Source organism: Acomys minous (genome assembly GCF_964271855.1).
Source record: "Acomys minous genome assembly, chromosome: 9".
NCBI classification, from domain to species: domain Eukaryota; kingdom Metazoa; phylum Chordata; class Mammalia; order Rodentia; family Muridae; genus Acomys; species Acomys minous.
The window spans coordinates 110,398,628-110,470,716 of record NC_140490.1 but is presented as its reverse complement, the minus strand read 5'-3'; the positions used below and the strand labels follow the sequence as shown (position 1 = coordinate 110,470,716).

At 39.2% G+C, this 72,089-nt stretch overlaps 1 protein-coding gene and 1 long non-coding RNA gene across 9 annotated transcripts in view; both read left to right on the top strand.

Moving 5' to 3' along the window:
• NAV3 (neuron navigator 3) overlaps window positions 1–27,491 on the top strand; it is a 718,489-nt gene extending 690,998 nt beyond the window's left edge. For all 8 annotated transcript variants that reach the window (XM_084796372.1, XM_084796369.1, XM_084796370.1 and 5 more), the window contains 10 exons: window positions 1,482–1,579; window positions 3,792–3,887; window positions 4,702–4,870; window positions 6,123–6,358; window positions 12,944–13,098; window positions 15,140–15,211; window positions 15,964–16,160; window positions 17,057–17,175; window positions 20,701–20,904; window positions 24,797–27,491. In XM_084796372.1, the coding sequence (XP_084652498.1) occupies window positions 1,482–1,579; window positions 3,792–3,887; window positions 4,702–4,870; window positions 6,123–6,358; window positions 12,944–13,098; window positions 15,140–15,211; window positions 15,964–16,160; window positions 17,057–17,175; window positions 20,701–20,904; window positions 24,797–24,916 (1,466 nt within the window). In that variant the 3' untranslated portion in view covers window positions 24,917–27,491. The remainder of the gene's footprint in view (window positions 1–1,481; window positions 1,580–3,791; window positions 3,888–4,701; window positions 4,871–6,122; window positions 6,359–12,943; window positions 13,099–15,139; window positions 15,212–15,963; window positions 16,161–17,056; window positions 17,176–20,700; window positions 20,905–24,796) is intronic.
• Window positions 27,492–34,153: 6,662 nt separating this feature from the next.
• Window positions 34,154–56,320, top strand: LOC311605660. The gene is made up of 4 exons (XR_014782050.1): window positions 34,154–34,196; window positions 43,301–43,441; window positions 43,720–43,944; window positions 56,257–56,320. It is a non-coding gene; the product is annotated as an uncharacterized lncRNA (long non-coding RNA).
• Window positions 56,321–72,089: the final 15,769 nt, after the last annotated feature.

The following is a 72,089-nucleotide window of genomic DNA, read 5'->3' as shown; positions in this document are numbered from 1 at the left end:
GCATCTCAGTGTCCTGATGACTTTATTTTTATGCTTACTAAGTATTAACTGGATATTTATGGATATTTATGAGTGAGTGAGCAAGAGACTGAAGAGAAAGCTTGGTTATGAATTATAAGAAGTTGAAATATGGACAACCAATGGTGTGCTGCTCTAAACTTCCAAAATTTGGAACAAGAATTGAAATAATTTTTAAGAAATAATTTTCTTAAGCTAGTATTTGTATATCTCAATAGGATAAGTTTTATAATTCAATATATATATTCCTTAGGGTGGAAAGCATTTCTGTTTCTTCAAATGTCAATCACTTTTATCCTTTGAGAATTTCATCCTTATTGCAGCCATTTTAAAATACATCATAAAAAAATACATCATAGATTGTTTTGTTTTTGTTTTGCTAGAGAATGACTAGAAATAATTCTACAAAATTTTGTTTTTGAAGAGAATAGGCAAATAGGAAAAAGACTATGACAGTATCATCCAGGAAAATAGTTAAATTCTAGTAAAGATTGTTTTTAAAGGCTTAAAATTTTTCAGTAAAGGGGCGGGAGGGCCAGGATTGAGCTCCATGAGAGAGAATTGCTTAGAATGCATAAGTCCCTAAATTCAACCTATATTCAACAACAACAACAATGATAACAATAACAATAATTATTAATAATTATAAGTAATAATAAAACAACTTTGAATAAAAATTTTATGTACTATATCTCTAAAATTTGGTTTTAATTATATTATCTTAATAATAATAATATTATCTTTAATTATTTTTTTAAAGGTAATTTTTGTCCCTTCCTTTACTTCTATTGATATAATAGAAGCCATTCTGGGAAGGAATGGTAGCTCACACCTGTGTTCCCAGGACCCAGGAGTCAAGGATTGCTATGAGTTTCAGGCTAGACTGTGAGACAGCAAGACTCTGTCTCAAAGAAACAAAAATAGAAGCATCCTGTTTTTAGGAGTCATCTTAATACATTGTTTTGGTAATGATAATAGTCACAGTGTTTATCTGTATGAAATTAACATTGGGTCAGAAACGTGCATCCTTTAGCACACAACTAAATTATCTTTATCCACAGAATACTATCTTCATATTAGGCATGACTTAATAATCTCATCATTGCTGAAGGAAAAAATATATGTGGGATGTTTTCCATACCAATTCCCCAAATTGGACATTTATCTGCTATGACATATTTTGAAATTTAATATTTAATCTCATTTAAAAGTCTGTTTTTACAAATGCTACCAAGATTTAGCATACTTTAGTAACTATTAGAATATTTCTAATATTTTTATATTGAAATATTAATATTGAAATATTAGTCCTCTTGAGGGCTGAGGATTTTCTAACCAGTTAGGCTAGCATGGGAAATAGGTACCACTAGCAGCATTTACACTGAATGAGGGAGAAAAGATGGGCAGGTAGCAACTCAGCTTATGGTACTTCTTAGTGATTGTGTTTCCTTTTAATTTTGTAGATATTTTGCTAGATGACACTGGTGATGCGACTGGACATAAGGATGGCCGCAGTGTGAAAATTATAGTCTCCGTAAGCAAGGGCTATGGTCGAGCCAAGGTATTGCACTAATCTGATATTATCTATAAGCCACCAATGAGAATTCTTATGAATTTAAATGTGTTGTGAATCTGAGGGTTTCTTCTTGTAGATATCCTACTTTTCTTTTTTTTTTTTTTTTTTTTTGCAATGGTGCCAGCTGAGTGTGTTATATAAGATGAAAGGATAGAGACAGTAAAGAAAGGACATCTCTGTGCACAGGTCACCAAAGCTGCTGTGTGATCATTGTACAAACAGGAAGCTGTAAGATAATCACTAGTCTAGATGCCGTAGAGATGGTCTCCTGACATCAATATTGCAAAGCCCGATAAGGACACTTCTTCATGCCCTTTTTAAACATACTCCAACCTAATCAGGCAACAACTTAGCACCTGTATTCAAGTATTTTATTCAAATTGATGCTATTTGACTCTGTGTGCTAAAACACAATGGGATGTTTAATTGAATTGTTACTCAGTAGCCCAAAATACATACTTGTATTTTTAATCTGAAATAGTAAAATATTTCAAAGGTTAAAAATAATTAGAGTACTTGAGTTTTACAAATGAAGCACTGCTTATGACAATGTTGCAAGTAGTCGAGGATCTTAACCTGAGCTGCAGACTTGGGTCCACTTTTCCCAAGTGGGCATTTATGTCTAACGGTCTCAGTGAAACCTAAACTGCTTCTAATTGAAAAGCAGCTGGATCTAAAGCCGAGTTCAGCACCCGTATTCACGTATTCACTGCACTATAAACATACTAGACAGAAAGTTCTCCCACCTAGAATAACCCAAATAACAATGTGTTCCAACGTCTTTTCCCAGTGCAGCCCATGAGAGTTTCCTTGGCATGTGAGGACTGCCACCATAAAGGGACAGGGGGGTGGTGGGTTTAGAAGTCCTTTTCTACCAGTTCTAGAGGCAGACAATCCAAGATAGACAGTTTGGGTATCGGTGTGGGCACTGTGGGATGCGCATAGTCAACTTCGTCCTTGAGTCACATGGTGCCTTTCCTCAGCATCTCTGGAATGAATAGAGAGGCTATGTCAAAGACGCCAATCTTATCCTGATGTCCTCACTCTCGTGGTCTGCAGCAGCCCTAGATGTTGCTTAGTGTCGCTATCCTGGAGATAAGGAATTCAGGAGATTAATTTGGGGAACATAAATATTTAGCCTCTGACAGTACTAAAACTTAGCTCAGCATTTTTTAAAAAGATGTTGACTTCTAACTCAGATGATATCTCGCTAAAATGGCGATGATCACTTACACTTCCTGTGTTAAATATTACAGCTAAAGAGACCGAAGGTTGGAGTCGGCTGTGCGAGTTATCTCTGATCCCATTATTAGTGAAGTGGTAGATGCTATGTGTTGTAGAATTCATGTGTTCTAAATGCTTGGCTCAATGATTATTTTACTATGTGTTAATGCCCACTAGACTATTGAAACCAGGATTCTAATGTATTTATTAATTCTACCCACTGGTATCATAATTATTATTTCCAACAGAAAAAGATACTCCAATGTAACTACAGGTGACAAAATCTTTGCATTTCTCTTATTACCAGAAAAAGAATTCAGTAATCCACTGTATTAATAACTTAGATAAGAGACTGTCATTTCTACTATTCAAGTATGCTCCACAATGAGTCCCATAAGTTTCTCTTGTGGGTTCTTAGAAAATCTCTGATAAATTCAAAATCACACCTGTTTTTTCAATAGGTAAATATCACAGTAGCATGGGTTATCCAGTTATTAATGATGCATTGTTTTTTTTTTAAATCCAGTTGAAACTGAAAACACTGTGTGCTTAGTTTTTAAAAGATAAAAAAAATAAAATAATAATAGGAAATTCTAGACTTATTTGACAAGATCCATTTTCTCTCCTATTTCTTCCTTCTGCACAGACTCTCATAGGAAGAGTGAGTGAGCCAAGTGCATCACTATGACAAACACTCCTCTCTGATGCTTGTCCCGTTCTCTTTCTTCTGAACAGCTTACACACCAGTTTCCCTTTGCCTACTGTGTCATCCAAGCTCTTTCCTTTCTGTTGTTTTCCTCACTATTATTTTATTCACTTGGTTGACTAACTCACTAGGATATATTTTATTTTATATAACCCACCGTGTTCAATATTAATTAAATAGCAGCTACATTAATACATTTTTTATGGAAAGTACAGTTGATGGAGTCCTAACACTGTTGGGTCTTACCTCCTTTTTGTTTTCATTAAGGACCAGAAGTCTCAGGCATATTTGATAGGATCCATTGGTGTTAGTGGAAAAACCAAATGGGATGTCTTAGATGGTGTTATTAGGCGTCTCTTTAAGGTAAGTTTTTGAAAACAGCCTTATATCACTTTTCACATTTTTCTCCTCTTAGTGTTTTACTTAACTTTCATAGCTTAAATGTATCTGATTCCCCTCACCCCATCTCAATATAGAAAGATTTCTGTCCTTGTACTGTTTAATATAACACTTCTTATATAGTCCATCCATTTTTAAAAATATGTTTTGGCTTTTTTTTGTTTGTTTGTTTGTTTGTTTGTTTTTGAGACAGGGTTCTCTGTGAAGCCTTGGCTGTCCTAAACTAACTTTGTAGAGGAGGCTGGCTTTGAACTTGCAGAGATCCACCTGTCTCTGCCTCTCTGAGTACTGGGATTATAGCTGTGCACCACTGTGTCCACATTTTAAAAATGTATTTGTTTTATGAGTATGAGTGCTCTGCACATAAGTGTGTGTGCCATATCTATGCCTGATGGCCAAAAAATGACCCAGATCCCCTGGGCCTGGAGTTACAGATGGTTCTTAGCTGCTATTTGGGTGCTGGGAGTGAACTCAGGTCTTCTGGAAGAATAGCAAGTGTTCTTAACAACGGAGCCATCTTTCCATCCAAAAAGCCTACAGCACTGGCTATGCCAAGTGGTTTCCCATCTAAGTACTAAACAGGCCCAACCCCTATCAGCTTCTGAGATTAAAAAAAATGGGTATATCCAGGGTGGTATGACAATAGACAAAACTGTGAATCAAAGTACTTGACAAGCAGCTTTACATCCTTATGAAATTGTATTTGTTCCAGATGAGTTGAAGCTCTGTTTTGAAATGTATTTATTTATTTTCTGTATGTGTATATGGACTGTTTTAGGAATATGTGTTCCGAATTGATACATCCTCTAGTCTTGGTCTGAGCTCTGACTGTATTGCTAGCTACTGTATAGGAGATTTAATTCGATCCCATAACCTAGAAGTGCCTGAGCTGCTGCCTTGTGGATACTTGGTTGGCGATAATGATGTCATCACTGTGAACCTGAAAGGTAAAAAGAAAAGCTCACCTTTTACCTACACCACTTTGCTTTTTGTTTTGTTTTGTTTTGTTTTTGTTCTGCTTTGCCATTTGCAGTTTGTTAAAGTTTGCATACATTGTAAATTATATTAAGCTCTGTCATAGTTTTGGTGTGAAATGGATTCATCGGTTTGTTTAGAAATCTAAATTACTACCCAACCCATTAAAATCCCAAGAAACTAATTTTTCTGTTCTGTAAGGTTGTTCTGAAGAGTTGCCAAGACTTGTACAAGAAAGTGAACTTGGGGATTTCAGCGTTTTGACTTTTTTCTGTCTCACCCTTATGGGAAGAGCTTCCCATGAAAATTATTGTGTTTCCAAGAATAATATATTCACTACTACATTTTGGAGATAAAAATATGTGTATTAAATAAACATCCACAAAGCTGTAGAGAATGAAACTTAAGAGGCAGGGCTAGCTAATGCATGCTGTTTCCTGGGCTTGGGCTGTTATGACAGGTTATAGCTAAGGTAACACCAGACACAGGCTTGCCTCTCTAGTTCCTTGTGTGCGTATGTTCAAGACTAAGAAGGTATCTACATAAACTGTGGGTTAATAGAGGGATTCATCAACATTTCATTTTATAATTAAAGTAATTGGGCTAGTAAAAGGAAATAACGTTGCTTTCCTTTTAATCCTTTGCCAAACACTGCAATTTGTATTGTTTCAAAAGCCTAAATGGCTATAAGGCTATGGTGCTTTTATGAGTGACAGGAGGTAATAAGGAAGGGGGGCATGTGTTGTCCTCTAGTTTGAGATAGGGTATCAGTAGGTAGTCACAGCTGGCCTTGAACTCATATTGTCTTTTACTAAGCCTGGCTTAGTCCTCATGAAGCCATATCCCTGTCTTGCTTATACAGAACCTTACATATCTCTCTTTCTTCTCTCACACTGTAAATACACCTCTAAGAGAAATGAGAACATTTGTTTATTTTAATGAATTTGAATTTATGTCTATCTTTCTATAAGCAATAGTGGAAAGCAAGCAGCTGGCGGTGGAGGGGAGCCTGAGAAGGAAGCATTGGATCTTCACTCGACCACATTATCAATATGTTCTCTGTTTAAATGACAACTGATGCATGCAAGTTAGAAATAGCTAGAAAGTTATTTTGTATGAGCTGCATTCTAATGGCAAACAAGACTTTATTTTGGCTTACTAATATATTTCTAATTCTACCATAACCAATAATGTTTATTTTTTTCCCTTTGTTTTTTCCTTCAGGGGTAGAAGAAAATAGTTTGGACAGTTTTGTTTTTGATACACTGATTCCTAAGCCAATTACCCAAAGGTACTTTAACTTGCTGATGGAGCACCACAGAATTATACTCTCAGGACCGAGTGGTACTGGAAAGACCTATTTAGCAAACAAACTTGCTGAATATGTCATAACGAAGTCTGGGAGGAAAAAAACAGAGGATGCAATTGCTACTTTCAATGTGGACCACAAGTCAAGTAAGGTGAGTCACAGAATACTAAGAAAACAACTTTTATCCAGAAGCATCTTCAGCAATCAAGGTTTAAAATTTTGTGTGACTTCCATTTCACACATGGGGGGAAAAAGTCAGTATCATCCACTAAAATTATAATCTAGTGGAGGAACGAACATTGCTTTAACTAATGTACATAGGACTGCTATTTTTAATAACAGTCACTTACCATGTACTTGGGGTTATATGGAAGAAGTTGTCAGAACCTTGGCTGGTGACTTCCCTTAGACATGCATGGACAAAGTGTTGGATGAGAACGGCAGTTATTTTTCATGGTGCTATGGAAACAAGAGGGTTAAGTGACTCCTCGGGATGAGCCAGGCTGCATATAAAGACAATATTTGGTTTAAGCATCAATAAATGAACAGAGATTAACTGGGACATTTCTGGAATAGGGATTGATTTGGAAATAACTTTGATCATTGCAGAAACACTAGTAAGGCAGCAATTTGCTTATATTATGTCTCTAGAGAAATTGTGCCTGAGAAATGTGAGGAAGCGAAGAATGTTTCAGTGGATTATGGTTCTAAGATGCCACAGTCATCCAACCAGTCTCTGTTATTACATTGTCACACGAGGCTATAAAACCTCATTGGCACTTCCTGCTATACTTAGTAAAATAAAGAATGCTAAAATGGGAATTATGTGATGGCTAACATGTGCACAGCAGTGCACTAGTTTTACCAGTTCTGCTGGTTACACTCTCAGCTGCTGCTACCTGAGTGCTCTTGGGAAAGCGCAATTGTCATTGGCACTGCCTTGATGCAGTCCCAATAAGAGAGGCTCATAGCACAGTTTTCAAAATGGCCTCACTGGACAGTGTAAACTCATCAAGCCTTTTGGTGTGTTAGTCTATTTCTTGTCACTACAATAACGGACCTGAGATAAACTCAGAAAGAGGGAGGGGAGAGAACATTTGTTCTGCCTCACCTTTGCTGAGAGTTCATCAGCTGGGCCCTCTGTTGAACCTGGGAATGTAAACTGTGAGGGACATGAGAGGACATGGTGAGGAGGACATGACGGTCTCACGATAGCCACATATCAGAGAGAAAGGGAGGGAATTTGTCTGAATTATGGGTACACGCTTTAAAGATATGCCCCAGGGATGACCCCCTCCTTCAGCCCTTCTCTTTGCATAGAGCGTCCAGTATCAACCCTGCATTAGATTAATCAATTGATGATATTATTGGCCACTTGGTACAGTCAGTTCCCCAAAGCCTGCCTCCTAGCAAGTAACTACAGTGCACAAAGCCTTTGAGGAGACATAAGAAAATCCTTATCTGGGATTTGCAAACTTGCAAGAGGTACTGTTATTCCAAAAACCTACTTGATTCTTCAAATGAACCAAATGCGTAACTAAGTGAACAGAGCTCCATCCAAGTAGGGCAAATCATTACGTATGCGGGATTAGGGGATATTACTGATTCCCTTTGTACCTTCATTTTGTTTTCTCAACTTTAAAATGAAGGAAATTTTAGAGTTGTGTTAAGGACTCAAAGAAAAGTGCATTCTTTTGTTTTGGCGGTATGTGGATATATAGAAAGAGACAGATAAACTATCAAAAAGGTAGCACACGCTCCTAAAGTATATTTATTAATTATAGCCTTTGGTTTCCAATGCAGATTTCTTGCACAAGTACACACTTACTCTTCCCCAACACAATATACCTTGCTTCAAAATTATTCCCAAACAGTAATATGCATAAAGTACAGTGGTGCTAAGTAGCTTTTAAAGTATGGATATTTATTTGGAATTCAGCATTATTCAAATTGTTGTTATGTCACTTTTTGTCTTCTATACTGAAGAATGACATAAAGCCCAAGGTCAAAAACTTGACTCCTCGCTAAGCTGAATGTGAGGGAGATGGATGCTCCTTTGCTCCTATCTGCATATGTACTATCTCCTGTGATCCTGTTTCTTTGTATCGTCACATGAAAGCCTTATAGTCACTGTACTCTCCTTTCCAGCCAAAAGATAAATGAACTCTGAGGTCTCTTGGCCAGACCCTATGTCCTCCTTGGCTTTTCCTTAATGTTGACATGCCAGAGCTCCACAAGTTCTTTGTTTTGAAAAATAAAACAAAGGAAAAATGGATTAGAAAATAAGTAAAAAGGATTTAGACAAGGAGACCAAGGCATTTTGATAAAGTGAAGGATCATTTTGTATATGACCATTTGCATATGAATTAAATATAGGCACTCTAAATGGGATGCAGTTTGAGAACGTAAACTATAATAGGTCAATTACTATAACAAAATAATTTCTTATATATATATATGTGTGTGTGTGTGTGTGTGTGTGTGTGTACATATGTGTGGAGTAGGCATGTGTGTGTATATTCCTTTTTACTTCATTTTTAAAAATCGTTATTACTTGAAGAAAATCTTAATACTGGTCATTAACTTGTTTCTAATGATACATTTTAATACTTTTTTGCTCTTTCAGATGAGCAAAGACACTATTATTATATCAGTTTATATTTTGTTCCAGCTAAGTGGTCAGGGGTGGGAGTCTTGAGGGCATTTAAAGTAAAGCATGAAACCAGAAAGCCGTGATGGGAAGAAACTGTTGAACAAATAATATAGTACTGATCAAGAAAACACAAACTGCAAAAGAAAGGTGTTGATTTTTCTCCCTTAGTTTGTTATGTATGGACGAGCTGCCATTCGGGCTGTGTGCAGAATTACTGCTAGAGAATACGGCTTTTTAGTTTCAAATTAGCAGAGAATCCTCACAGCTTTTATTTTGGGAAGAAGTTCTGCAGGGAGAGGGTGTAAGTGAAATAATAATATAAGTGAAGAAGGAATGACAAGTTAAGATCGTGCTAGGAGTAGCATGAGAAATACAGATTCTCAAAAATGCTAATGAGGCATGAAATAATACGTCTTTTGCAAAAAGAAGAAGAAGAACACTATAATTGCTGCTTTGTTTTATGCTCTGCCATTGGAAAACAGAGGAGACACGGCCAGCAATCACTTACTAAAAAAATTTTTTTAAAAAAGCAAATCAAACAATAAACCATCAAAGGGAAAAAGAAAAGTGTCTCCTCGTGGTTCTGGTACCTCCTCATTTTACATTCTGTTCCTCTTCCCACCCTTCACGCTGCCAGCTGGAATATTGTGACTGAGAGCAGAGCACACAAACAATTACACTTTGTGACATTTTATAACAGGCTCAGAAGGATGGAAATGGATTTAGTAAAGAGTCTGTGGCCAGCTGAAGCCACTTGGAATGTTAGGTAGAAGAAGATCAGAAAACTGGCCTTGGCAGACTCGTTTGTAATGTGTCTAGAGTCAAAACCCAAGGATGTGATGTCCATGTAACAGCAGTGCTGTCCATGGTCTGGACATGGATTCATCTCACTGCCAGGTCCATCTGGCATCCAGAGCTGTTCTATTTTACCTGACTTGATAAGGATGGCAAATGCTTCATGTGAGTATGTCAGTCTCTCCACCTAAGATTTTTAATCCATAAGCTGGACTGAGAAACACAAAGTGCTTTCCAACGGGTTGTTAAAAAAATATCTATATGCTCTGGGCACTTCTGGTGCATGTAAGGCATAGGCAGGTGGATCTCTGTGAGTTCAAGGTCAGCAGGGTCTACAGAGCAAGTTTCAGGACAGCCAGGGCTACCCAGAGAAACCCTGTCTCAAGAAACCAAAACCAAAACCAAACCAAACCAAAATGTCTATTTGCACAGATGAGTGGCCTATGGCTTTAACACTACTCTCTCTCTCTCTCTCTCTCTCTCTCTCTCTCTCTCTCTCTCTCTCTCTCTCTCTCTCCCACTCTCTCTCCTCCCCTGCTCTCGTTTGGATGATTCTATGATTCTAGTGGCTTCTGTGTGTTGACCTGAATAATAAACATGAGTTGAGCATTATTAGCCACACCCACTCACTCTCTGCAGTGTCAAAGCTCTTTCAAGCAACGAGTTGGTTCCAGTTTATCTGATCAAATTATGTGTAGAAGTGACAGCTGTGGCCCTGGAAGGTATCAGAGGGCCATGCTTTTTCATCCTCCTCTCCCACAACCGTCTTCCTGCCCTCTAGAGCTCCACAATTGTTTTCTAATTGCTTGACTCAAAGTTCCCCTGAAATTCCTCTTCACTCTTTTGTCAGCTCTATCCATTGACATCATAGAAAATAGAAAATATCTTCATAATTAAAATCTGGCTCAATTAGAACCCTCCAGTGTTTTCTGTTGCTTTCTGCACCCAAGCTAAAATAGCACACCTTTCCTGTTCAGAACGACAGGATTCAACAGTCTCAGTATTCTCCTGGCTCATCTCTTTTTTTTCTTGGGCGATGTGCTTTGAGCCCTACAAAATCCTGGTTTTCCTTCATTTCCATCTCATGAGCATTACGTGTCTATGTGGTCAGCAGGAGATGCTGAGTGATCTTGACTATCGTTTCGGGTTGTAAGCTTCTTCTTAGGTTATTTGCCTCTATTTTTCTTTCACAAAGCTCACTCTTTGCGTTTCTCTTTGTGGACGTCATATTTTCATATTCTGACTCTGCCCTTTCCTGCCTTCCTATATGAAAAGCTCTTCTCCCCTGTTTAAACATCAAAATATTCACTAACCACAAAAATACCATTATTGTGGCAAGTACTTCTGCTACTTAAAGTCCCATGAGTAATATTTACATGTGGTAAAAACAAAATATATGAAAATAATGTAATTTTATTCTTAATTATACTTACATATATTTTGCCTAACCTCTTGTTAGATAGGAAGTTTCTTGGGTGCTTTTATTATTATTAACCATTATACGTTTCTATTGATAAATTGCTCCTGCCTACTGACAAGAGACAAGCGAACAAAAGCAGCAATGGTCCATAGGTCCATACTTTTCTATGTGATACATTTCAATTCTGTTTTCATGAATCCAGTGGCTTCTTTTCTTTCCCTTCCATGTCGCATGCTACAACCATGCCCTGTGTCCCCATTACAACAGCATCCTTATTATTTCCCAAATAGATCTTTCAGTTTCACTTTCTAACTCTTATTTTTCATTCTTTATATTTTATACATTTTCCCTCTTTATATTTTACACGTTTTCCCTCACTGTATTCTGTTGTTTAAACCTATGGCAGACTTCTTTCACTTCCCTTTCTGTGTGCTTGTGTGATGTTCTTACTGCTCTGGTTGTCTGCTAGCCTACTAGGATGTTCTTGGGACAAAGAAACTGGCTCTTTGACCCCTCAGTACCAGTGCACCTGCCACTGAGTAAATTCTTGATCAAGGTATGTTGAAACAATGAATAACTTCACACTTGCCAGTTGGAGTTTTACCTGTAATTCAAGATTCATCTCAAAGGCCTCCTCCCTACGAGCCCATCAGAAAAGTTGAATGACTGTTACTCACTGCATCTGCCATGCCCTGGCACTGCTTTATCCAGGCTGATGCTGGTTCCCTGCCTTAACTTCAGAGACAGGGTGAGGAAGCATCCAGTGTGTGTAGTGCATCTGTCTACCTGACTGCCAGAAATTGGGATCGTGGAACTGTTTGAACCCTGAGCAAGATTTACAAATTGAAAATGGCATTATAAATATGCAAATAGTATGGAAATGTTCTTACTGATTAGGATAATTCTAAGCAAACCTAATTTTGCTCCTGACCTACCCATCTGTGAGATCTGTCAATCAGAGGACTGGTTATCATATTTAGGTTCAAAGTTATTAGTCAAGAAAAAGATGCAAGAAAAATAAAAGGAAGCTCAAGAAATGCCACATGCTGATGGCAAATGCTCCTGTGAAATATAAGAAACGCTTTCTCAGCTTAAAATTGTAGCAGTCACCTGCAGGTTATAAATACTCAAGTCTCTGCTTTTTTTTTTTTTATCTGAGTTCTGGGGCTATACTGTTAAATACAACGCACCTAGCTAACTCGAGACAAAATGTCGAAAGTGTATTAGCAACCTAAAAAGTGTCATGTTGGTTTTAGTCTTTGTTTGAAATAACTCTGGTAACAATCTACATTATTGAACTATCAAGACCAACAAGACATCCTCATAGCTTAGCATGAGAGTTCCTATCTAGAACTCACCTATCTCGCCCTCTGAGAAGGAACCATCAAAATACAGCTGTGATTGTGGTTTGAGACAGCCTGTGGAAATAGTCAGCCTGCCTCCCTTCCTAACCCTCTTTTCTTTAAAAAATGTGAACATTGGGGAGGCCTGGTGGCACTCAGAGGAAGGACAGCAGGCTACCAAGAAGAGACTTGATACCCTATGAGCATATACAGGGGGAGCAAATCCCCCTCAGGAACAGTCATAGGGGAGGGGAATAAGGGGAAAATGGGGGGGGGGAGGAATGGGAGGATACAAGGGATGGGATAACCATTGAGATGTAATGTGAATAAATTAATAAAATATATTTTAAAATGTGAACGTCTCGTTTTTAAACGTGCTTTGTGCACCGCTTCCACAAAGCTTTGTTATGAGTGTTAACGAAAAGAACCTGAATGGAGGACACAGTGTGCTGTTCCGAAAACTGGGACCAGCTTGCCCGTGCCGGAGACTCGTCTCTGATGCATGTGTCCCCCTCTCTCCTTAAGGAATTGCAGCAGTATCTCGCCAACCTGGCTGAGCAGTGCAGTGCTGACAATAACGGCGTCGAGCTCCCCGTGGTCATCATTCTGGATAATCTTCACCACGTGGGCTCCCTGAGCGACATCTTCAATGGTTTCCTCAACTGTAAATATAGCAAATGGTGAGCTCATAAAATAACTGCAATAATCGGCTATAGAAACAGGGATGCCAGTTACTCCTTTGTACTCTTTTTATGTTTTAAGACTTACAGTGGATACCATTGGTGGAAGAACTTCTCATAATATCCATATCTCCACGGAATCTGTGTGTGTGTGTGTGTGTGTGTGTGTGTGTGTGTGTGTGTGTGTGTGTACACACACGCTTTAGAATATATATTTATCCATAGCTGTGTCCCCAGGAGGTTTCTGAGCTTTGTTTGTTGGCTTTGTTCTGTTGCTTGTTTTTGTTTTGAGATAGGATTTCATCATGTTAGCCAAGTTGGCCTCTAGTCCACAGTGACTCCCCTGCCTCTACCTCCCCGTGCCACTGCACCTGGTCTTCAGGAACGTCTATGAAAGCACTATATCTTATATGGTGCTGTTAGTTTCCGTCGACACACAAGAAGTCGAGAATGGCAGTGGGGACGATGGAATGGTGGGATGCTTTGAGACTTGATACCCTATGAGCATATACAGGGGGAGGAAGTCCCCCTCAGGAACAGTCATAGGGGAGGGGACTAAGGGGAAAATGGGAGGGAGGGAAGAATGGGAGGATACAGGGGATGGGATAACCATTGAGATGTAACAAGAATAAATTAATAAAAAATAAAAAATAAATAAAGATAATAACTTGAAGGAGAGTTTAAAGCTCTCTGCTTTTTTTTGGTCCCTACCAAAATAACACTTCAACTTTTCTCTAGAAATGAAGTTAATTCACTCCCATACAGCTTCCTCTTCCAATAATATAATGCTGTATTATCTAAAGCGAAGGGACAGGTTACATCAAGGCATGAAACAGTGTGAAAACCCACACGTTCGTTGGAGCATGGTCTCTGGAGAAAAACATATGGAACACAAGAATATAAATGACATTAACCTTAATTAGTAGTGGTATTCTAAATAATCGATCTTTGCTAGTGACAAGCTACTAGAAATTGACCAGCCTAAAGTAAAGGTTAAAGGAAAAATCAAATCAGCATGTTATTAGGAACCCTTAAGGAGCCTGGAGAGATGCTATGAGCACTTATTTTTCTTACAGAAGACCTGGGTTTCATTCCTAGTGCCAACAGAAATGTTCACAGTGGCCCATCCCTCCAGTTCCAGAAGATCTGGCACCTGCTCCTGACGTCCCTGGTTATTGGGCACACATGTACTGCACAGACAAACATGAGAACACACATAAAATAAAATTTAAAAATCTATTTTTTAAAAAAGTTTTACTAACTTAAAACTAACAGGAATTGGGTTACAAGTACAAGAGCTGTAAAAGCACGGCTGGATGTGGCACTGCACGCCTCTAGTCCCAGAGCTTTGGAGGTGAACTCCAAATGGAGGTGGCCAGTTCAATACCAGCCAGGCTGCATAGTGAAACTCTACCTCAAAAAAAAAAAAAGTTAGAATAGACAAAACCATTGTAATTATTCTGTCCAGGTCCCCCTTTTTTAAATTAACATTTTTAAAATTTTTTTACATATACATTTATATTATTACCCAGATATACAATAAACTACCTATAGCAAGGAGAATCATGACACAATCAGGAATTATATAAATGTTACATTCTTAGTGTTTTGGCTATTTGTGTTTGACAGCCTTGAAGAAAACTTCTTTCCTATGTTGGTGCGTCTAAAATTCTAAATGTAAATCAGTCTCCATCGCATCTGTCATTATCAACTTAAAACATCTATCTAGACCTAAAATCATCTTAACCCCTAAACAACTAAGCGTCATTGTAAAAACTAAGCTACCTGGTCTTTCAACTCCATCAGAGACTAAAAACAAAAACAAAAAAACCCAACTAGATCACATGTTAGATCTCAATCGCCAGTAGAAATTGCGTTCCCTTAATTTCTGTCAAACTCCAATTTAACATTATAAAATTTCTCTCTTAAAGACTACTGTTAAATTTGAATAGTGTTTTTCTCCTTAATTGTTTTTCTGAGATAGCTTTTAATTACTTTTCTCTCTATCACATCTAAATGCCCTGTTCTCTATTTTTCCTAGTCCTTATATTATTGGAACAATGAATCAGGGAGTGTCTTCATCACCAAATTTAGAATTACATCACAATTTCAGGTAAGGACTTGAAGGAATGTGTGTGTGTGTGTGTGTGTGTGTGTGTGTGTGTGTGTGTGTGTGTCTGTGTGCATGTGTAGGTGTGTCTGTGTACATGTGTAGGTGTGTGGGTGTGCATGAGTGTGTGTCTGTGTGCCTGTGTGTGTTTGTGTGTATGTGTGTGGTGTTGTGTGTGTGCTCTTGTACGTGTGTGAATGTGTGTGCGCGTGTGCGTGTATGAATGTGTGTCTGTGTGCCTGGGTTATTGGTTTTTTTTTTTTAATCAGAAGGGTGGCACGATGGCTGTTCCTCCACTTGGTTGCTGACAGTCCTGCCCACGTTGCCCTGCTTCATGAGGGCAATTCTCAATTCTCCTGGCACTCTCTTTAAAGCAGACATTCTGTGATCTTTAATCTGTAATCAAAAGTGTTTCTTTTCCTGCTCGCTACCTCCCTGGCTAAGAGAGAGCACTCTGCTGCTAAGTGAAGACTGTGAAGAGAGCTCCTATTTCAGGATCCATGATTCTCCTATGGCACCTTTCAGCGTGTGTGCACCCACTCACGCTCAGGAACATAAGCTTCTTGGAAACCCACTGTATTGTAGCTCTAATGATAATAGATTTTCTAAGTTCTTGCAGCAGTAAATTGTGGCCATTGATTAATATGGAAACATTACTGCTTTATATTGATTGCAGTGAAAATTACTATGAAAATAAATTTTAAGCTTTACAAAAAAGAAATTTGATTTTCTTCTTTCCTTTTTTTTTTTTAAAGGTGGGTGTTATGTGCAAACCACACAGAACCAGTGAAAGGCTTTTTAGGCAGGTATCTTCGAAGAAAACTTATAGAGATGGAAATTGAAAGGAACACACGCAGTAATGACCTAGTCAAAATTATAGATTGGATTCCCAAGACGTGGCATCATCTCAATAGCTTTTTGGAAACACATAGTTCGTCTGATGTCACCATCGGTGAGTTCTAAAATTAAAACATTCCATTTTCCAGGCACTGAGGGTACTGGGTAAAAGTGACCAGATTGAATAGAGAAATAACAAGAAAGCTAGTTTTTTCAAAGCTTCCAAAGATTAAGGAATGTTTTTCTTTTCTAAAGCTGTCTCTTTTTGAGTGTTGCATCTATAATTATTTCATTGTATCTGACAATTATGGATAGTAAAATTAAGTTTGAATACAAAAGCATCTAAAAATCACATTACTAGTCAAAAGAAAGAGTACGCAGGGTAATTTTTTATTCCAGGAAATATATCTCACATATTTTTATCTATTAGCTGATTCAAATGTGGCTGTGAGAAAAGGCTGTAGTTGGAAATAATGGACTTCTTATGAATAATTTTTGTGTTTCACATTTTGTTTTCAAAAGGTGAAATTGAGTTAGAGTTACTCTCTTTTGTGGACACAATGGTGTTTGTTTTTCTATTCCTTCTTAAGTTGTATGTGCAGAAGTGTGTTTTCCACTGCCATCCAATCATCCAAACGGCCTCAGCTGCAGGCAAGCATTCTATCGTCAGCTCACAGTGTCTATACTGATTCCAAATTCTGCACATAATGGCAATTTGGAATCAACAATTCATTTCTGTGTAACTGGACCTGACGTGGCTTGTGAGACAGAACTGAATTTTGCTCATTGCTGGTTTTCCCTCATTCTGTCTCATGTCTTCAGTTCATCTTTCACTGTTATGAAAAATGATAGGCTTGGAGACTCTGTCTTCTACAAGCGTGTTTCGTGATGGCCAAGATAGGCATTTTCCAGGAATATGTGTGTTATATTTCTCCAAAAGGTGTCTAAACATGTGGTTCTTATTGGTAAATGAAATGCTTCTGAAACGTTTTATCATTTGTGTCTTGTCAGGTCCTCGGCTTTTCCTTTCTTGCCCCATGGACGTGGAAGGCTCTAGGGTGTGGTTCATGGATCTTTGGAATTATTCCTTGGTACCTTACGTTCTGGAGGCAGTGAGGGAAGGCCTTCAGGTAGAGTGCTTGATTTGTATCATTGTGTAGAAAAATGAAGCATAAGAAAGAAATAAAGAATGGAAAGAAAGGATGGAAGGAAGGAAGGAAGCCCTCACTCTTTTAAAAACAAACCATTTATTTCTTTGGCCATACAGAAAAACTAAATTAAGTATGGAGCAAGAAATTTGCAGTAGCGTGTCTGTTAGAACAAGGCTATTATGTATGTCTGTGCAAAAAGTAGTTCTCCCAATCCTATGCATTGAAGACCAAGATTGTGACAATGGGGGCAGGGGGGGATTAAAATGTTCTGAGTAAACAGATACTTAGTTACACAGTTAATCATCTTAAGGCACAGACTATGAAAAAGACATGGCTTTAGGTCTTCATAACATTTTGCATTGTATGGATTTTCAAAAACCACTGTGCTACACACAATGTAAGCTGGCCTTTCAAATTTCATTTATTCAAAAAATTGTATTATCATTTATGAAAACTCATTTATGTTGAGAAATTGTATTTCTGAATTAACATTTAGGTGAACTATATGATCTCCAGATACAGTTCTCATATTAATAAGCTTTTATACAAGTCTTTATATGTAGATTCTTATTTCATATTTGCTTGCTAACAAAAGAAAAAGCAACAGAAACTTTAGATGCCTCAAAGCCATGACATATAAACTCCTTTAGATTTTATTTTTGGAGATAAATAGATTTTTTTATCTATTAAAGTAAATAATATTTATAAAACTCTTCCCTGAGCATTATACTTGTGTAAAGCTTCCATTTGGGTGAGAGTTATAATCATTTGGGTAGTCTCAATCTCTCAAGCAAAAGTTATATACCTCAAGTTTCTTGCCGTGGCCCCTAATATTTGGCCCTGGGTTAGTGTGAAAACGGAAACAAATAGGGAGCCAGCACGTAGAAGAGGAGAAGAGAGCACCCTTTCACTGGATGGACAGTTCTTGTTGAAGGTGAAACCTTTGCTATCTGTTAATTTAGCTAATAGGAATCTTATTGAACCACGGCTCCCTTCCCTCCCCACCAACTCCCAGCTTTGGTCTCTAAATCAGAAAAGGCCTTGGATCTACTAGGGCCAAGGGAACTTGAAGGAAGAACTAAAGAAGTGAATCTGGGTCTCTCAGTTTGGAGGAATGGAAAAGGAAAGTCACTTTTGGAGGAATGCTGATGCTTGCTCAGGAGCCATATGGGGATGCTCTCTGCCACATGTTCTGGTTGCCAAGGGTGCAGCTGACACACTAAGTTTTCTGAGTTTTTCTTCTGGTGATTCCATCTTTCTTGAAATGTCAGCGAGCTCTTTCTGGGTGTTTAGATTTCTCTTATAATATTCACTTTTTTTTTTTTTTGTCTCTTGTACTTTTGCTGTCCTAACTGATTATTTTAAAAGGCTGGCATCAGTTGTTTATACACAGTCGAGTCCTTTCCCGGTCAATCCCAGACTTACAAATTAAGACTATAACAAACTTTCTCGTTTTAGATTGACTTATTTTCATTTTATGTGTATAAGTGTTTTGCCTAAAGGTCTCTATGTGCACCACATGCAGGCCTTGTGCCCTTAGATGCCAGAAGAAGGTGTCAGCTACCCTGTACCTGGAGTTAAGAAGGACTGTGAGCTACCAAGCCAGGGATGGGTACTGAATCTGGATCCTTTGGAAGGGCAGCTAGTTCTCTTAACTGCTGAGCCTTCCCTCAAACCCCTAAGCACAAACTTTCTAAGAACTGTACATTTTTTCTTTTTAAGTAGTTGTATACATAGCTGCATTTTGTACCCTATATTAAGCAATTTTTTTAAACTGAGACAAACTTTCTAATCCAAAATGGGAGCTACTAAAAATCAAAACAAAAATTTTGAAGACCATGATGAACAAAGAGAAAAATCTTCAGATTGCTGCCTCTGTCCCTAACTCCAAAGAAATATTGGGATCTCAATAAGTCTTATATTATCAATGATTCAAATTTTAGTATGGTTTCTGGAGAAACGTAAAAGTACCCCCAGACTTGTGCTCACAACACATATATTTTTCTTTTGTCTCACTTACCCAGTAAAAACACCTGTTGTCACTGGACAAACCACACACTGTCCTCTGAGGTCATGTCTCTCCAGCACTTGGTAACCAGAATGGTCCTTGGTGGCACAGGTCACAAGGGAAAAGAAAGTACACTGTTGCCTCCTCCTAAGTGTGGCATTTCTTTCCGTGTTCTCTTGGCCTTATTCCTTCTTTACAAAAATCTCACCAGCTTCTGTCTCCTCGTGGCCCCCCTCTTCAGTTTAATTTCACCTTTGTTTCTAACTTAGAAAGTCCGGGATCCATCTTCTCCCCTGCATTGCCTTATAGTATGTTTCCCAGTCTCTCTTATTTATTTATTTTGTGTATGTGTATCCTTATAGTTTCCCCCATCCTATAGAATTTATGCTTAGGTTTCCATGTTTCCCTTTTCTTAGTGTTCTTACTTATAAACATATCAAAAAGTCTTCCAACAGGAAGCAATGAAATTGGGGGGCGGATAGTAGAGGAAAATGGTTCTCACAGTGCAGTGGATGAGAAAAACTTTTTTTTCCCTTTCATTCATCATCTTACCAAAGTACCAAACTTTGGGGTTGAGCACTGGGAGTCTTATGGAGGAGTTGGGGGATGGAAAGACCTGGAGGGGACAGGTGCTCCACAAGGAGACCAAGGCAGCCAACAAATCCAGTAGGGGGGTTGCTGAGACTGATGCACCCACCAAGGACTATGCATGCTGAGAACCTAGACTCCCTGCTCAGATGAAGTAGATGGGCAACACAGTCTCCCTGTGGGTCCCATAATACGGGGGGCAGGGGGTAGGGGTTGCCTCTGACATGAACTCTGGCGCCCACTCATTGATCACTTCCCCCTGGTGGGACAGCCTTGCCAGACCACAGAGGAAGAGGATACAGACAGTCCAGATGAGATTTGATAGGCTGAGGTCAGGTGATAAAGGAGGAGGGCTCCCCCTTTCTGAGGACTAGGGGAGGCAGGAGGGGGTATGAAGGAGGGAAGATGGGACCATAAGGCTACAAGGAAGGAGGCTACACTCAGGATGTAAAATGAACAATTATTTAAAAGTCCATATTTGTAGAGAATTCTCTTTATTGTAAAAATAGATTTTGTTTTTTCAAATCTCTCTAAAATTTAGCTTTCATTTATTAACCTTGAGGGTTTTTTTGTTTGTTTATTTGTTTGAGGGTTTTTTTTTGTTTGTTTATTTGCTTCCCTTGAATTTGTAATGTTAATAGCAAAATAATTGTGTGCAATAGTTTCTATATTTCCTTATAACAGACCTCTTTTAGAGTCCCTTCCCCACTTCAGGTACTCCGTTCAATTAAGGTAGAACTTTGAAGTAGTAAGTGAGCTGTGTAGATACGCATATGTTTAAAATATGGAAAATTTTCATGAAACTTCCCTAGGAACTGAATGTGAAAATAGTCAGCTAATTAGAAGTCACCTTTTTTTTTCACCTAATAGAAATGATATATATTTATATATATGTGGTGAACTTTTAGATGTATGGGAAACGTGCACCGTGGGAAGATCCCTCCAAGTGGGTCCTTGACACATACCCATGGAGTTCTGCATCCTTGCCCCAGGAGGGCCCAGCATTACTACAGTTGCGACCAGAAGATGTTGGGTATGAGGGCTGCACATCTACGAAGGAAGCCACAACGTCAAAGCACATCCCCCAGACTGACACAGAAGGGGACCCCTTGGTAAGGCTGTCTGATCATTCTTTTCCTATCTTTATGTCAGTGTGTAATCATTAGCTCCAAGCTGCCAGTATCAGAGGCCAGTTACTGTAGTTAAAATATGGAACCAGCCTGATAAGGATGATCATTTAAACTGTCACCTTAAGCTCAATTTCTCTGTGAAATTAAAACAAAACAAACACAAAGCAAGCAAACAAAAAACCTTGTTTATCTAAAAATTTAAAAAAAGAAATCCTAAACCGGGAGTAGTGGTGCATGCCTTTAATCCCAGCACTCGGGAGGCAGAGGCGGGCGGATCGCTGTGAGTTCGAGGCCAGCCTGGTCTACAAAGTGAGTCCAGGACGGCCAAGGCTAACCTTGTCTCGAAAAACAAAACAAAACAAAACAAAACAAAAAAGAAATCCTAAAATCAAGTCAAGCCTATAATTATACATTAAATTGTGTTGATATGTAAGTAGCCAACATTTTAAATATCATGACAGTCCAGTAGGTATTTAAAGTATGTTATTAAAATGTGTCCATAAATAAAAACATAGCCAAATTTACACAGAAGAAAACTATTTACTATAGAGCAACTAGCCTAATCAAATGCACAGTTAACCTTCTGTTGCTTTCAATAGAGAAGGGTGAAGTCTTTTGTCTTTAAATTTACTTATTTTTATGTGTAGTGTTGTTTTACCTGCATTTATGTCTGCCTGGTGGTTCCAGATTGCCTAGAATTAGTGTTGCAGACAGTTGTGACCTGCTATGGGGGTGCAGGGAATTGAACCCAGGTACTCTGGAAGAGCAGCCAGTGTTCTTAATCACTGAGCCATCCATGTGGCTATCAAAAGGAAGGCACCCTTACCACTTTCCTCATTGTACTAGATCATATAATTTTAGTTTTAGAAGCACCACAATAATTTAGTTAACTCTTTAGAACTTCAAGATTATGAAAATATTAAATACTTATTATGATAAAGAATAAAGACTACTTTTTGTATATCTGCTTTGTACTCTTACAGTGTTCTACTAGGGAGAACCTCAAGAAGAAATTATAACCTTTCTTGCTCAATGGCAGAAAGTCCTATCTAAAACTGAACCTCAGTTCAGATATATTCTGTTGTGAACATACATATATTGTCTCTGTCTTTTTTACTATATGTTTATATAATCACTAACAGAGAGCAAAAAATGTGTTGCAGTCTAATCTAAATTAGAAATCCATGTAGAGAAATTACTATTGTAAGTAGCACGGTTTTGAATATTAACAAGAATGTGTGTTCTGGTACACTGAACATTATTTTAGAAATAAAACGTGTGCTCATCATCAAAATGTTGATGTTGGCACATGCATTCTGAGTGATCCTGGTGGGTATCAACATTTACGATCATAAAAGGACACAGTCCAGTGGTGATACAAGATGTGTGCCTGCATAAGACGCAGGAGACTTGTTGGGTCAAGGTGTGAGTTGGTTAGGGGACTTCACAGTTGGGAGCTGTGGTTCATCTGGGTGTTGAAGCAGATATTGGCATTTTTCATGTGGTTGAATATAGAGCCATCGAAGGGAATATCGCACAGAAGATCGCAGAGAGTGCAGTGAAAATGAAGAGTTAGAGGCCAAATATCAGTTGGTTGGAAGAATCAAAACTCTAGATGTGACCAACTGGTAGACCACATCGAGCCATTTTGTTTTCATGGGTAGCTAAAACTTAATCACACAGACAATGGAAAGCCAGTAGGTAGTTTCGAATTGTGTATATCTGTTTAGATTTGTAGTTGTTTCGCCTCATTCCAATAACAGAGCAAAGGGTGGAACGTGGACCTGGGGTAACTGGCAGAGCTTCAGGCCCTGTGATCACATGATAGTGGAGTTATCTGTAGACCCACGTCTTTTTTGTAAGTCCTTTGATTTTAATATAGAAAACAACACTACTAGACACAGAATGAACCTCACTGTGTGTGTTTATTACAGATCTCAGATTGGGAACTTATGTTAATTGAACCTACTATATAGCACCATTTTGTTTTATTTATTTGTTTATATATATATGTATATATATATGTATGTATGTATGTATGTATGTATGTATATGGCCTGTGTGTATGTGTGTGCAGAACACATGTGCCTGGTGCCTACTGGAATCCGAGGGCATTGTATATATTCTCTTTTTAAGTTAGAAGGATGCTCAGGCTCTTTCATGAATCAGCTTCAATCAAATATTTAAGTTTCAGATATTCGCACAAACTACTTCCATCTCATCCTTGTGTAGGTTTAATAAATTCTGGAAGTTAAAGCTGAAATGCTATTGAAAAAATGCCTTGAAAAATCAGAATGATTTCAAAAATACTCCATAACCATAGCCACTTTGTCAAAATGACATTCTTGCTGGAACTCATGATTACCAGTTCATTATTTCATAATGCATATATTTATTTCATAAGCACTTATTGAACACACATTTTTTTAGTGGCACACAAATAAGCATAACCTTATGGAAGACCAAGAAATCTTATTTTAGCTAGCCCCTCTCTATTTCTCTGAGTTGAAAAATAAAGGACAACTTTGATCACTGAAGAAAATACTACAGTGAGTGTATTTTAAGCAACATAAAGTTTACTGTACTGTAAGAAACCCTCGATAAGAAAACAAGTCCCCAACCCTTATGAAGACAGGCGCCAATTACCCCGTGCCTTCTGAAATTGTTGAGCCATCGATTTGCCCAGTCTGCTTTTAAACATTCTTTTCTTCTCCCCTGCTCCCATCTCTAATAGCGGGGACTGCAGATCTATTGAAATCTAAGCCTTTTATTTTATAATACATTGGAGAGCTCTCTCTCTCCTCTCTCTCTCCATCCCCAGGTGCTCTCATGCGCAAGTCCTCTCTCCTGGAACAAACGCTCTGATTCTCCCATGAAGCTGAGAAGCTTGAGACAGCTGCTATTGTTCCAGGAGGTGGCTTTTGTTCTCAGTGATGTATCAATCATATTTCAGCCAGAGCCTCTCGGTGACAACAAGCACTTGACAGTGATTCTTTCCTTTTCTCCCTCTTCAAGTGCTCATGGTCCACTTCCTCTGGTTACCCCCTCTTGAGGTCAGATCCGGAGCAACAGATGGTGTACCCTGTGCAGCAGCTGGCTCCATTCCACCCAGCTCCCACCCCCCACCCCCGCTTTTCTCACGGGACAGTGCTTGCAAGTCTCTCTCTCTCTCTCTCTCTCTCTCTCTCTCTCTCTCTCTCTCTCTCTCTCTCTCTCTCTGTGTGTGTGTGTGTGTGTGTGTGTGTGTGTGTGTGTATGTGTCTCTGTCTCTCTCTGTCTGTGTCTGTGTCTGTCTCTCTCTCTCTGTCTCTCTCACTCTGTCTCTCTCTCTGTGTCTCTGTCTGTGTCTGTCTCTCTCTCTCTGTCTCTGTCTCTCTCTCTCTCTCTCTCTCTCTCTCTCTCTCTCTCTCTCTGTGTGTGTGTGTGTGTGTGTGTGTGTGTGTGTGTGTGCATGCGAGCGAGTGCGTGAAAATTCACAACTTTACTTGCCATTCGGTGCTCCCTGCTTCTCCCAGCCAAAAAGCTGGGGAGCTTGGTTTCCTCTCCTGCAACCCACGACGCAGCTGTCCAGCTGAGATAGTTTCCTTCCCTGTTTCGCTGCTCAGGCCGTATTCATTCACATCCCCAAATAAAAGAGTTATCACACAGGCCTATTTTGTTCTTCTGTTTTCGAGCTGCAGTCATGTTTGAGAGAAACAATTCGAGAGCCAGGGTGGTGAGCGAACCACCCCCCCCCCCCCACCTGCCATGTGAATTTCATTTGGATGGGATGAGAAGAGACAGTCTTCTGCCATGGCTCAGAGCCCTGCTCGTCCTGGCGCGGGCTGCCTTAACGCATGGTTGCTCACAGGGATGTCTCTTTTTCTTTCTTCAGATGAATATGCTAATGAAACTCCAAGAAGCAGCCAATTACTCGGGCACACAAAGCTGCGACAGCGATAGCATCAGCCACCACGAAGACATTTTGGACTCGTCTATTGAATCCACCCTCTGAAGGGTGACAAAGTCAGGCAAAGGACTATGCTTTCTAAAGGGGTGTTTTTAAAAGACAGGTATTATCACTAAACCACTGCCAGTATGAAAGACCCCTGTCCAGGGCCCTGACCCAGAATCGTGGTTTCCAAAGAGGCAGCAGAATTAAGGTGGAACCGCCAAGGCGCTAAACTGAAATGGGGGCTTAAGTTGATTGTATTCGTAGGCGGTTTTCCTAACCACGGAGTTAGCAAGGGCTCCATTACCCAACTGGAAAGGACCCTAAACACAGGGCAACTGAGTAGATTTTTGCACACGGGCATAGTGAGACTGGACATTATTTTCTTCCTCTTTCAAAGTTTACAATGCAAACCTATTTTTTTCTTTTTCTTTTTTTTCTTTCTCTTTTTCTTTGTTGTGCCTTTCTTTTGTTTCCTCTGAGGGGCTGCCCTTCTCAGGCAAGGCTCAGTTTTCTGATCCAGGCGACCTCCTTTGTGCCACATGGTGCTGGTGACAGGGCTCTCTCGTAGTGTTTGTATTGTGTGCTCACTCCATTGCAGAATGAATCCAAGAGGCCAGTCCTCCATAAGCACAAAGGGAATTGTGTGACCACAAGAAGAAGAAGAAGAAGAAGAAGAAGAAGAAGAAGAAGAAGAAGAAGAAGAAGAAGAAGAAGAAGAAAACTACTGTGGCAAAGGGGAAGGGCCACTTTCCTTCCAACTGCTACGCTCTCCCAAAGTAGGCTCCCTTCTTCTTAGTGTATGAGTCAGGGTTTTATAAGGTTGTTTGTTTTTTTTTTTTTACCACAGTGGTCTTTTCAAACCACCTGCCCACTGCCTGAACCAGAGTTTTATACCAATTATTAGTCAACACTGACAAAAGGCTTTTCTAGGGCTTTATTTGTTTGAGCCTTTTCAGTGAAGGAAAGAACATTTTTCTATGGTGCTGTCTCACTGCCTTAAGCCAGATTTCCCCCAACAGCTTAGCAGTTGGTTTCAGTCTTAAACCATCGGTCATTTACAACCCAAGCGACACGCCAGTTCACACACACAGCAGCCTCATTTCTATACATCATTATTTTCTTTTCATTGAACAAATGGGTAGGAGAGTTGTCAGTATTTTTAATCTTACGAATCAAGAGATCTCTTTGCCTGTCCTGCCAACAGTGAGAGTTGTTGAACCCCTCTTTGGCCATCACTTAAAAGCAGAGCCACGTGGCTTCATCCCACTGTGCTCTACGTGAGAGCATCTCAGAAGGTGGGAGATTCCTAATTCGGATCCAGCTGAGCTACAAGCGCTGGATTCAACATGAGCACAACCATTTGGCTTTCCTTCCCTCGTCCTTTACCTTTCAAAAGGAAAAAGGTAGTTTTGACGCATGTTGTTTTGATTGCTATTGTTGTACAGGAGAACACTGATGCAGTCAGTCACTGTGGAAGAGGAAGCATTTATACTGTACAAGATGGTTAGATTTGCACAGTCTACTGGGTAGGTATTGTAAATAATGATTTTTTTTCAAACTTGCACAAAATCAAAACAAATGCAAACAAAATTGTATTTTATCCTGTTGGTGTTAAGAGGTTGTTTCACTTGCTGAGACTTCCTGTATGTTGCAAAAAAAAATACAGAATGCAACCCCTCAAAGCTGTTATTATCTGGTGTGTTTGTCCTGTACTTACAAGTTGTTGTGACAATGCAGGAGCCATCAGTGCTAGAGTGAGCATGCTTCAGAACTGTACATGAGGCTGGTACATTTTTTGGATGAGTAACTGTCTGAAAGTACATCTCTGTGGCAGGCTAAGAAGACAGCGCATGAAAACTAATAAGTCACCGGTGAAGTTACACCACCCACAGAGGATGGCTCAAAGGCTAAGGTCAATGCCATGGTGTAGACGTAGCTCTGTGCGCCTTTTAGGACATGTTATTGGTGCTACCCTCTGTGACCACCTATGGATTGGTTTCTGTAGAACAAAATTAATAACAGGAGGTATCTGTGTAGATTTCAGAGAGCGTTACTAAGTGTTTAGGTCCTTACACGGTGCTATTGCCCGGAGGGATGTCAGACTGAATTAATGCACACAGAATCGCCACCCTGACTTTGGAGCCTCAACTGTGGATCAAATCCATTGTGCAACATCGATGGATGTAGCTGGATGAGTGACTAGCTGCCCTTGTATGATACGTGATCTAAAGGAATTGCTAATCTTTTCCTGCCATTTCTAGAAACACAGTCCACACATGAGCATAAACAAAACTTCCTGCAATACATCCCAGTAGGTACGCCTAGTTTACAACTTAAACTAGTTTGTGAAGCATTTGTCTGTATACATTTTATATTTTGTACATTTTTTGATGTAACATATCATGTAAATAGGAAGAAGCAGTGAAAGAAATCATCTGAAAAGTTTTGTAGTCTTTGTAAAGGCCCAACAATGAGTACTTGGTGTCAATGGACCTAACTGGATGATGTATTTTCTATTGGTTTATTGTTCCTCTAGCTTGTAAACCAGCTTGCATATATTTTTTTGCAAATGTGCACCCTGTATCTGTCTAAATTATTACTTTGCCATTAAAGTGGAATTATTTATTGAGAACAAGGTGTGGTGTCTATGTATGGGGAAGTTTCTAATAATTATATGCAGGGACACGTCAAGCTTTAAAATGTCTCTTCACTATTAATATGCCATCATTTGGGATCTGTGTCGATCTATATTTTATAAGCACTATAGAAAGGGCTACAAAGATTTTAAGTAAATAAGTTAACTAGATGCAGTATACATGCAGCTCCTAGAGTAAAAGTTATTTATTTAGTGAATATTTTTGAAAACTCCAAGTGGTATTCAAATATGCCTGATGATAAAATACAAATTAATATAAAAATAAAATGTCAATATTCAGTGAGGTAAATCAACTCAATATGTGTTTCTTTCTTTTTATTCCCTTAAGTTCTCTTTGACCTTTTAATCTTAATAATGATTTTTAAATCAAAAGTAATTTGTGTGCGTGTGCATGTGTGTGTGTGTGTGTGTGTGTGTGTGTGTGTGTGTGTGTGTAAAAAGAGTGGGAGACAAAGACAGAGGTGGAGAGAGTTTATAAAATACAAAGACACTTCTTTTAAAATTGTAATTTCTTTCCAAATAGATAGGACATTTCTTCAATCCTAGTAGTATGATGTGTTTTTGGATACTACTGTTTTTTTTTTTTCACAGCTGAAAAGTTCTTGAATTACTTATCCTGAACTATAATCAGTGTCTTTATCTCTATACTCAGTTGAGAGATACGGAAAATGTGTACATTTTATCTCATTCAGATTATTAATGAATTAGTCCAGTGCCTGGGTGTAGACATGTAGTTCAGTGGTAGAGCACTTACCTTGCGTGTGGGAGGCACTGCTTGCTTTATTTATTTATTTATTTATTTATTTATTTATCTGAGAGAGATAAAACAAAACCTGAATATGACTCTTCTAAATGAAACCTTAGGCTGCTCAAGTGGGTGTCCAAACACAACCAACTATTCTTCCCGTGTGTTTACTGAACCTGCAAGCCTCAATTTTCTCATTATAAAATGATGATAAAAGTACCCACCTCCCAGACATCACCGTTAAAAAAAAATCAAATTTTATTTATTAAGTGAAACTGCCATGGCAGTGCCTAGCCCTCCTATTGTGACCAGAATTAATATGAAATAGTTTTTGCCGTATTTTCAATATTCTTAAAAATAATACATATAAAAGTTATTTTCAAATAGTTTTGTTGTTGTTGTTTGGGGTGCTAAAAATGAACACTGGAAATCATGTAGAGTGAGCACATGCTCTAAGCTACACTCCCAGTCCAGTATTGGGCTGAGAATATATTCTAAGCTTAGGTTGCCCATGTATACAATGGAATTAGTGATTGTACCCATTCATAAGATTTGTTAGGCATACTGAGGACTAGACCTTAAAGTACTCTTAAACAATGCCTTTCATTTGGGACATGTTCATAATATGTTGGTTGTTGTATTAACATTATCATAAATGTAAAACATTAATAATAAAAATATTCCTGGGCCTCAATTTACACATATGTTCAGTGTAATACGAAGACTGCTACTAAATGTATATCCTGCAGGGTGTGAAGAGATGGCTCAGTGATCCCTCCACAGGGGTCACAGCTGTCCCCCGCACCCAGAGCAGTAGGAGAGCAACTGCTTGTAATTCCAGTTCTTGACAATCGGATGGTCTCTGGCCTGTGCAGTCACAATCACACACGTGATACACATAATCTCACACAGGCACACATACATGCTCACAAACACTAAGTAAATCTCTTTAAAAAGAGTATCTTGCTAAATTATTCATTGATAGTATTATTACATATCTACTTATAAGATATTTTAAATGCAGAAAGGTCTGAGAAATGTAGCTGGCACATTTAAATATTACCCAATGTTAGATGATGATGATGATGATGATTATATTATTGAATGGAAGTTTATTATATACCTACCATATGCAAGGCTTCTTCTGGAACCAGATGCAATCAGATGCAACCCATTTTTCCATAGCAAAAATGATGTGGAAAAAAATCATTAAGATTTCCTTTCCACATGAAGTATCCATTATCTGGGTAATTTTAGTGGTGACTGCCTGTTAAACTAGTATTATTGTCAGCTTATTAGTTGTAGTGTTAGAATTCACCCGAATCTTTTAATTTGGCTGCTAGTATATTTAAAACAAAATATCTTGTTCATGTGTGTGGCTTGCTTGTCAGGTATATTGCTATTAAATAGCACTGCTGCCAAAGTCTGAAGACACTTACAAAATGGGATATTTTCCATCGTCTCTCGTATTCACAAATAGCTACTGTTCCTCACTTTATCGATTTTGCCCATCCTTCAGCTTCCTTTCTCACAATGCTCACCATTTTGGTTCCAGTCACTATAACAATAACCAACGTAGAATCTAACCATACTAATTTAACCAAGGACAATAATATTTTAGACAGTAAAAGTGTAAGGATGTGTCAGTTTCTACTGTAGTCCTCCACATGCTGAAAACTTTAGAAGGTGAAAGCTGAAGGGTTTTCTCCTAAAATACATGCAATGTAGATAAATGTAGATAATGTAGATTAAATCCAACACAAAGGATTGTTTATTTAAAGATCTTTTTCAAACCAGCCAGGTGCAGCGGTGCACACCTGTCACCCCAGCACTTGGGGAGACAGAGGCAGAGACAGAGGCAGGTATATCTCTGTGAGTTCAAGGCCAGCGTGGCTTACAAAGCCAATCCAGGACAACCAAGGTTACATAGAGAAACCCTGTCTTGTAAAACAAAACAAAACAAAACAAAACAAAACAAAACAAAAAACAAAAAACAATTTTCCACATCATTAGCTGTCAAATAGAGGAATGACTGATCCTATAGGATAAATATTAATTGCAAACTTAATTAATGAAATTTTTTTTTTCTTTTTTATTAATTAAACATTTTTACTTATATTTATACATTTACATTATTACACATATATACAATAAACTACCTATAGCAACCGTGTCACAATCAGGAATTACGTAAATGTTACATTCTTAGTGTTTTGGCTATTTGTTTTTGACAGCCTTGAAGAAGACATCTTTCCTATCTTGGTGCATCTAAAATTCTGAATGTTAACTAATCTCCATCATATCTTGTCATTATCAACTTAAAACATTTATCTAGACCTAAAAACATTTTAATAATGTATCCTAATGTATTAAAAGAAAGAAATCGCAAGTTAAATCATGCATGGTATTTTGTTTGTGGTGTATTTGGAGTGATATTCACATGGTCTGTCCTTCTGCCTCAACCAAGTTCCTGGGATTGCAGACATGTGACACCATTTCCAGGCTGGAGCACTATCTCTCCCCCCAGCAAATACGTTTCATTTCCCTCTTTATCTATTCTTATATGCCATGCCAAACTTGTAATTTTTTTTTTAGATGAACTCTCACATCTTTCAAACTAGGTCAAAGACCTGAGTCATTTACTTTTCCAGAACTGAGAGAGAGAGAGAGAGAGAGAGAGAGAGAGAGAGAGAGAGAGAGAGAGAGAGAGAGACCCACTTAGAATATTGCATTCACGGTGCCTAGACTATATTTCATTCTCAATAATCATGCGCTGAATAAAATTATTACATTTTAGTATGAAGATATCAACTGAACTTGCCACATGTTAAATGAGTGTGTTAAATGAAAGGGTAACCACCTTTGGGGAGTGGTGCTTCCTAGGAAGCCAGACCACTAAGTAGAAAGCCAGACTACTAAGGAGAACGCTTATTGGTGACCAGAGAAGGAAGCGGATAACACAAGGGTGTGGTACCCAGTGAAGACAGTGCATTGCCTTATATTGAGGATGCTTTCCCCATTTAAGAGGGAATGAACCAGATACTTTCTCTTAAGCTTTCTGTTTCTTCTGCTCTTCAAACCTACTTTGGTTGCCTTAGTTATGTATAGGGCAATTTAAATATGTGAGAGGATTTTTTTTTTGAACAGAAAAGATACACCAAGCAGTTGGTAATGAAATGTTAAGAGTCTAGAAGGCAGGTGGCGACTGAAAATACCAAAAATAAAAAATAAAAAAAAAAGAATCCTTAGCATAGAGAGGAGGAGTGAAGATTTAATTGCACTTTGGGATGATTCCCCACGAGAAAAATCTTGACTAAGTAGAGGAGACTAAGAATAGAAGTAGAGGTGTGCATCACGGACACTTCCAGTTCATTTGCACTCCCACCACCACCACCAGCACCACCACCAATTTTTAACTGTTGCTCATATGTTTGTGTGCGTTTAATGTGACATTTGCCAAGGAGCGTGCAAGTGAGGGGTTATCGAGATGAGTCAGGGCATCTCTGTTCTAGCCGTATGCATGTCTTGGGAAGAGATTTTATACCCTAAAATGGTGAGAGATAATGAAGTGCAGCCGTTGTTACGTGGCCATTCATCATAAATAACTTTTATCTCCCCAATGTCTGCCAATGGACAGTAGGATGTCTACATATATTTCCTAAGCAATAACAGCTATGTGTGCTGCTGAGAAAATTTGGTAGCTTCGTTAGTCAATCTGTATTAATTAATCCTAAGGTCTTTTGCATAAAATACTATATATATATATATATACATATACATATATATGACATGTAGAGCCCTGGATCAAACTATATTTAGAGAGTGTAGTGACGTGGTCATTTGCTAGGAATTGACAGCCCTTTGAAGGTGGGCTATCAAGTTCCCCAGACAAGGGGCCTTGCTGGGAAGTTTTATTGACATTCTCTGCTGTATCTCCTGTAGTGTGCTGGACTGGGTAGCCTCTTAAGCCTCTTCCTGATGACATTAGAGACTTAGTGATAGAGCATTGTAGACAGAAACCTGGTTGTGACTGAGCTTATGAAGCTTAAAACAAGAACTACAAAAGAACCAAATTTAGCTTCCTGTAGTTATAATGTCACTTTTACAATATGGCAACTGTGTAGAAGGCAGAAGAACATCTAGTAGCAGTGGGCTCTCAAGGACGGGAAATTCATCTGCTCTATGTTTACTTGAGATGCTTTGTGTAACTCAGACTTGAACAGGACTTTTAGGAGAAATATAAGAGCCATGTAGGCAATTTTAGATTTTCTCATGACCGTATTAATAAAAATAGTTACTAACATATCCTACATATTACTTCAATGAATAACAAAGCTAAATATTTTTAAATAATATCCTTTATTATTTATGTAATTTTTAAAAATCCTAAAATTCATGTTCTATATGCTTACAATTTAGATGTCAAACTTCAACCAGAATAATTTGGTCTATAGTTAGGTTTCAAAAAACATTGAAAAAGATTGAAACAAATTGTCCAAACATACTGAAAATCAGTATCAGGGTTTTTTTTATTAACTTTTTAATTTTTAAAAATAATTTATTCAGATTACATCCTGATTGCTACCTCCTCACTTCTGTCTTCCCATTCCCGCCTCCCTCTCTCGCCCTATTCCCCTCTGCTTGGCCTCTGACAGGAGAGGAGCTCCTCTCACGTTATGTGATCACAGCCTGTCATCTGGATAGCCTGTTTCCCCTTCCTCTGTGTGCCGCCGGCCTAACCACAAAGGGGGAAGTGGTCAAATAGAGGCACTAGAGTTCACATCAGAGGCAATTCCAGTTCTGCTCTCTCCACACCATGGAGAATGAGCTGTCCATTGGCTAGATCTGAACAGGGCGGGTCTAGTTTTACTGCATGCAATGTCCTTGGTTGGTCCGCAGTTTGTACAGGCCCCCTGGGTCCAGATCCACTTGCCTTGATGGCCTTCTTGTGGGGCTCCTGGACTGTCTGGTTGCTTCCAACCCTCCATTCTTCTATACCACTCTCACCTGGAGTCCAATAGCGAGTCCCAGCATCTGTCCTGATCCCCTGCTGAGCAAAAACTCTCAGAGGACATCCATGCAGGCCTAATATCCACTTATAAGTGAGTATATACCATGCGTGTCTCTCTGGGTCTGAGTTATCTCCCTCAGGATGATCATTTCTAGTTCCATCCAGTTGTCTGCAAATTTCCAGATTTCCTTGTTTTTAATAGCTGAGAAGTATTCCATAGTGTAATGCACCACAGTTGCAGTTTTGAATTTAGATTTTAGTAGTTACCACAAAAATAAAACTAAATGTTGTGTTCCTACTTCAAGCGCTAAAAAGCTGTATACCCTGGGCGGTTAGTACTGAATAGGACAACAGATTTCTAGCCACATTTGACCACAGGTGCAGATGCTAGGGCCTTTCAGCTGAAATGTATGCCAAGTGCTTGATTCGGAGACGGAGTCCTTTACTGCACAGGTGAAGCTCCTCACAGGACACCTCACATTGCATCTATCTGAAGAGTCAATTAGACTCGTGGCAGTTATAGCTTCACTCTACGATTTGGCTACTATGCAGAGGCTACACTTCTTTAGTCTCAATTTTTGAGAACGTCTCGGTTTCTGATTTCTGTTGCTGCGCTACAAAAGCACTTAAGGGAGGAGATGGTTTGTTCTGGCTTACAGCTCAAAGGTGTAGTCCATCATGATGATGAAGTCAAAGTAGCAGGAACCGGAAGAAGTTGGGCGTGTCACACCCACAGTCGGAAACAGGCGCGGACATGCTCCCACTCAGCTCCCTTTCTCAATTGTCACAGTCCGGGAGCCCAGGCAGGGAATGGTGCCACTCTCGGTGGCCAGTTCTTCCCACATCAATTAACAGGATCAAGATTAATCCCTCATTTGCTAGGTAATTCTAGATCTGTTAAGTTGAGAATTAATATTAAGCATTACAGGTAAGAACCACCCATGTCTGTCTTTTCTAATGTTTTTTTCCAGTATGTCGTACAAAGCAATGAATTTAATCATGAAGTTAATAAGTATGACTACCCTTTCTTCTAATATCTTAAAATTCTGTAACAATCTATTTGTCTCATCTCTCATATATCCAGCCTATTGCTTTTCATCTATCATCTCTATTTTGCTATGTCTATTGTTGATATATATATTTTACAGCAGTAACAGAATGAAGATTTCTTGCTGTCTTGTGTGTTTAGGGGCAACTATTAAAACATTACCATGAACTACGTGTTTTCCACATAACAAATATTTATTTTTCATGCTTCTTGAGGGTGGCTAGTCCAAGATTAAGAAGCTGGAAGATTCTGTGCGGTGGTGGGTTCCTTCTTCTCACAGACAGCTTCTGTCTGTGTCCTTATGTGACTGAGTGAAACAGCTGCTTAGGATCTCCTTTATAAAGACACCTACTGTTGATTATGGCTTTACTTTCCGGAGTTAATCACCTACTAACAGCCACCATCCTGGTCCTTTCAAATGGAGAGGCTAGGGTTTCAGCTCATGTATTTTATGGGGACACAAAAAGTCAGTCTATAGCACCCTACTCCTGTAATAGCCTTCCTCGCTTTTAAAAAAAAAAAAAAATTCAGGTCAGCTTCTGTAGATTTTTTTTTTAAAGGTTAACAAGAATCACCTATCCCCAAAGGCATCTTAAGGAATAGGATGGTCCCCAAAACAAGATCAGAATCTCACTGCAGATAAACATCACCTTAACATTTACAAATACGAACGAGGAAGGATTCGAGAGATGGGGAGATCAGAATAAGTAAGAAAAGTCTACAGACACACTCAAGCTGTGTACGGGCAGACAAAATGTGACAGAGGAAACAGACTAAAGCAATAAAGTCCCCTCTGAGGGCTTTACCTTTTACCCTTGTGTTCACTGTTTCTCAGTCAACCTTCTGCCCACTAATCTGACTCCTTCCTAGTGAGAATTGTAGAAATACTTCTAAAATGAAATGCTTGTCCCCTCAACATGCATGTTTTTGGCCTTAAATATCAATGTTTAATGTTTATTTTCAATATCAAATAAATGTCTTGACTAGATATGCTTTCTTCTTATTCATATGTATTACTTGTATAGACTTATTACAGGTTTCATTGTGACAGCTCCATACTTATTAATATTTTTTCTTAACATCTGAAAGTATAAATGTAGTTTATCTGTAGAAGCTACAGGGCTGGCCACAGAGAACACTACATATATGTAGTTCCTCTTGGAATGCAACACAGCAATTAGCCATTTTTTTCTAATGTGCCCTTTAGCTGTTTGTTTTCCTTGGCATCGACAGAGAATTGTATTAACTAGCTTGAATAAAAGATATCTTTCACGCTAAGTGACTTCTCAGAAATTTGAAATTATTAACATCACCAATATATAAAAGCATGAAGACTTTAGTAAAATGAATTAATTTTTACCATCAAAATTAGAACTGGCATTGGTTTTCATTGTCAACTTGAAAATAATGTCTATATTCCATCAGCATGGAAAATAATGGCAGAAAGTCTTGTGGCTAGCTGGTGTCCTCACTGTGACAATGGCCCCTCCCTCCTTACTCCTGGAGGACACTGTGGATTTGCAGTCTGCTCTGGAAATTTCCTTCTCATAGAACGAATTGCAAAGGATATGCTAGACCGCCAGAGGATTAGAAAATAGACCATGTGCAAACGAATAAAAACATTTTTCCAGCCAAGCAAATATTGATATGGCTAGAATCAGACCTACAGTTGCTATGTGCCCATTAATTTCAAAGAAAGGTCAAGTCACAGATCTCAGCTACATCTCTAGGGCATGGGTGGATAAAAGGGAAACTTGAAGATCAAGGCTAACGGCAGCGTTTACACTATTGCCTTTTATTGGGAACTGAACCAGTGCTATTTTAGGTGTGAAACCGTAGATGATAGGAAAAAGTTACAACTCATAGCTTGAAGTGTCCTATGATGCTTTAATAATATAAAGAGAGTATTGGAACAAATTTTCTAAACATTTTTCTATTAGAAAACTTATCCTATTTAAATAACTCAGTTAGAATATGACATCTAAGCCAGAGAAAAGGTTGATAGAACCCCAAAACAAATGCAAGTGTGCAAAGGCCAACTGCTGAGTTAAGTTCATGCCTCATTTGATCTATATAAACATAATTGGAAAATCCTGAAAGTAACACCTGGGTAGTTATAAATTCCAGCATTTTAAAATAGATTTAGAAATTATATATGATTCTCAAAGTAAGAATTTTTTTTATTTAGTGATGTATCTTTCATTACCTTATTAAGTTAGTGAGTAGTTTAATTTAAACAAGTAAACTCTTCAGGATTGCAAGGAAAAGATAAAAAAAAGGCCAGTGAAAATCTCACAGCCTAATTCTGTCCCAAAAATAATGGACAATAGACAGGGAAGTCCAGAGGCAAGTGGTAAAACCAGGGATGGGGGGGGGGGTCTCAAGGCCCAAACATTTTGCATTTGTAAAACTCTTCTTGCAAAGGCTGTTAGCCCAGGGCTAGGGTTTGACACGTCTCCAAACTTCCGTGTATTTGGAGCTTAATCCCAAAATTCCCATATTGAAGATATTTCGATTTCAGACATTTGGGGGATTTTAGAATCAAGAGAGTTTTGCCCTAATCAATGGCTTTAACTGTTCTTAGATTAATGGATTATTGGGTTATTAGGGATAGCTTTGTTATTTTTTAAAAATTCTCTTCTGTGTTGTCCACTTGATACTTTCTACCATGTTTTCAAGCATCCAGCAAACCCACACTAGATGCCAGCCCATGCTTTAGAGATCAGAAACAATGAGCCAAAACAAATCTTCTTTAGGAAAGCATCCATTTGCAGGTGTTCTATTACAGCTCTAGAAAATGATGTTATGCTTTCTTGGATGTTCTCTGAAGCTGCAGCCTCTCCCGAGCAGTAGGAAGACGCTGTGTGAAGAGTATGGCACACAGGAGGTCACAAAGAAAGGAAATCAATCCTCTCCTCAAAGTGTTTGTGTTCAAATTCAGTTCAGTGGCTCAGAGTGGTCTTTGCAAGCATCAGAAGGAGATAGAAGTCCTGATAGCCTCTGCTTTTCCACCAGCAAGTGAGCTGAAAGTATCATTGTGCTGTGCTTGTGTATATGGTGATGGTAGAGGGTAGTTAGAAAATCTAAGTGGCGTTTTAACAACAACCTATGCATGTTCCCTTCACTGTAACAAGATTACAAAACAGATTAGAGATATCTAGAGATTTTTGTCTTCTTGATCCATTTTTGTTCTTAGCATTCTATTTATAAGACAATGACTTGAACATAATAGATGTTCAATTAATGGTGCCGACTGTACGAGAAGAGACTTGTGAGGGCTGGAATTGATGGTTGCTTATTAATCATCTTTAAATTTTAAAATTACATTAGCCAATATGTGCTATTTTCAGGACCAGGTTGGAGCTGAGAAGAAATTTGTTCCTTGAATTGACAGAAGTAGTCTTGCAAATTTTGTTTATAAAAAGGGACATCTGATGACTGTTCTGAATTTGTCTTACCTTTCCTTTAAGGGTGTCCACCTTGGAGATTTGGGCTTGCAAATACTTTCCATTTGCTTGAAGGACATAACCTTGGTCATGAAGAAACAAGGCAGATTTGTAGAGTGTACAACAGAGTTTGAATGGAACAACTACCCTTAATTCATATTTTAGGAAAATAAACTTACAGTGGGGAAAACTGCTATTCTCAGTTTACCTCTACTTCAAATGCCATCACATTCCCACAGCCAATCAATTAATCTTTATTGATGCTCTTGCACATTTCATCATCTTGTCTTTACCCAACCTTTCTTTGTAATTTTATTTGCATCTCAACAAAAAGTATAATCAGTAAACCAAAGAAACACAATTAAACACTTAAGACTGATGCTCAGTGGACCACATGGTATCAGTGTGGTGTCTGAAGATGGAGAGATGTTTAGGATACTGCTACATACAGTTGCAAACAGAAGCCTGATTGGTGTTTGTAAGGATTGCTACAAAAAGTTTTAAATGCATTGAATAGGTTATTCCAGTAGCTTTCTATTACTGAGTAAAAAAAAATAGACATACTTATTTATTAGTACACATTCTGTAAATCATAAATCAGGCAGGCAACCTTGAACTCTTTATGGACAGTCTCCCAAGATTGAAATGATTGAAATGATTCAAGATCAATAATGTTAGGTAGGATGAGGACTTATTTGACGGCTCTGGAAGGAATACTCTTTCCAGTGGTTGTGAACATTGGTGGGATTGAAGTTTCCATTTCCTTCCTGAATATCATCTTGGAATCCGTCTCCATCCCTGTCCATCCCTCTCCATCCCTCCCATCCAGGTCTGAGGCTGAGTTCTTTTTTTTTTTTTTTTTAAGATTTATTTATTATTATATCTATGGTGCCTCTGCCTGCACATAGACCTGCAAGCCAGACGAGGGCATCATATCATATTATAGATGGTTGTGAGCCACCATGTAGTTGCTGGGAATTGAACTCAGGAGCTCCTGAGGAGCAGTCTTAACCTCTGTGCCATCTCTCCAGGCTGAGCTCTTTATGAGTCCCCTCATTGGCAATGCCTGGAGAGCTGACAAGATTGTTTTCCTTGTATTTCCCATCTCTGATACAATGTGGTTACATTGAATTTCCTTACCTAGTCACCTGCTTTCTGTATAAAGTTTTAAATGTGGAAATAATGTCATCACAGTAACAAATTCTACTTGTGACCCAAAGGGAAATTATGTAAGAAATTTCTCTCACTCTTACAGCTCTCCCAACCACAGGCTTAAACATTAGAGTATTTTATGTAGATAGCCAGGAATGCCTTTTCCCTTAAAAACAACACTCTCTGGTCTCAGCTTAGATTGTAGCAGTCTAACAACTATTTGCATCTCAAAGGGGACATGCACACATCCTCCTTGAAGAGATTTTATAACCCAACTCCCTGCTTACTCTTAGCACATTTCTAACCAGCTTCCTTACCCAAGAATTTCACTTTTCCTCCATGGTAGTAAACAACGCTGAAACACGTTTCTGATAGAGCACATATTCACACCTCTTCAATCCCAAATTACCCCAGAAAATGAATCTTCTCAAAGAGAGCTGTGCTTCAACGGTAATGAGGCAATCTTGAGCTCCTGCTGCCTCTGAAGGCTGAGTCTTATCCTAACATTTCAGTATACTTAGTCATTCTGAACATGTACTGGCTTTGGTCTGATAAGTGAATAATATTGTAGAAATTAAATGCTACCACCGAGTTAGCCCATGCAAATGACACAAATGTACTCTCGGTGGACAAATGTGTTCCCGTGTAATCATGCCAGCAGCAGAAAATGGAATCTGTCATAAAAAAAAAAATTATCTGAGACTCAGACCATGCTTGCTCGCTGAGCTCGGAACTAAATTTCCTTTGCCTTGTTCATCGGCTGAAAGCCTAAATAAGCACTTATAAAACAGGCTGAAGGGTCGCATTGTTCATCCATGCAGGATTCTGCAGCCTCGGAATTCAGGTCCAGGAGACTAAAGAGGTTGAGAAGGGGTGATGCTCTTTGTATATTTTTTTTTCTGTGCACCCTGAACTCATCCAGCATATATTTCCAGATTCAGGAAGAAAAAAAAAATAGAGACAGAGGGAGAAATGATATACAGACAGAAGTGGAAATACAGACATGAAGATAGAGAGATGAAAATGATGGCTACAAAGGGGGAGGGGCTGTGTAGAGGAGGACAGGCGCTGTCCAATCAGAGAGCACCTTATCAATCAGTGCTCTCAGGTCATACATGATTGTAGTCATGGAATTCATGCACGCTGTTGTGAGCTAGCTTGTTGGACATTTTGGTGTCAGAATAAGATGTTAGGGAATTAATCCTATAGTGAAAAGGAATGGTTTAATTTAGGATAGCAAAGGGCAAATATACCCAAAGCAGAGCCTTTAGAACCAGGCTATAGGGGTTCAAATCCTACCAATTATAATTCTTATATTTATATAACCATCAAAATTTGCATTGCAATTTAGTCCCCAAGCAATATTATAAAGTAGTAAGGTGATTAAGAATGAATAATAAGTTGTGAACCTTTTTGATGATATTAACAAATTTATAAAAAAAAAAATGTCAGGAAAATATCCAAGTCCTTTTGTTCCTCTGCCCTTTGGTGATCAGGGGTGGGGGCAACTTGCTCTTCGGCTTCTTAACCTCCAGAACTATAAAACGTGACCTAAACCCACAGAAATATGGGTCCCAAATGCTGAGGTGTAGAGGAAGAGGTCCATGCATGAGAAGTAAAGAACAGTGAATCGTATGTTTGTATTGGGAAGACGGGCCAAGGTGAGCAGACACTAAGTCAGACAATGTAGGCAAGGAGGACACAGGACAGCTTAGACATTGCTGCCTTGGGACTGATAACCACAGCCCTCCGAGGGAAAAAGCCAGGTTTCCAGGAACCAAACCATTTACCAGGGTAGGCTCCAGCTCCATACTGGTCCTTGCCAAGTCTGTTTCTGCAAGGACACAGCATTAACATTCCCTTTCACCTTTCATGTCCGCCTCTGAGAAAGTCTTCAGTTGGTCTGGCTCCCATGAGAAATGCACACACACCTTAATTGTGTACACACTCCCAGTCTTTAGTACTTTGTTATAGTAGCATAAAAGTACCTTTCCTTGTTGCCAGGGCATATGAATTTAGGCCAGTTATTTCTAAACCCTGTTTTCTCATCGTCCTATAAAATGACAAGAGTGGTAAGGATGGGTTGATATGTTCATATTTCATTAGACTAGTGCCTAGTGCAGCTATGCAATAAATATTAGCCTCTCTAGGCTGCAACAATCCAGGCTAGAGGTGACACTGAGGTTCCTAAAAGGCAGAAAATATAACCTAAATAAAAGTTGTGGCTAGATACTAAAGATCATTTTTACCTTTTTAAGTGAGTATGCTAGAGTCATCTGCTTTTCTAGGGCTAAGGCACAATCCTTCTGCCTCATTTTCTCAGAGCTTGCCCCCCCAATGGCTCTCAGGGTCCCTACTGCAGACCTTTAATACAGTTGCTCATGTTGTGCTGACGCCCACAGCCATAACATTATTTAATTGTTACTTCATAACTATACTCTTGCTACTGTTCGGAACCGTAATGTAAATATCTGGTATACAGGAGATCTAATATGAGACCCCAGTGAAAGGGTCACTGGACCTCAAGGGGGTTGCGACCCACAGTTTGAGAAACACAGCTTTTATATCAAACTTCTTTCCTTCTCTCTTCCTCGGTATTCGTGTTTGGCCCTGGCTTCATGCTTTGTCTGTCCCTCATTTCTTGGCTTAATGTTCTGAAAAAGCAAGTATTGGTATTGACTCATAAATGCAGACCTCTGGGGTTGTTTTCTGTCTGGCCACTTCTTGGATTCTTGCAGCCTGTAGATGGCTGGCTACGTCAGACAGCAGTTCCTGGTTCACATACATGGCTCCCCTTCTCCCTCTTAGCCTCTGAAGAAAGACAATGACGGACTAGAATGTTCTTTCGCTGTCTCTTTTCCTCTTCCAGCCATTGGAGCTTTGGATTGTAGTGCAGGCCCAGGAGGAAGGTATTTTAAAATGGAGCTCTTGCACTGCCTGGCGTATCCACTAGGGGGCCCAGCCTACACTTTTGCAGATGGTTGAGGAGGATGTAAATAGTTGAATTCTGCTTTTCATTGGCTCTTTAAGACTTCTAACTGCTCATGGAGAGCTGGCTCCTAAACAGACAAAAGCTTTTGATGAGTGCTGTGGAATTATATTAGGTAATCGGCACATCTTTTGTTATGTTGATTGTGTCCTGGTTTTTGTTTGAATCAGACAGAAACTTAAAAGGTCTGAATGTCTCCCTCAGCAATGTGCACATAATTTTTTCCAAAAGCTCTCAGAGCTAGACCAACGCTTTCTGGTAAAACAGCTCAACCTTCGGATCTGCAATTTACTCCAGCGTCCTCTTTTCCCTGTGTCACACAGTGTCCTTGAAAATGTCACTCCTTGTTTGATAAGAACAAAAGGAAAAGCAAGGTGCTCTTAGTAACTGTCAGTCTGAGCTCAAGTGCTCCTACTCAGGACTTTCCCCCTATTACATTAGCAAACACTTGCCATCTTTCCTTGCTGTCACCTTTCTTGTAACTTCCTTCCTTCTTTACGTTGCTTGGTTTCTCTTTTTTAATTACACTCGGTTGCAACCAAGCTATCTGCAGCCTTTTGAGAAGTCTCTCCAGGGTTTTCCCCTTGCCTATGTTGAAACTCGATTGCTATCTTCAAAATATATGTGTTCAAAACCAAAACAGGTTCCACCTTCCTGTATGGGTATAGAGAAAGCAACTGTTCTCAGTTATTTATTTATTTATTTTATTTTTTTTGAAGCTCACAGAGTAAGCGAGGTCACTTTCAAGCATAATATATTTGCCACAGAAACTGCTTTATGACAGGGAAAGTAGCTTATCAGATCGTGGGCATTTAGTTCTGTATGGGACATATTTGCATCACCTTCCCTGTCAGATGCTCACCTTTGCCAGAGTTAGACACTGAGGACACACAAAAATGAAATGAGACTTTCTGGCATTTTATATAAACTGTCTTATTTCAGTTATTTTGTAAAATATGATACCTAATGCCTGGGTGTCAACATTTATAACATCAGCAGAAATGCAGTGGATTAGATTCAGGCATGTGGCACATTTCTTTTACTTCTGTTAAAATCTGTTATTAAAATAGTAACATTAGGTGCCAGTGGTCTGATAGGCACAGTTGTGTCATGCTTGGTTTTGTACACGTCTTTCATATCCCTCAAAACACTAGTAAATGAAATCATACCTGTGTACAATATTGAGTCTTTGGGTTATGAGAGACTGCCTAAAGTGAAATGTGTTAGCTGGGAAAAAAAATCAATTAAAAGTAAATTTTGGTTTGGTGACATCTCAGAAGTTAGTAAAAGTCTTTGCCTTGTAAGCATGTTTTAGAATAGAGAAACCTCTTGGTTAAGAATAGAATTTCTAGGCTGAGATGGCTCCGTGGATAAGAGCACTGTCCTTTATTCCACAGGTCCTGAGTTCAATTCCCAGCACCCACATTTGGCTCACTACCATGTATAAAGGGATCTGATGCCCTCTTCTGGCATTCAAGTGTAAATGCAGACAGAGCACCCATACATAAAAATAAGCAAATAAACAAAAGAATGAATGAGTAAGTATATCTGAGCTTCCTCCTGCAGCAAATGGGAACAAATATGTAGCCCCACAGCCTGTGTGAAAGACTAAGTATTTGCTATTCTGATTTATTGAATGAGTATTATAAAGGGCAAGGATTGCTCTTTATTGTAATTTAATCTCACATGTCAACTTGCAAACTATGCCTTAAGACCAAGCGTAAGCAATTCACATTAAAGAAAATACATGCCAGTCATTTGTCTTTTAAAAAGTAGTTTGCAACCTTCTGAATACAGTTTCTGTTTTATCTTTCAGGTCTTTCCAAGTAAGGCTCAGCACTCCCACGTGATAAAAGCACGTGATTGCTCTGATTTAATAAAAGCAGTGGCTATCTTGAAGAAAGTGAGAAGGGGCTGAGTGCATTCATAAGGGAGGAAATTAAATTTTCAAACTTTAATTGAGTCTCAAACCTATACTTCCGGTGATAGTTTGATAAGATATTTTACATGTAGCGAAGCTGAATTTAATAAGAATATAAAAGTAAGTATACTAATTGAAAAAAAAAGTTAGAAAGCCTTAGAAAATCAATTCATTTTGTTTGGGCGCTGATAAAAGACAAAGGTGCTCACAGGGGATTTATGTAAATGTAATGAGGTAAAGCGCTTATCTTACAAACCCGATAAACAGCAGGAGGTTCCAGAGAGGGTGAAAATAATTAGTTCCTCCTCTCCTGTGTGAACCCAAGCCATTGTTACAATTATTTTTGTTTATTACTTCAAAATGACTCGTTTCCACACAGTCACTTCTGTTCTAACGATTTTTGTTTCCATTTAATGTCGGGGGGGGGGGTGGGTAGATTCCCACCTTTAATAATGTCACCACTTTCTTCTCCTTAGGTCATGGGATCCGGTCCTAAACAGGAAGTTGCTAGGAGCAGTCACTCCTCTCGCTAGTCTGTCCCTCACACGTTATCTACAGTGAAGTCCTTGATCTAGTTCAGAGAGAATGAGACTGACCTTGCCACTTTCTTTTGAATAACTCCCCATTATACACAAGGATGTTCGCAATGGCTTTTACAGAGGACTCTTCCTAACTAACCCAAATTCATTCTACACACATCGCCCTTACCTTGAGCTTAGCATTTCAGTCACAGCAGATGTTCACTGTCCTCCTAATATCCTGCCTAAGGCTAATGTTTCCACAACCGTTGTTCCCTCTGGTTTGGCCGATATATCTAATGTACTTATAATTCTTACACCCCAAATCCAAAAACAAAAAAAAAAGCAACTTTAATTTTAGTGAATATCTGGATGTCCCCTTCCATCATTAAACTGCTCTTGTGGGGGTACCTACTATATGCTATATGAGGATCTAGAATCCAGCGATAACATTCTGTAAGTGCACACTTGTGCACCCACATTCACACATTGCACACATATAACAATGCTTATATGGAGTGAAATATAATGCATAGTAAACAAGTAGTTAAGATAAGAAAAATCAGAAAATGGGGAATGGGACATGTGACATTACAGGAGATAGAGGGAGCCCCAGAAAGTCTGTCTGGAGTGCTGACTGCAGGAGTTCAGATCTAACATGTCTCCCAGGCCATTTGCTAAAGGCTCAATCACTAGCCCATGGTTTGATAGCTCAGGCCTAGAGAAAGGAAGTTAGGCCACTCAGAAAGTGTCTCTAGAAGAGACATTGGGACCCAGTCCCTTCCTCTCACTTGACTCCCCGTCTCATAACGAGCAATTTCTTCTTTCTCATGCTCTGGCCATCATATATTCCCTTATCATGGGCTCAAATGCAGTGGAGTCAACCAACCATAGCCTGAAATTTCTGAAACTGGGAGGCAAAATAAATATTTCATCCTTATAAATTGTTTATCTTGAGCATTTGCTACAGTGACAGGAAGCAGACTAACAGTGGCACTGAAATTATTAGCAGAGGAAATTACTTGGACTGTCATGTGAATACCTGGAATAAAATATTGTCATGCACAAAAAAGAGCAGGACAAAGGAATGAAAATTGGGAGTCTGTGTATAATATGCAAAGGTAACGGTAGGGGAACTTTCTATAAAGTGACTGAAACCATCCAGGCAAGAGGCTGAAGTTTGGACCAGGCTCATAAGCAGAGAGGATCAGGTGGGCAATGATGGGTTTCCAGATCAACGAAGAGTCAAGGAGGACTCTTGTAATAATTAATTTATAGTAGCTTGCTGAACTGTGATGATTAATTATATATATTTGATCGAATAGTATCCTGAATGTTGTTTGTGTGTGAGTGAGTGAGTGTGTGTGTGTGTGAGTGTGTGTTTGTGTTTGTTTAAGACATTATCAACTTTTACAACAATTTAAAGAGCACCTTTCCTAATATGAGTGGTTTCTTTCAGTCATTAGCTCTTATGAAAAAGAATTAAAGTTTCTGGAAAAAAGAGGGATTTTTTACTTCAGAGTAGATTACGAGACCACAAATAACAGAAACCAGAGGATGGTCCAGTCTGGGGGGTAAACTTTGTTGCGTTGAGTTTAAAACATCCAATCAGACAGATGGCGTAGGTGACTTGCAGTACTATGAATGGTCTCATCCGGACGTTGTGACGTCAGCCCCTCTTTAGACAAGAGGATCCAGAAAACCAACTCTAAGAAAGAAAATATAAACAAAAAGATCCTCTATTTTACTCCCTTGCCTCCGCCTCCAGCTGCGTCTCACAGCTTCTTCTTGCAAGTGAAAAATGAACTAAGACAAACATATAACCTTCCTTGTTCCTCCTGGACACACTTCTGCACTTCTGTAAGGACTTCCCTGCTCCTTCCTTGTCCACCCCCCTTTTACTGCAAAATAATATGTCATCCAGGGAAACAGGAAATTGTAAGAAGCACCCCAAAAGTTTTGTTTCACTAAATTCCCCAAAATCCAACCAAAATTATTTCTGCACGCAAGATTTCCGTTGTTTAAAATTTTCAATCAAAATGTTAAGTGCTAAATGTATAAAGTTACATATTCATAATATCAAATTTAGTAGAGGTCATGTGCATAAGGGGAACTTTCCGACAAAATAAACTGCAACAATGAGGACAAGAAATGTAAAAACAAACACTAGGCCACAAAAAGATGAATTAACTGCAAGGCGACTTGCAAACTTTGAGTTAGTGGTGGCTGAGTCTATCTTCCTTTCATTAGTTGTTTGTTGCTGACTTTTGTTTGTTTTTGTCCTTTTTCTTGGTTTTAAAGGTTCTTTTTTAGGTCATTTGTTTGGATCAAAGAAGGTATTTAAAGCCGGGCCTGGAGCTCATGCTGGTAATGCCAGCCCTCAGGAGGCTGAGAGGTCAAGACCACTACTAGCTCTTAGTTAGCCTGGGCAGCTGTTGTAGAACATGTCCTCCAAGTATACCAGCAATTACCAGCAGCCGTGACTGCTCACACGGGCCCCTCAAGATTGTGTTGTAGACTGAGATCCCAGCCAAACGTGCCCTCACCTCCAGCTGTATGTGATTTCCCCCAAGCTGCACGAGGTCTTAAGAGGCAATAAATATAGGATAAGATGGGGTGGAGAAAAGAGAGAAAGAGGGCGTGGGAGTTCCTGAAGGGGATTCCCCCATTTATGCTGCTCTGAGGAAGCCACTGTCCATGCTGGGACAAGACTTTCTAGTGATGTGGTTGCTTTAAGGGCACCAACACTCCTGTAAGTGAGTTCCCCCATCTGAGCTCTGAAGGTAAGAATGATTAGCTTGTTGGTTCTCCACAGTGCCCTGTGGCTGGATTGTTTCCTTGCTCTGTCATTGCTATGCTATCTGGAGTAAACAGATATTTCTTCACCACATCCCCTTGGGAAAAGTTGATGCAACAGCTATATAGTGAGTTTCAGACCAATTTGAACTTCAGTGTGAGAACCTGCATTAAAAATAAATAAAACTTCGTGGATTATTGTAGTCCTTATAAAATACTTTCTTTTTTCTTTGATTTTTGTTTGTGTTTCTGTGCTTCTACACAGTTATGGAATCCTATTGTTTGTATTCATGTTTCTGTACTGATATGACTAAGCTTAAAATATGTTAAGAGGTTGAGTCAATAAATGAATAAATGAATGATTAATATGAGTCTCAAAACAGGGCTGGAGAGATGGGTCAGCCATTAAAGGCTAGGCTTACAAAAATATTTAAATAAAGCAGACAGTAAGAAGGTTGGGCAAATTTCATACCTTTTACAATTTTGCCTCATTCTAATACTACTCTAAAAACTCACCAAATACATTTACATTATAACATGAACCTACATTAGAATCAGGGAAATGTCAATTAGAAATTACTAGAAAAACTTTCTCTGTATCTCTGTGGATGTAGAGAAAGACTTGCATGACCATATTAGATTATAGGCAGTATAGAGAAAGACTAGAACAGGGAAATAAATTAGCAAGCTCAAGTTAAAGATTCCCATGAGAAACTAGATACTAGTTAGTGAATGCATCTCCTACTTTATATACGGATCACTCAGATTTAGGTACCATAGCACACGCAAGAAATTCATTTATACCATATTAGCTGTATATAGCATAGTAGCTAGATAGCATGGCAGAAGAACTTATAAGTTAACTGCCTTGTACCTATGCCCACTTCTATTTATCCACTTCCTTGCATTTGTACTTAAGAAGTTGCCTGAATTTCACTTTTATTTTCAACTTTAAAATAAAGAACACAGATTATACAAAACCCACACTGTGTTATTTTCTTTCAGAAAATTTCCCACTTGAATATGAGCCTATGGAAATGCAATACCTTGAACACAGCTAAGACCTATCACTTGTGACCCAGCCAATAGCAGCTGTGTTTCTTTGATTGCACATACACAATGTTTTACTTTGGCCCTTTGAACAGTGGAACCAGTTACTGGATAGCAAGAAGGGGGAAATTAAGGCCACACGAAGGAAAACATGAACAAGGAGAACTCTTACAGGACAAACTCTTACAGGAGGGAAGTTCCAAGAAGAAATAATTCAATTATGCAGGATATCGCTTCCTTTACACATGAAGACTCAATCGTTTTTATTTTTTATTTTTCAAACTCAAAGTAACTGTAAATGTCCAGAAAAATCTGCACAGGTAGTAGAGAGAATTTATTTGTATCCTTTGTCTGTAGCCTGTAGTCATATTGTAATCACCAAAACAGGAAGTGGAGATACTAGTGTATTATGTTCCTTGGATGACTGTGCAAGTTGACTCTTAGTCTTTACGAGAATCCTAAGTAATAGTTTTCTCACAAACTATTTCCACATGAGACCTGGCTCAAATTTTACCAGTAATATATTTTCTTCCAAAATCCCATCTGGTATTTGACTTCAAATTTAATTTTGTTTGTGCTCAGTGTCTGTCAGTATGTTACATGTCCTCTGTTTGGCCATGTGTCTCATGGTGTTGTTTCCATAGCCAGCATGATTTTGATAATTTTTGGTATTATCAATCAGTTGTTTTATCGAATGTTCTTGAATTTGTGATTAACAGGAGTTTACTTATGGCTGAACCATATCACGAGTTTCAGATTGAGAAGTGCACAGAGATGGTGCTGTGAATCCCATCGTGAGTTCTCTTCAGTGTGTCCCACTAAGGAACCATGATGATCACGTGCTTTGTTACTGATGAGGTTGGCTTTACGTAGTATATGCTAAACTGCTTCCTGTTAACTTTATTCCAGTCCCTTTGTAATTAATTGTTGGATGAGAGTTTGAAATCCTGTCAATCCACTTTTCCTGGAAGCTTTCATTTACTAAATTCAGCATCTGTCTGTTGACTTCATCTGCAAGAAGCTTTACTGTGGATTAGGCTACTGTGGTGATTTTGTGTTTTCCTCTACTTTATTAATCAGAATCTTGTACAGCAGAGCTGTTTCTTCTCCCTTAGTCGCTTGTTCAATTGCTAATAGGTGAAAGCATGAGTTCATGGGTATTTATTATTCATAGATTACAACCTAATACCATTTTTTTCCTCTCAAATAGTTCTAGCTCTTGTCTTTATAAAGTCCTGTATGCTAGTGCCTGGGATTTTTGCAAGACCTTCTCCATTTTATTGCATTGTGCCTGCCTCTACATCATGGTGAAGTTTAGATTTTATTTCCACTGCTCCAATTCCTGCAATCAATTATTTCTCCAAGGATCCTTCACCCTCTTTATTGGAGAATAGTATTTAAAATCCAATATCTGGCTGCTATCTGTGTTTAATGCTACTGGGATGTCACTGCTTTTGATCCTACTTTTATGAGTATATTGACCTTGTTAGGTAAAGGCTACAGATCAGTCAGGCCACGCCTATCTTTAGCAGCACCTTTCTTACAGCCGCCTGCAGCAGCGTTTGCTTTACAGTCATGGTAAAGGAAGATGAGCCTGTTAAGCCTCCTCTTAAGAACCTGTATGAATCTCTAACCACCTAACCCACTTCAGAGAAGCTGGGATGCCTCCAACTTCCCAAGGAAGCTTATAGGCTCAGGTCACCAGACTTAAGACATGAGAAAGCTTTGAGTCCTAAAGGTACACCGCAGTTAGATGTGTCCCACCTTTCTCACTCCCCCCACCCACCCCCATATCTTGAGTGTCTCACATTCCATTTCTAGAATGCAAGACCCACTTCCCTTGCTATCCAGGAATAAGGGACAGCTTGCCTACAATCTGACACTGTGGACTGCTCATTAACAAAGTCGCATTAAACCTTCCTTCTCCTTCCTCTGAGAGTATCACTGTATCCTGGGAGCCTGGACGCTCATCAGAACCCCTACCAAAGTTCTCAGAGCCTCCGTTGAGCCTCAAATTTGTAACCCTTAACTTTTAATGATGGTTCTTGCTGCCCCTCTTCCCATTCCTCATTGTTTCTGCTCAGTGCCAATGCTTTGTCCCCAAGGCACATCTACTGCCCACAAATGGCAACTAAAGCTCTATAGGCAAAGTTTAAGGTAAAGACCAAGATTCCTCAGCATAGAAGTGGCTTGCAGCTAACCCGCATGGATTATGTTGAGTATCTATTAGACAAAGAATAAAATCTCATCAGATGCTAATGAGGGCAGTGTGGGATTTCCTATAGATTTATTTATACCCCAAGGCAGGTGGAACAAACATTGCAGAAGAAAGGAATAACCCAATCATTGAGGATTTTAAAGTCTATAGATTTTTCTACTTTTTTTCTCCCTATAAAAGTATAACCATTTTCCTGCCTTAAATTTCCTCCTTCCAAACTGTTTGCTTTCCTTATCCACTGCTTACTGAGAGATAACACGCTTCTGGGTCTGCAGCGGCTCTGTGCACTGCGATAATGCATTGAAATATTGAACCAGAACTCCCTTGCATGTGCTCTTCCCCCCAGGGAGTCAGAAGATGCACCTTACCTGGAGAATCAGACTGTAGTGGCAGCAATGCAAAGAGAAAGGGACAAAGTTCACTGTTTTGACTTCCAAATTGGCTCTGCAAGCCTACAGCGGAAACAGTGGCCAGCGCCAGGGGACTGTTGAATGTTGTCAGACTCTGTGCCAGGGAGAAGCACGGGAGGCGAGCCAAGCCTGCAGACCATCCATGGCACGTGAGCAAGCTCACTGTGTCTCCCATGCTAGGGAGCCTCATTAGCAGCTCGTGTTAATGCCAGGTAATTTCCCCATTAAAGCTTGCCTGAACTAGTCCAGGTAAGACCCACCTGTGCTTGAAGTCTGTCCTGACACATTTAATTGCCCTTCTGTGGGGCCTTGCTCCCTGCTTTTTTCTCCTCCTCCCCTGTCTCACTCCCTTTTTCAATCACCTTTAATCTTTAAGGGAAAATGCTCAGGACAGAAAGCAGAGTACAAGGAAATTCATGCTTGAGTTAATCTTGCCAAGAGATGGAAAGGAACCTCAGATTATATTGTTTTTAATTTGTTTGGTGTACGTGTGTGTGTATGTGTGTGTGTCTGTTGTATGCATTTGTTTCTATGAAGAAACATGTATGAGTACATGTGTATATGTCTGTATGAGTGTGTAGCAGTCTGAGACCAATATTGGGTCACACTTGATCACTCTCCACTTCAATTATTATTATTATTATTATTATTATTATTATTATTATTATTATTATTATTCATTAAAGCAGAATCTCTCACTGAACCTGGAACTCATTGAATAGCTAGGCTGGCTTGACAACAAATTTTGGGGATCCGCTCTTCTCCCTAGAGCTACAGTTACACATGCATGCCGCCCAACCTGGCTTTCTCATGAGTGCCACCTACTGGACCTCGGAGCGCCATGTTGGCATGGTGGACACTTTACTGACCTAGCCATATCTCCAGCCCCTTCACCATTTTTAATACATTCACCAGAGTGGCTTTTCACATTCGTTGTCTCTCAGAATAGAAAGCAAAACCTTTACAAGGAACTCCGGAGCTGTCACCCAGAGTGCTAGAATCACCCCCACCCAAGTTCACAGCTTAGGGGGAGACTAAGTAATGGCGAAACCGTCAGCTTTTGTATTGGAAGGACTTTTAATACTTTGGGGGTCAGGACCTTGCAAGTAATGAGCAGACACGATGGGAAGAAGGCTTGAGAGCGTGTGTGAATAGTCGTGACATTGTGTCAACAGATGGAAGAGGGATGGCTAACATCTCTAGAGTACTTACTTGAACGAATTCTGTACACTATGGTCTCTCAACTCAGAGTCGAAGCTATGGTCTTTTTTCTGGTCTTTGAAACTATAAGTGATTAAACTACTCTACTGGTGGGCTTTCATATTTATTTATTTATTTATTTATTTATTTATTTATTTATTTATTTATAGACAGGGATTCTCTGTGCAGCCCTGGATGTCCTGGGACTCTCTCTATAGACCAGGCTGGCCTCATATTCAGTAGCATATGCCACCACTGCCCAGATGGGCTTCGTCTTTCTCTGTCTGACCTCATATGCAACTCTATGCTTCTTTCCTTCACTCCAGGCAGTCTGACCTTCTTCAGAACCCGTCCCCTGTCTCAGGACTTCTGAAGGTGCCATTTCATGCACATGGGAAATGAGTCTACACACAGACACTTCTGCGTAGTTTGTTTTTATTCTATCGGTTTTTAGGCTCAAAACACACCTGGGTTCCAGTCATTGGAACCTGTTAATGTTAATAAAACATACAAGACATGTGTAGGGTGTAACTAAGTTGAGATCCTGAGGCAAAGGAAGTTTCACAGGTGGGTCCAAAGTATTGATGTTAGTGTCCCTTTAAAAGGAAGGGAGAGGGAGATTTGATGCAGAAGGCAGTAAGGTGACCAAAGAGGGACACGGTCTACTGCTGTCTTTGAAAATGGAGAAAAGAGCCAGGCACCAAGGATGGTAATTTCCCCTGGAAATGTCAGTTGTCTCCTTAAGTTCTCCAGAGATGGGCAGCCTCACTTTCACCTGTATAGACTCCCAGTAAAAGTCTCCAGGTTCTGAGATACAGAGTTCTAAGGAACTAAACATTTATTGTTTCCATCCAACAAACTTCTGACCATCCGTTAAAGCGGAATTAGGAAAGAGAGACAGTCATATTTGCTTAAAGCGTTGGCTTTAAGCGTTGATCTCATTTCTGCCTGCCTCATGTGAAATTGCAACATCCCCTCCCCCTCTCTCTATTCCGCCTCTTTGTCACTGATCTTCTTCTTCAATCACGTGAATTTCTGAGTTTTGCTCATTCCTGCCTTTACCAAGGCAGGAATGTTTGTTGAGTGTGGGACTGCGCCTGTTTCATTAGTGAATTGTAGGAATATAAGTCAGTAATGAACTAATTGAATACCTTAACACTGGGAGTTAAGTGGCGGGAAGGAAGTGTTTCAGGTAAGAAGTCAAGAGCACTGGAGCTACAGATATCCTGAAATAAATGGGTATGCTTAAAGGAGGAAAAATGAGCCTGCAGGATGAGGTGGGGGAAATTCCTAATGCTCCCCTCCCCCAATCTATTTTGTTGGCTTCTGGAAGGAAATCAGAGTTCAAAGACAGGAGAGATTAAGATGAATCCTCTTGGCCAGAAGCCCTGAAGAAAAATGGTAAATCTTGATGTCTTCACTTGTTTTGGTTCCTTTTTTTATACCCCATGGGAATGTAACAACATAAACATATAATTTCCTGCATGAAGGGCCAAGCATACATGGTTTATTGTAAAGAAGCAGAAGGAGGAAAAAAATATATTACTTTAAGAGCTGGCACAGAATTCCTCCTAGGGAGAGAAGAGTCATGCTCAGTCATACATATGAGAATGAGGCCCTTTGGGCATGAACAGATGGTTTATGATCAAACAAAAGACCAGCTAAGGCTCTGCAGCAGAAACGATCTGAAACCTTGGGTGGGAGCTACAGGCACATGAACTCAGTCAGTTGGAGAAAGGCAGGGAGCACCATGCTACCAAGATAGAATTCTAGTAGATTTAAATACAAAAATCCAGAGGAGTTTTAAAATCAAAGGTACCTAGGAGATGATATAATAAGTTTTCTCTCATTGTGCAGATAGGTAGATAGACCTGTCCACTTCTGGTCTCCAGATGAATAAATAAAATCTGAAACATGCACATCCTGGAAATGGAGGAATTAAAGAGGCTTAAGATCCCTGTGTATAAGTCTTGGGGTGCAGAAGAGGTCAGGAGTAGGATATGGCATGGGATGGAGAAACTAGGGAAGTATAAACTGCTCTGCCACATCTTTACTCAAATGATCATACAATATTTAACAAATCCAAGCCAAGTCCATGCGAGTATTTTGGATGTAACCACCATGGCCAGCTGGAGAAACTGGGCATGTCAAAGAAGCAGATGTTTGGATTACAAGCTTAGCTAGCAGCGTTCTTACTGCATTTCTCAGCCTTTAAAGAAAAAAGCCTCTCTAGGAAGGCATACAGGGTGATAGAATGCTTATGAAATCATTCATTGGCTAATCTGGCCCACAGTTGTCCTTTTCATCTTTTCTTTTTCTTTTAAAAGCTCAGTTGTGGCACTTCTGTTCTGGAATATTTTGCCTTCTCTTCCTTTCTGCATCTATAGGACTACTCCTTTTCCCTTCCTGCCCAATGGTGTGCTCCTGACACCTACATCAATCGGAAATGTCTTCTCAAAACAGAGCCGAGGTGGAGAAGCTGTGCAGGTCCACATTGCAGCTTCAAATTGAGTTGGGCTTGGATTCAAAAGAGTGCAGACCATATTATTAATCAAAGTAGGCTCAAAGGAGATTTGCCTGGGAGCAGTGCAAAGAGCAGTAATAAAATTAAACAAGTGCCTGTGGGTAGTTACATAGGGAAAAAAATGTTTCTTTTCTTGTAAGATGACAGATAGATGGAAAAACACATTAGGGTTTGAGAGCCTGTTTTGGAAAAGTGCTGGCAGAGCGGCCATTTCTGTACCTCTGCTGCTTGCCAACTTCTCCTATGCATCCCAGTGGCTCCTCTGGTGGGGCTGCTGGACAATGTCATTCAGAGGCTGTGGGACAAGCCAAGGCTCAGTGCCTTTTCATTGTTTCAAATTGTAGATTAGCGTTAAAAAAAGGAGTTGTTTTACAATCAGTAGTGCATTATCCTTGGGATGTGAAATGGGTCGATCTTAATTCTTTGAGCATTCAATTGGTTCATTCATTTTTTTCCCAACAAATTCCTGATAGGTGGATGCTACAGCACCATACAAATGTGATATAGGTACATATCTTCTCATAAAGGAACATTTGGTATATATATATGTACTATATATAATATATATATGAGTATATATGTTATATAGGCAATATATATTTGTATTATGTACTGTATATATTATATAAAGCACACATATACATATATATGGGATAAAATGCATATCCATGTGTAGACACAAACTAAGAGAATTAATGTTATGAGAATATTATAGTTACCATTGCATTTTAATTGCCTCATTTCTGGCCTCATACTTTGGGGGCTGTGATAGATGAGGCGCTATATACAAGAAGACTTGTCTTCTTGTTTCCAAATCTTCACTTCTTCCTCTTGAACCCCTTGCCATCTGTTGCTCACTCATGCTTACATATCAGTGGCCCATTAGAAATAATGCCAAAGGCATCCAAGTGGGAAAAGTCTCGATAGAGATTTCAGGCTTGGATACAAGATGTGCATACTATCTCCTTCCATGTATCCCACTGTATCCTGTTCAGTAGTTACAAAGTAGACCAATAGTTCCATCAAGAAACAATATATCTTAAGCTGTATGTGATGATGCACACCTGTAACTCCAGCATCCAGGAGGCTGAAGCAAGATGCCCATGAGATTAAGTCTATGCTGGGATATGTAACATACCCTACCTTATGTAGAGGCCAGAGGTCACCTGTGCAGGGTCAGTTCTCTCCTCCCACTTTTCATGGGTCCTGGCTGTTCAACTCAAGTCATCAGGCATGGCAAAAGGTTTAACCACTGAACCATATCCCTGATACATTTATTTATAGGATTTATATAAAAGCAGATTGAAAAGTGCATCTATATGCCTGAGAGATGGACCAGAGAACAACTTTGTAAATTTTCTAATAGACCTGCAGTGTAGTCTAAGCCTTCCCATTACTTAAGATCAACAGGACTCCTGAATCTCTTAAACATAAGTATCTGTAAAGTGGAGAGAACGCTATTCTGGAGACACTGACTGGCACATACTTATATTAAGTCCTACCTGTGGTAACAGTAGCTATTCATATCCATATTGCTCAGGAATTCTGTCAAGGGCCTAGTTCATGTTTTTTTCTAACCCTTTTATGTTGCTACAAGAGAAATAGGAACTTTTTAATGGGTAGAAATTGTTATGGATTTAGTTTTATTAGTGCTGGAAAAGAGATGGTTATTGAGTTTATAATTCAAAGTGGTTTCATTTTCTCTCTGCATTTTAGTTTCAAATCATGAAGATAATTCACTTATTTGTAAATGATTTGCAAGATTGCGGAACTAAAGGGAATTAATGGTCTCCAGACATAAAGGATGACACCTGCACTAGTGATAGAAGAAGAAATACACATTGGTTTATCCCACTGCCATCTTGAGTTGTAGATTTTAAAACAAGCTAATTTTTTTATGTTTCTATGTTATTCATCTACCTGACTAAATTACATTCTTTTTAATGGTGTCAATTAGTTCACACTGACTGATTTTAAAGCTTCTCAGTATATTCTCAGACATTAATTGGTAGGTGTCATGTCTATGATCTACTGAACATGGGTAAAAATGTTGAAAAATATATGCATGTCCAATTTTCTTAAAGATTAGCTCTTTTGCATCAGATTCTCATATTACCAATCATTGCAAATAATTTAAGGAACTTTGCTTTTGAGAAAGGCATAGAATGTCTGTCAAAATATGTCAGTGCCTTAGAAAAAGGACAATGAGGCATAAAAATACAGTATGTGCTTTAGGAATCCCCCAAAAGAGTGGGAATATCCATTTCAGATGGTCAGGAACATAGCAAACATCCACACTAGGCTGAAGATGTATAAACCAAAATGACATTAAATAGATTACCTGATAGGGTCTGGATTGTTAAGAGAGAAATAACATCAAGCTACAAAGACAAAACAAGACCCACCAAAACAAACAAACGAAACAAAAACAAACAAACAACTAGAAAGGTGAGATATCTGTTCTGAGTAAGAAGAAATGCTAGAGGGCTAAGGACAAATATCACAGCTCATCACACGAAATTATAGGACAGTGACAGCTTTTGGAGAGGAGCCAGAAGAACAGTCTTTAGACAGGAAAGAGAAGTTGAACCAAGCATAGCATGTTTGCTTTATAATCTTTTGTTTATTTTCTTCCATAATGGGAAAATTGTAACTGGTCTAGTGGTGTGGTGAAGAACCTGGTATTTAACAAAACCACAATGTTATTTGCTTGAGAATATTTTGTAGGTAGCAGAAGCTTGACTGTGAAAATTTTGTGTCTGGACCACCATCACCATCATGGTTATCAGAGCTAATACTTATGTGCTCCGTGTTCCTCACTGGGTTGTGAATTTTATGTACTTCACAATGCAAATTTATATGCAAGGGCAATATATTAGCAGGTTCAAATCTTAAGCAAAGCCCCTGTATACTATGTGCCAGTAGAATGCTTGTTTTGAGGAAATAGTGATTTACTTTACTTGCCTATTGCATAATATAAAACACTATTAGCTCTGTGTGCTGGCGAACCCCTTTCTAGCATGTTTCTAGGAGTGAGTTTCCATTTTACTTGTGAGGCACTAAGAGAAAGAGGCTGGAGAGAGCCCCCTACACTATGTCTTGCCTCAAAGCAGCATCTCAGATGGTGTGCACCATAAAAATCAATGTTAAAAAGATAACATTGGGTGGTGACTTAATTAAAGCTTGAAAAACCTGCAAAGCAGGGTCTCTGAACATCTTAAAAGGAGAGGACACAGGGAAAGGCACAGGAAAATGGAAAAGGATGAAGAGAAAGGCTAGGAAAAACAGAAAGAGGCAAGACAGAGAGCAGACTAGATCTTTCCACAGGAAGTCCTTCCTCTGTCACTCTCCCCCTACGCACACACTTGGACAGGACGGCATGAAAATCTGTGAAGTACTGAGAGCGTGCCCACGTTCTCTCACCATTTCTCCTGAGCTGTTTAGTCAGAATTGTTCCAAAATTCAAGAAAACCATTTTCCTTCTGCATGTATGTAGCTGTCTGCAGTTCCTTGCCTGTGGATTTTCATTTCCTACAAGATAAATCTTCATTCCTTTATAAATGCTCTTAAATATAATTAGTAATTACAGCCTTGAGTTTTGTATCTTACATATTTTACCAATTCCATTCCTGATCGATTATCTTTAAGGTGTATTCAAAATTGGTCATCGTAGTACACACCTACAAATCTAGCACTTTCCAGGAGGATCAGGAGTTCAAGGAGAGAAGTCCGTGTTGAACAGAGCGGAGGAGAAACACGAAGTAACCTGGGTCCTTGGTGACTTCTTGAGGTCATCCTCTAAGCTTTTAAATTGTATCCATTAAGCCAGTGTTATTTTGAATGGGTTATTACATGCTTTTCCACAGAATTCTTAACAGGGCACAGCTATTGGTATCAGCTCAGTTATTTTGGTGAGATTCTTACAGCTCAACCATGAGAGGGCACTTTTGTTATAATAGTAAGTGTTTACATTCACTCTTAGAATTCTGGGACATTAAAAGCTGGTAATGTACTACTAAATTTGAGTGGATACTCAAATTATGAACCTGAATCTTGTCAAACTTTGCAAAGAAACTTAGAGCTTTAATAGGTCATAAAGATATTGTAGCTGGCTAGAAATGGCATTTCCATTCCTATGACTCTAAAACTCATTGAGATACCATGGAATTAAATCTGATAGGATGATTTAATATGCATATTCTAATCATGAAATTCAGTCAGATTATCTTGAAAGCTTCCATAATCTGCATGATTCATATGGAGTAGGAATTAGTTAAGATGAAGTGCAATGGATTTCCCAAGAAAGTCGTATTTATTCCTACAGCTGTTATCTCTTGACACCTCTGGCTATTTCATAGCTCAGACACAAGCTGGTTATTAAGGACATGGGGAGCTGGATTAGTGTGTGCAAACACCACCACCACTAGTGAAAAACAACACAGGATGATCAGTCTATGGTATGCTGCATCGATGTGATCACAGAGGATCCTGGATCCCAGATATGTCAATCAATTCACATATTACAACCTACTTCCCCTTTTTGCTCTGCTTTCTCATCACAGCCACTTCCAGAATTTCCCTCCTGAGTGGAGCAATGGTAGCAGCTCAGGGAAAGCAAATTATCCACAAGAGTCTACCAAAATGGAGGATCCAGTCTTCAGATCTGGAGTATACATACATATATGTGTGTGTGTGTGTGTGTGTGTGTGTGTGTGTGTGTGTGTGTGTGTGTGAGCAGAGCAAGCTAATTGGAAGAAGAATGTGACAGAGTTAAAAGGATATAGGCCAGCATGCACTTCTACTCATTGACTTTCCATAGGGACATTGTGTGGTGTTATAACTTTTGAGAAACATCTACTGTTTTCTTTTCAAAGCAACTGACAACTGCTGGCTTGGTGAAACCTCAAATCTATGAAAGCGTACGAGGCCAGAGCTGGTCTGTTTCTCTTCTCTGCTGCTCAGAGAGTCTTGCACAACATGTTGCCCGATACAAACGTGTAATAAGTAGATTCTATGACCTAACAAAAAGACCAAGCTGTCTTAGCCCTCGGGGCAGCTTCCTGTCACAGCCGCAGTTAGAGGCAATGGTACATTTTCCATTTAAGTACCCAATAAATTAGCACAGTTTGTAGTATAATCATAACCTCACCTTTTCATTTTTTAGTTTGGCTGAATATATTTCAGGTCCTTGGAAACAAAGGGAACATAATTAGAAGATGCATAAATTAGGTGGGTTGGGTAAGCAGAGAAAAGAAAGGTCAAAGGTTCAGAAAAGGGGAAATTGCATTTTGTGAAATAATAATAGATGTTCATTTCATTCATTGTTACATCTTCTTATAACTAAATATAATTGTGGTTCTTATGATAACATTGAAGCAACCTTATATTTTGACCAAGCTGTGTTATAAGAATATCCATGGACATAATCTATTTCTTAATAAATAGCAAAGTTCAAGCCAAAGAGTCACATTATTTTTATATTGCCATCTCACCACCCTTCATAAGAAACTTAAGCAGTTGGTCAGAAGTAAGAAAAGAATCCTTTAGGAAATTACGTCACACCTAACACAGTCTATTCAGATGACTGACATGCCCTTTAGAACCTCCTGATCGAGGAAAATAAGGGTTGAAAATCCTCCTGTTCAATCTATCAGCTAAATGCAAATTTCCTCTATACTTGGCGTATTCATTTAGATGTAAATTATAAACAATAAAAATCATAAACAACTCACAGTGACAGACACAGAATAAACAGGCTCATGTCTGGCACTTTGGAAGCTGTGGCTGCCTAGGAAAAATTAAGCTAAGAGGTGCCACATCACTGAGATAAGGCTTCACAGGTGACAGATGGCACAAAAACCGATCGCTGATCAAAGAATAGCATTTGGCATTTTGTCCTGTGGGTGGGAGGACATAAGTGTTTAAATTTTAGGGGGGAAAAACCCCAGTGCACAAACAGGCTCTGTATCTAGGCTAAAAGGACAGCCAAGCTAATGGTTAGCTCTTTCTACCTATAGGAAAAGCCAAGAAAGTGCTTAGCTCTCTCTAACCATAGAAAAGGCCAGGTGTTCTAGCAAAGTTATACAGATTCATCCTTAGCTGTAAAACTTGACCCTATGCCTTGTTAAGATGGGAAACAGAAATTCCATGCAGTATTTGGAATTTAAAGTGACATTCTCACTGATTCACCTATGGCCAAAAGTATGCTGGGTTTTTGTGACCACCAACTTTGCCTACGTTGTCGTGCCCCAAATTTCAGCAGCTTAATCAGGGAGGTTATTTCTTTTTCACACTAAGAAACTGACTGGATTTAGGTGCCAGATATCCGGCAATCACCCTTGATGGCTCCTTCTTTTTTATCATGTAAACGTATCTATTTTTTCCTCTACAAATTAACATACTGACTCATCTCTATTGCAGGTGCGTAGGTGTCCAGAGACACCCCTCTTCTTGGACAAGAGAAAGAGTGACTCCTTCTACTTCCATCCTCTAAGGGTTTCTCTGTAAAGCACCAAAGTGGGCGTCTTAGAGGCGACTCCTCGAAGACCCAGCTGTTTCAAACCCTCAGTCCCTCTTAGAGCGCTATTAAGAAAGCCTTAGCTTTGCTTGCACAGCTCTGCATGACCAGCGTGGCAGCTGCAGGCTGTCTTTGCCTTGCCTTGCTCTTTCTACCTCGCTCACAGGGACTGCTAGTTCTATCGCGTCTGTTCTCCGGGTTTTCAAAAAGTTCACACGCATCGCTTGCTGTGCTTGAGCCACAGTCTTCTTTCCCTTCCTGCACGTCCCATCCACTAGTGGGTCCAGAGTGACTTAGCTTCATAGGAAAAAGTCCGTTTCCCAATCCTTCCCTTCCTGGCAGGTCAAGTAACCTTCATTCAATTATGCACTGGGCTTCTTAAGATCCTTTCCTCTGGCACATAAAACAAACACATTCAGTGGCTTTTGAAATTTACTGGATATATGACTCTGTCCTTTTCATTTATTCTTTTTTTTTTCTTGCCATGGTTTAAAGTTTCTTTAGAGTGAAGGAGAACTTCACGGTCTACCTTGAAACCTTTTGCACTTTGTATATCAAGCATTTCTTAAAGTCCCTATAAAGGTTGAACTGCGGGCTCTTCAAGCCAGATGCTCAGCAGATTTACAGGTAGGAAACTAGAAAACTGTATTTGCTGTGAGGGAAATTTCCTTGAAGAGCAGTTTGGGGACAATTGAGACATGGTGGTCAGCACAAACAATGTATAAGGGGGCATTTTTCTCCTTTTCCAATAGCATTTTTCTGCTTAGTAACAGGGTCACAAATTAAAACAGATTTAGCATAGTAGAATCCTAGAATCTCCCGGGCTTGGCAGGATTGGATTGTGAAACCAATCGCTTGGGAACATTCTGAAATGTATGAGGAATCAAGCAGAAAACAGCCTTGTCTGAGAGATTTTAGGTGCATAGTTGTGTTAAACTATTTTGTCATTAGCATGAACCCTTTCTAAACAATATATGCTTCTTTTAGGGGCTACAGCAACATTAAACAATGCTCATGAAAGCAGATTAGGAACGCTTCATTTTTCATTCTATTAATTATTCACTTTACATTCTAAGTCATATCAAGTTGCATCAGGACTGAGTGAATCCTCTTCCCCTGCGTAGACCCACCAGGGGGAACGTGGTTGAATATCAGGCTACAGAATCCACGTTTGAGTCTTCTCCCATTTCCCTTACTAGGGGACCCACATGAGGACCAAGCTGCCCATTGGTTACATCTGTGAGGGGGGCCTAGGTCCAGTCCATGCATGGTCCTTGGTTTGAGTTTCAGTCTTCCCAGGCCCCTCCTGGGCCCTGGTTAGTTGGCTCTGTTGGTCTTCTTGTGGGGCTCCTGTCACCTCTGAGTTTCTATCCTTCCCCCAACTCTTCCACAAGACTCCCTGAGCTCCACCCAATGTTTGGCTGTGTGTCTTTGCATCTGTTTCTATAAACTGCTGGTTTTAGACACTCAGAGGACAGCTATGCTAGGCTCCCATCTGCAAGCATGGCAGAGTATCAGTAATAGTGTCAGGGGTTGGCTGTCTCCCATGGGCTGGGTCTCAGGTTGGGCCAGGGATTGGTTGGACAGTCCCTCAATCTCTGCTTCACTTTCTACGCCTACATGTTGATGCCTAAATAATAAATCTTTCCTCAAGGTGAAGAGTTAGCTAAAGCAAAAATTAAAATATCTATCATCTATTTATTTATCATCAACCATTTATCTATCATCTGTTTTTATCTATGTGATAGGTTTTTTTGTCTGCATGTGTGACTTTCTGTACACGATAGGGGTTCCTGGAGCCCACAGAGACCAAAATAGGGCACTGGAAACCCTGTAACCAGAATTACAGACAGCTGGGAGCAGCCATGTAGGTGCTGGGAATTGAACCTAGGTGAAGGAGTAGCTGGCTTAACCACTTGAGCAAGCTCTCCAGCCCCGAGCTATTTTTATTTTTAATGGCAAAGACATTAGAGATTTATTCTCTAATAGTTCTGGGGGCCTGAATTTCGAAACACTTTTTAAAACAATGACAAAAGTAGAACTGTCATGTCAAGTGACACGGATTAACGTACTCTTTTTCATATCTCTCTCTCACTTTTGCTTTGTGTCTGACTATCAGAGGCATCAAGATATACTATGTTTTCTACTGTATCTTCATTGACTTTGCCAATGTAGGATTTAAATGAATTGCTTCTATTTTATTATTACTATCATCCTTATCATCTCCATCATCATCACATGTGCCATGGTGCCCTAGTGGAGATCAGAGAACAGCTTTGCAGGGCCTGTTCTCTCCTTCCTCCTTCACAAGGTGAGCTGGCTAGTTTTATGTAAATATGACACAGGCTAGAAACATCTGAAAGGAAGGAACCTAAGTTGAGAAAATGCCTCTGAAAGGTCAAGTTTCAGACAAGCCTGTGGCGCATTTTCGTAATTAGTGATTGACAGCGGAGGACCCCGCCTACTGTGGGCCATGCCACCTCTGAGTTCTATAAGAAAGCACGCGGAGCAAGTTAGTAAGCACCATCTCATACAGCTTCTGCGTCAGCTCTTGTCGAGATTCCTGCCCTAACTTCCTTCGGTGATGAACAGTGAGTGACATGTAAGTCAGATAAGCTCCTTTCTCTCCAATTTGCTTTTTGTCATGGTGTTTTTATTATAGCACTAATAACCCTAACTGAGGCATTAGGGGTGGCTGGGCGTGGTGTCACATGCCTGTAATCCCAGCACTCTGGGAGGCAGAGGCAGATGGATCTCTGTGAGTTCGAGGTCAGCCTGGTCTACAAAGTGAGTCCTGGACAGCCAGGACTACACAGAGAAACCCTGTCTCAAAAAACAAACAAACAAACAAACAAACAAACAAAAAGACACTAGGGGTCCAGGAATCCAACTGGGGCCCTCAAGCTTGTAGAGCAAGCATTGTTAACTGCCAATTTCACTGGCCCTAGTTTTATTTTTCCCAATACAAACATAGCAGACATATGAAAAAAAAAACATTTTACTACTGAGAAATTGTAGGTGCTATGACGTAGCTATATAAAGAAGATAACGTGTACCAGACCAGAAAAACTCATATTTAAGGCATGAACCTTTGCGTTCTCCTGTTTTGCAGGGTAATGATGTTAGCCATAAGCATATGCAGCTGACAACAGTTTGTAAAGAGGTTTCCAGTCCAGCCCATTTTGACATTTCGTTTGACAGCTACTTTCTCCAGCATTTGTTCCTATGATACATGGCTCTGCATTATTTTTTTTATCATAAGCAGAATATGCAGTTGACTAACTTCCTAAGTCCACAACCAGAAGTTTTCTTATGAAAGAAAGCGTCTAAAAGTGGCAAAAATCTTTAATTGGTGCTTAAATGCAAGTAGCTGTCTTTTCCCGCAGACAGGCTGGGCCCCAGAGAACCTGCCTAATGTTGCACTCAGTATATTCCTTGGAAACAGCAACTTGCTACCCTCTCTCTGAGGGGTAAGAGTAGTACGTCTCCTTCAATTAACCTCTTTTTAAGCAAAACTGTGTGAAAAATTCATACAAAGTGCCATCTTGTTTACAGAGCCAAAAGCAGTCCTGGCTTAAATTCCCCTTTCTTGCTTCTTAACCTGCAAGCTAATGGAAGACAGAGTTCAGCCTTCAAGCCCAGCAGATTGCTGAGGGCACTGTGCTATTATCCACCCCCGACACCCACCCCTTTTCACTGTAGAATGTTTGCAGGAAAAGCTTTCACCAAATGCACTCCTTTTCTCTGCCTTTTGACAGGCAAAGGACACTTTGAGCATTCAATAAATCATGTCTCTAGGTGCTAAACCACACTGATTTAGAAAAGGGTTTCAGAGAGTCAATGGATTTGAAAGGTCCGTTCTTTTTCTGCTGTTCTGAAGTGCGATATTACTGCACTGGCCTAATGGAGTCTCTCTTGTTTTAAAGATCATGAGAAAAAAAAAATTGCTTTCAAACTATCCTCCCCCTCCCCCCAAACAGTCCCCCAGCAGTGTATAATTTGAGGACCAGCTTGATGGGCATCACCTGAGAGTTCTCTAGAAACAGATGCTCTCTGACCCTGGGCTGAAACGCTGGTTGAGTAAACCTTCCAGGTGAGCCTTATGCTGGCTAAAGTGTGCAGAGGGCCAAGCTGTGCAGAAGAAGCCAGTGTACGTTGTGGATGGGTAAGACTGTAGACCATGGAGTCAGACGGCCTGCATTTAGATGGGCCTGGGAGTCTTAGCCAGCAGTGGGTCTTTAGGTAAGTTCTTCCAACACAGTCTCCCAACTTATTGCACAGTATCTTTTCCCCATTGAATGGTTTGTACCTTGAGCCAACTATGTATGATGCTCTGTCTCTGCATTTGTGTTCTGCTCCTGTACATATTAACCTTCACAGGAATGCTGCCCAGTCTTGATTATCATAGCACATAGAGAATTCTAAAATCTAGGAGCGTGACTTCTCTAAGTTTCTTCTAGCTCTATTATGGTTTTTGCTGTGCTAGCTATATATTTGATGTTTTCACATAAATTTTACAAACAACTTATTGCCTTCAAAAACTACTTAGAGCAATTTAATCCTGTTTATTTTCAGTCTAGAATCAATGTGGAGCAAATTGATATTTTATAAATATTATTTTTTGACCCATAAGCATGGTAAAAATCATATATATTTCTTAAATTGTTTTACTAATGATGGTATTATCAGTACATCTCTCATATTTTATATGTTTTTCAAAGCATGTAATATTTGAAGCACTGTATAACTGTAATGTAGCATTTTTCTTTTTCTAATTTCTCTTTTACAAATAAGGTCCTTTTACCTTCTTGAATTCATTTGTTCAAAAGTGTATTCTTCTGTAGTTTACTTCAGATTTTACAATACCAAAAAATGACAAAAAGACACACACACACACACACACACACACACACACACACACATATATATATGTAACATGTATGTAACCCGTATATGCAAAATATATATGCAACATATATGTGTATGTATATGTAGCATATATATGTTGTATATGTGTGTGTGTGTTCATTCCTCTGGCTCACTAGATCACTAGATTGTCTAGGACTTTTAGTACAGTAAGCACTAACAAATAGCTAGTCTGGCTCTATAGTTTTCTTAGATTTGAAATAAACATGTCCACTAATAAGCAGAATGTTAGGTATAATTATTTGTTTATTTACTTTTTAAAGGTTTGCATTTATTTATGCTGAATTTATTCTTGTGGCATAGCATTTTGTTTCTTCAGTTTCTTCTGGGTAACAGCCTGCTCTTTGTGGCTTAAGAATAATATGTCTCTTCTCAGTGAGGGTCCTCACTTCTGCAGGGGAGGTCATACAGGGGTCAATCTGTCCATAAGCTCTGTGAATTCCACAGCGCATCTTAGGGGCTCTGTTCACCTGGCTGTGTTGCATGACTAGACCAGTAGTACTCAGCCTGTGATTTGTGACCGCCAAGGGGGGGGGGGGTTGTCACATATCGGATAGCCTTCATATCAGATATACATTATGACTCATAATAGTAGCAAAATCAGAGTTATGAAGGAACAACAAAAAGTATTCTATGGTTGGGCGTCACCACAACATAAGGAACTGTATTAAAGGGTCCCAGCATAAGGACGGTTGAGAATCACTGCCCTTAAAGAGAATCAACACTTCAGTCCTTAAGTTCAGCGTTGCTTTCTGTATTCTAAAGCTTATGTAGCAAAATGACACTGGGCCATTGGGCCCTGGGACACTGTGTCCTGCCCCACGCTTTGGCCTGAGCATACCTACCAGCACTGCTCTTGTAACCTCCAGAACAGCATAAATCGCATCTTTGAAGTGACATCTTTCAGATACTTGGTGGCTTTTCAGTATGCATATACTTCATAGCCTAAGCAGGTTTTTAGTGTTTTTTGTTGTTGTTTATTTGAGACAGTGTTGTGGGGTGGTCTTGTCGCTATGTATTCACGTGCTGGTTTCTGTGTCTGAGATCTGGTTGTAGTCCTGATGTGAGCATTGCCATTTCTATGAAGACACTCCTGCATCGATGTTGTGTAAACAATGCTCCCCAATTATGTCTGATTGGATAATAGAAAGCTTAAAAGTCAATAACTAGGCAGAGGAGACAGAAGGCGGGACCTCAGTTCCCAGTCAGGGGTTCTCAGAAAGGGACCAGAGGAGGAGGGGGAGGAGGAAGAAAGAGAAGTAGCCATGAAGGACAACATTAGAACAGAAACAGCCAAGGCAAGATGGAAAGAAACAAAGGGCACATGGCTGGGAGGTAGCCAGACCAGCATCACTGGGTTAGAACAGATGAATTTCTGCCCAGTTATAGTGCTTAAAGCTACTTGTTTGTGTTTCCATAGATTTCATTAGTAGATCTATTCATTTCATTTTTAAGGTCCCTGAGCATATTGAGAATTACTTTTTTGAAGCCCCTGGCTTGTGCTTCAGGTATATTGCATTTCTCAGGGCCTACTGTAGGGTGGCTGGGCTCTAATGGAATTGCATCATACTGTTTGCTCTTGATTGTATTTTACACTAGTGTCTAAGCATCTGGTTTTGGAATGAATGTAATGCAATCTGCTGATAAATAGTCTGGTGTTTGTTGGGGGAGCTGTACTGTATGTTGGTTGGTTTCTATTATGTTCTTTGGATTTTAGGAGAATACAGTGGCTGTGGTTTGTCTGGTAAGGAATGCTTCTGATATCCTGATAGTGGTGGCCACTGGGGGATCTTGGGTAGAAAGAAGTTTCTAGAAATTTGGAGCTAACACTAAAAAATGAGCATGGGCCAGAAGGGCTGTGGGTAAGGAGCTTGCTAGAGATTATATAGAAGGAGAAAAACTGGGTGTGTCACCAGAATCTGTGTAGATCCTGGGAATGGGGGCAGGGAGGGAGGTGAGGCCACAGCAGGTGGTCTGATACAAAACTGAGGAGAAGACTGGGGCACTGGAACTGGAGACCAAGAGGGAGAGTGAAGGTTGGGTTAAACTTCCCAGTTGTCTTCCCAGGGATTGACCAACTTGACCTTTGTGGTGTTTATTTTACTCGTCTTGAAGCTTTGTAGCTTGTCCACTGATTTCATCTGCTGCTGCTTTTCTTATTTTTTTTAAATTCCTTTTTATAACTGAAAGTATAAATTTTCTCAGCATTTAAAAAAAAATAACCTGCTGTTAAAAGTCAAGCAAAATAAAAAGTGAGCACGATACTTGATGTTTTGAATAGTAATAGTGATTGAAACAGTTCATTGATACACATAATGATTCTTTGTTTCAAAATGAAAATTACATGAAGACATGATATCTGTAAAGTATCTTGCTCTCATCTGACTTCATATCCTAATGGAATAAACTCATCCAGTTATTGGAGCTAGTAATTACAATTTTAGATAAGGATTGTATATGGATATCTGGAGATACTTATTCATAACAGGTTATATGAGTTGAAAAAGAAATAGATTTTTTGGAATATTACTGGAAAATTTAGCATACAAATATGCTTTATATTAGTATTATTTCTTATAGTCTTGCATAAAATAAACTTTATCATCTATATTTCTACCCCAACCATCAAGATCAAAGAAACCATCAGCAAACTCTGAGTAAGTGCAACACTGCAGACACAAACTTCCCTTTGAACTTGTAAAAGCTCATTTGTATGCAGTCATAGATTTTCTGGAATTTACATTTTTCTTGGCCATTGGGCATAAGGAGAAGACCCATCAAAGGAAAAAATATGATCTTGGCTTTCAAATAGAGTTAGTTTGATATGACTAATCCCGTGTGGTTACAAACCATTACTTTAAAACTTGCATCTACCATATTATCTGGAATGTAAAGTCACAAGTTAATAGGGGAAATAAGTCTATCCTTGCTTTACTTATAAAGCCAAGGGGTCATCAGTTATTTCTTCTTTCAATTTCCATCTTCCCTCCCAGTCTCTGTAAGTCTACTTATAAATATTTGTAGTATTTCAGAGGCAAGCATATAGAATTACAGATAACATGGTGTGTCTACCATCAGGATTATATAATAAAATTATATATGTATATAATATTGAAATTGTGGCTATTACCATATAAAACATATTTTTTTAAAAAATGTTCATTTAAATGACTTTTTACAGATCCAAGTATAGTGAATCCTGCCTCGTGATCCCAGAACTCAAAAGACTGAGAAGGGGGTTAGCTTGAGTTTGAGGTCAGCCTTGGCTGTGTAATGAGCCAGCCCTGAGTCAGAGTGAGACCAAAATAAACAAAAGTATCACTTCATGACATAGGCAAATACCTAATTGGAATAGAAAAATAGTGTGAGTGATATGTTTCTTTCTTAATTTTAGCCTAGATTTTATCCTAGCACCACACACATCTTTTCACACAGATACCAGATTATGCTATACTAGGGTTTCCTAGCATTATAAACCATGAAGAAATACATCAATGATCAGGACTCCCTTATAATCGGTGAAAATTGTATCATTTGGGGCAGCGGGTGACATCAAGAACAGATAAAAAAACATTACCGTTTTCCAGCTGTGAGTAATATATGAATTCATTTCTCCTAGTATAAAATATATGTTTTAGTAGAGGGGTTCGATTTAGATAGTAGATTTGTCCATATTTATAATTTATCATGCTGAGTATTCATATATAGAATTGGGGAGGGAGAATTGTGTAGTTTAGTAGGTAATCCATGTTTGTCTTGGAATCATATTTTTTCCTTCCTTCCTCCTTCCCTCCTTCTGTTCCTCCCTCCTTCCCTTCCTCCCTCCCTTCCTCAAGTACTCAAGGATGGCCTCTAACAAGCTGAGAGGAGATGTCCTTGAACCTTGAACTTCTAACATTTTCACATTTGATCATGAATGCTTATTCCAATATCTGCTTGCTTTATCAGCTGTTTAGAAATGTCTTCTTAATTTTTAAATTTAGGTTTCATATTATAAAAAGCATTCATAACTAATGAAATGTCTAAATGAAATGCTTTTTAGCTTTAAATTATTTATTTATTTTATTGTATATACTATCAATTAAAATTATATTAATTTTTATAATTGTCTTTCAATATTAAAATTAAAGATATTCACAAACAAGATCTGAACAATGGCAATGTCAAAGACATGCTAACATGGAAGGGGGAAGTCCTGCACCATTTTTTTCTCTATTAAAAGAAATCAACATTATATATTTTTTTGATTCTTGGAGAATTTTGTACAATGTATTTTGATTATATTTATCTCCTTTGCACTCATTAACTCACAGCAACTGTGGTTGCCTACACAAGATCTGAGCAAGATCAAGTCAGTCAAAATTATTTTCATAGAGTACAGAAGGACTCCTGAGTTCCCACTCATAACTGAAGAACTAGTGATAGTTATGGCTTCTGGAAGGATGAGTCTGTTTCTTCAAGAGTGGCCTCTGGTATGCCAACCATGCTCCAGAGGATAGCCTGGCATCTATGAGTATATGGACAATTCAAACTGGACTCATCCGGTTATTTTTGAGAGGGAGAGGGGAGAGAGAGGGAGAGAGGGAGAGATGGAGAGAGAGAGAGGGAGAGAGGGAGAGAGGGAGGGAGAGAGAGAGAGAAAAGAAGGTAGGATGGGAGGAAGAGGAAAAAAGGAAGAAAGAAGGACAGATGGACATGAGGTTGGAGGATTGGGCAACAGACTCTCTATTTTTAAATTTTCTTTTGTGACAATTGTATATGTGTATACAATGGGTTTTTGACAACTAAATACATACATACTATGTATTTTGGACATACCACCATTATTTTCTCTTTCCTCTGCCATCTATTGTTGAACCTTTATTATTTCCAACAATCTCCCCTCCCAATTTCATGTGTTATTTTTTAAATTGTTACCCACTGAGTTTATGAGTGGGCTTGGGGATGGGACATATGTTAGGATTCTGCTTCAGTCCTCCTACCAGTGATGTCATTGCTTGCCTGCCACAGGGGCGTGGCCTTGGCCAGAGCCATATAAAAGAATAGACCCTCCTTATGGTGTCTCTCTACTCCCTCTGTCTTTTCTCACTCTCCTCCCTCCCTCCCTCCCTCCCTCTCTCTCTCTCTCTCTCTCTCTCTCTCTCTCTCTCTCTCTCTCTCTCTCTCTGTACCCCTCCCCCTTTCCTTCTCTCCCCATGCTTGTTTAATAAACCTCATATAATATAAGATCTGTTGCCTGGCCTCTTATTATCTTATCATTTTATTTTCTTATATCTTTAAAATCATAACAACATACTCACCAGAGTTTGGGTAACTTGGCAAAATAAAATATAAGAAATTGAAGCAAAATCTGTTATACTGAAGTTGGACTTGCCAATGCAACAGGCACAGATTTATGAGTATAGCAGAGTATCATTAGAATTCATTTTATTGATGGAGACTTTTAAAACCAGTAGTTCTCGGTTTTACCCCAGGTCTTTAGCAATCTTGTCTCTATTTTTGGTTACCCAACCAGTGATAGATATAACTTGCTCTCACAGAATGGGTATTAAGTCAAACCAGACATTGGTTGCTACTCTGAAAATTCTTTGCCACCATTGCCCTAGCATATTTTTTTTTTTTTGCAGGAAAGATTGTATGTCAAAGATTTTATGGCTGGCTTGCTGTCAATGTTTCCCTTTAGGTAGCCTGAAGAGTAACTTCCCATACCAAAGAGACTCAAACATAGAGGTGAAGGCTCCATGTAAACACCGGCTTGATTTCTCTGTATTCAATGAGCCCTTTGGGTGTTGCCCTTGCAAAGGAACCCTAGCTGTCTGTTTGCTGAGAGAAATCCTTTGTTGTAGCAATAGCTTGGGTTGTTTGGGAGTTTCCATGGGACCCCCTTGGTCAACAACTCAATCTAATGTAAACGGGTCCTGCTGCTGGAAGCCTTACCTGGCTACAAGAGAGGGCCAGCTGAAACTGTATTCCCCATTACAAGGAATCTTCGTTAGGATCGCCTTCATAGATTCCAGGAAGTTTCCACTGCACTGAATTGGTACACCACCATCACAAGTGCACCCCAAGTCCAGCCATCTCTCCTTGTAATCCCTCCCTCCTCTCA